The sequence below is a fragment of the Amblyomma mixtum genome, chromosome 2 (genome assembly GCF_055824585.1).
Source record: "Amblyomma mixtum isolate Tamu chromosome 2, ASM5582458v1, whole genome shotgun sequence".
Classification (NCBI taxonomy): domain Eukaryota; kingdom Metazoa; phylum Arthropoda; class Arachnida; order Ixodida; family Ixodidae; genus Amblyomma; species Amblyomma mixtum.
In genome coordinates, this window is record NC_143013.1 from 314727810 (window position 1) to 314790868 (window position 63059).

The window sequence follows — 63059 nt, forward strand, 5'->3', positions numbered from 1 at the left end:
CTAACACGTGGAACTTGAGACCACGTCAAGGAGATGCGCCAGCAATCAGCAGAGAGTTGCCACCGTAGATTAAACATGCTGTAAATCACGGCACATAAATTAGATGGCTCTCCTGCTTGACGTTTCGAAGAGCAGGCGCGCCGGTGCAAAGACCGCTCTTTGTATTCGAACACAGAAAGCGCGTTTTCTCCTACGGAGCCCGAATCACGTTCCACATCGAGTGCAGCTAACCCGCCACTCGTAAGGCTGGATTTAGGTAACATATAATGGCCCTGAAAGCCGACGGTAGTTACGAGAGTGAAAAAATTTGCTTCATGTTGCGAACGCCTCTGTTAGGCCTCGGCTAGCTGGCGGCAGCATGCGGATTGACAGGCGCAGCTCACGCTGCCTTCGCCGCCTTCGCCGAGCTCGCTCGCGCGGTTTATCGCGCAGATCACCCGCGCGCTATCTTTTCGTGGCGGCGTATCTTGGAGTCAATCTTTCTTTAGTCACGCTGTCACGCCGCAGCTTGCTGCTTGGTGTCGCTCCGCACGGTGGCGATGCAGGATAGTTTGCCAAAGTGGTTTTAACCGTTTAAAGCAGAAAAAAATCTTAGTGGAAGCTGCAAGTGCTTAGTTTTACATGAAAGTATTAGATTCAATTTGTTTTTTGGTTCTTTGATGATTTGTTTATATTTACGTTTAGAAATTTAGTACTTCATTTGGTCATTTGGCGTTGCAGAGGCTAGCGATTGCTACGCGCGCGAAGCGGATGCTGTGCACGTTGTAGTACGTTTCGCTGCGCACTTTTTTCCGCGCTGGTTGGCACGCCGCTGCAGTTTGCATTTTCCCCTTTTTCTGCGGTATCGTTTCGTTTACTACCAGTGTTGCACTGAGATGTGAGCCTCGTTTTCCACAAAAGTAAGTAACCTTCCATTTCTCTTCTGTGGTGAAAGCGTCGGCTTTGCCGGCTAAGCCACTAACGCGCCTGATTGAACCTTTGGTTTACAAATCACAAAACAGTATCAGCCAGTGTTTTACATACCAAAGTGCAACGTTGAATGTATTAAAACAGGGCATTTGCATGCATTTGAGCTTTTGTTAAGTGCATACAGCTAGGCTGCTCTCGCATGCGAGTTGCTTTCTTTACCAAGGCGATGACAAGGTGAACGTGACAAAGCTTCAAACCAACCAGCTTTGTTTAAGCGTACGTTGATAAGGCGCGAATTTTTTCCTACACATTGATTAAAGTCTGTGCTCTATTGCATTCTGGCAGGGTTTTATTCTTGCCAAGGACTCTCGTCTGGCCACCTGTGCGCTCCAATTCTCCTTGCTGTGATTGCCGTCAGTGAAACTCGCGTTAAAAAGGCTTTGGTTATCTTAACTGCGTCAAGCTTTTATTTCATTGCGATTGAGAGCCCCGGCACAAAGGTAGTTTACTCAGTGGTGCTGCTCTGTATGTGTGCAGGCTGTTTGACAGTGCAGTGAAGTACTACGGCTCTTTGCAGGCATGGCAGCTTTTATTTTTTGGAAAACCATTGCACCGTGCACAGCTGGCGTTGTCCCTACTTCACTGTGTACATTTCGTTTTGGGTACAGGCTGTTCAACAGTGGTTTTCAGAGGACCTCCTTGCCTGCTCAACTTCTCAAGTTTTGGTAAGCACGCTTTGCAGCTGACACCTTCTTTTGCTTCATGATTTCTTGTATAGGTCTAGGCTCTTTGCTAATGTTCATTCCACAAGCCCCATTATTTGTTTGTCCTTTAGAACTCCAACTGTTGGCCGGAGGAGCAAGGACCTGGTCTAGTTTCATGCAAATTAATAGCAGCACCTTGTACAGGGTCAATCACACTTATAGGGAACACGGCTCCCCAAGGCTGCACACACGCGGACCACTATTGCGACCGAGCCAGTAGCAAACCCGTGCAAAGGAGCATCTGACACTAAACACCACGCCGAGGTCCCTCTTCTCGTGCGCCACTTTGCATTGGTTCATGGACGGGTTAGATGCAATGGCACTCGGCAGGTACGTGGTCACGCGGAGCCGTGTTCCCTCTAAGTGTGATTGACCCTGTACTTGGTTGTTCAGACGACTTGGCCTGGAGATTGTTTCAGTTCTGAGGTGGGAATCTGGACTAACGCTTCTTGTGCAGTGGTGTAAGTAATCTCTTGCCCATTGTTTGAGTTTCATCGTGCAGATTAGAAAGGGCTTCTTTGGCAATGCAGTGTTAGGAACCTTATACACACGCACTTTTATTTGTCTTATCTTTCAGATGTGCCCTGTGTGGCTGTCAAGTCAAGGTCCAAGATTTAACACATCTCTGGTGAATACTGAAGTGATGCAGGCATTACCAGGACAGCAGCATCTCTGCTATGTTTTCATGCGACGGTGCAAGATGTCAAACATCAACCACTTTTGATTCAGCCACATCTTGCAGGTAAGAGAAAGCCTGTTTGCAAGATGCAGCTTAGGAGGTCCTATGAGTACAGTATGCATCACAGTAAGGCAGTGCACTTGCTATTGACTGCTTGGCTTTCAGTGTTCATGCACACTGTTTGGATTTTGCTTCTGTTAAAGGCCTCCACAGTGATTGATTTCTTGAGTTTATGGTGAGCCGTAGCACTCTGCTGAAATGCCGCTTGCAGTGACATCATATGCATCTATGTTTTTAATTAGCTTATTTTATTGCCTGTGCTGTCACTCCTTGCCATTTCCTGGTCTTATTTGCTTCCGACTCCTCATTGGCCATTCTACATGCACCTGACTGACTGTGCTTTTGGTTACTCTAATATTTTTCACTTCTGCAGGCTGCTGAACAGAGCTGGATTTGACTTCCCCTTGTTACCGTCTAGTTGGCATCCTCCTTGCAAAAAAAGCGATTTTTGGAACACCTAGCGAGCTCTTCAGTGCGATCCACATCACAGCAACTTGCTCATCAACGCATCCGTTGTGAACAAGGCCGGGGCCGAATGAATTTTTGATTTAATAATTGGTTGCTGCTCGACACTTTCCTGCCATCCAAGTTCTTACCGTTGTAACGTCAGCCAAACAAGTGAAGCTACCTCCTCCGTGGCTTCTAACATTAATTTCCTGATCCTTTTCTTTGTGTGGGTGTATGCACTGGATTCAATAAAAAGTAACACAGTGACTGAAAAGTGTGCTAGCCCATGCATTTATGCCTCATTACTACAGCCATACATCCCTTGTAATGTGGACTCATTGTTCGGGTCATTGCAAATCAGCGTTGAGTTCTTTTTTTGACTGGTGTATACCAGAAAAATGAACTATAACATTTTTAAAGCTTTAGAGGGTTTAAAGGCAGCACTAAAATCAGTCTTGAAATGCGTAAAATAATCCAGGCACCCATTTCGGGAAAAAAAAAGGAACGTCTAAAAAAATTCTAAAAAAGTTCTACCTCAGAAGTTTTCTAGCCGTATACAAGCGTAGCGTTAGCAGAGCTAATAGAGGGCTAGTAAACGTCTAAGTCTAAAAAACTGCTTAGCTGAAACTTCTTTTAGATGTCACGCTTTTTTTTCCAAGACTTTTTTTAGACGTCTAGTAGCGCTTTTTGTGTTTCGTGGGTTTCAGCCCACTCCAACGCCAAAACTTGCGTTCTGGGGTCAGAGCTAGCCAGCACGGTCTCCCACCGCTCGAGAGAAGGAGCAGTAACTAGATCACCCGGAGGTGGCTCTATTTTGCAGTCCCGCAGGATGTGATCATAGGTGGCTCGTTGGCCACAGTGTTTACAGTTTGGGTTGTAAAGATCTGGATAAATGTGCGCGAGGAGTGATGGGGTGCGTATCGATCTCGTCTGTAGACGACGCCACGTAACCTCTTGTTCTTTAGTCAGGCTTTTGTCCGGAGGGAGGAAAATTCTCCTCTCTAGTTTAAAATGATCAGTAAGATCATGATATGTGATCATGGAGTCCTTTGTGAAATTCAGGGAACCAGACTCATCCACTGCCCGGTCGACGAAACCTCGGGCTTTATTGTGGACTGCCTCGTTCCCCGGATTCCCCGAATGGGCTGGGACCCATATCAATTCGGAATAATTTGGTGAGAATGGTTACTAGCCAGAGTACAATTGGCCCCGTTTGAAATTCGCGCAGTGTGACGTCACGATCGTTTCGACCAATTGAAAAGCGTGACATTTCTGTCGACAACTCCTGCTTACGATGAGACATTAAAGGCTTCCGCCGTAATACTACTATCAAACTAATATTAGCGCTTTGAGATATGTGGCGGAAGTGACAGAGAGGTGTGGACAGAGTTATGGCAGAATCATGACGCTAGAGCTCTACGTGTTGGCATTGACAACATTGGAACCATGGAGGAAGGAAAGAACTAGTTTTCCTTCCTCCATGATTGGAACATACGCCACTGGCCTACATTGGGTAAATTGGTATGACGAACAAGTTGACCTGCATAACTGGCCTGGGTCAGTGGACACCTTGCACTTTCAGGTACGCGGCAGTGGCGTCCCCCTGCAAAAAACGGCGCTTTCGCACAATATTTCGTGCTTAGCGATGCTCAACCTCCAGCCAATTTTTGTTTCCCTTTCATAGATTGCTATGATCCAGGTCTAACAACGGACTTGCAATCTTGAGGACACTAGAAACATCTCAGCCACTGCTGAAACGCCCAGCAAATTGGAATCTAAGCACCAATAGATCACTACACTTGTTCCTTTCCACTCAAGGACTAGAAAGAGATCACAGTGTGTAAGGTCAGGGCTTGAAACATTTTATTCAAAACAGCTTCAGGCAAATGTATTCTCAACACACCACTTCAGAAATATTTGCGGTGCATTGTCCCAGCATTTATTGTCCAACATCGAAACTAAGCGAAGAGCAGCCATCACGTAAATCTTGACGGCAACAGTGATGTAACAAGAAAGTTCAACACTAAACTCATTTCCTGACTGTACAAGATGTAGTACAGTAATAGTCAGCACAAAAACGGTAAAGACGGAATGCTTACCCGCACAAAAGGTGCATCAGAAGTAACATGTGATGTTGGGAGAGTTTATTTGTTCAAATGTACAGGCACACATCCCAAACACTTACTTAGCTGCATGTGGACAGAAATATAACTCAACCTACCTGCCTGCTATTGTTTGGTGGGGAACAAAAAGAAGAAAGAAATGTTTGTGCAGCCATAGTACAAAAGGATGTTAAAGTGTCCTAGAAGGGCAGACAAGAATGCTTAAAAAAGGCTCACAAGCATGTCAAACTATGTGGCTAGAAGTGAGGTACAAAATAATGATCATCATCATCTTCAGCCTGACTATGCCCACTGCAGGGCAATGGTTTCTTTCTCTCATGTCTCACCAATTAACCCTATCCTACACAAAATGCAAAAAAATAAGAATGGTGGTGCTTGTTCAATGCTTCTCAGTAAAATTTATACGCTATGAAAGCTAAGAGCTCTGCAGGCCAAGCGTACATGGTGCAAAACATGATGTTTGCTGGTTCATGTTTATTGGCTCCAGCTTACCAGCCCAAAATTATTAGCCTAAGCTTGCTTTTCAGTTTTACTATTTTAACCCTGCTACCCGCAGTTTATTTTATGCAAGTTGGCTTCACAGTGAGCCCTCAAACTACAAAATATGCATGACCACATTTTGGACGCACATCATGTAAAACACTGGCACATAGCATCGTCGTAGTGCTCATTCATAGCTTTTTACACGCAATCCTAATAGAAGCACAAAAAAAAAGTCTGGCCATTATCACACCTAGTACAAGCAACTCGATGCCACCAAGCAGGAAGAAATCTCTGGCAGCTCCCACTAATAGGTCAACACTTATGCCTGCCAGCTCTACATCCATGCATGCCACAAGCCCAAAATTTGGCCTTCAGCAAAGCTACAGTGAGGTTGAAAAATGTCAAAAATTTTGGCTCTTATGTGTTTCAACACTATAATACAAGACGGCATTAAAAATACTCAAGCATTGAACATGCTTTGGCAGCCAGCTTACATGCTGGTATAAAATAATGCTGTACCTTTACAGAAAGAACAGCAATCGAAAGAGGAAGTTTTGGATACGTTTCACACGGCATAAACACAAGAGATTCGCTAGAATTCCAAAAACTGCTGACCAAGAATTGTGAATTTGGCTTTTATGAGGAGACAAAAAAAGATACTGGCTTGAGACAATGCGCACCACCTCCGAGCATTTGCTGTTAATGAGTTGGTAAGAGCTACCCTTGGAACTGTTCCAAAAGCCAAGAAGTAAAGGCAGAGCCAACCCAACCAGTTTGCGGCCACAATATAGGTGCACAACACCACAGCCACACATCCCTCACGGTGCAAACCATAGTTTTCAACAAAGCCTAAACAACATTACACCACCTCACATGCTTTGTCCCAAGGTTTGCATGCAGCTGTTGTGGGATTCACGTGCAGAACAAAAGCAGTGTGGCTTGATGAAGTTAAACATTTATTACAGAGTTTATATCAGCAACAACAAACCTAAAGCCTTCTGGCTTCACTAAGGTCACATATATAGTTATCCTGAAAAGAAACAGAAAAACAAGGAAAGAAAAAAAGTCTCACTGATGCATAAAAATGATGCTTGCATGATTGGGTGTCATTATAAACTCACTACGTGCAGTATGGGCTAACAGCTTCGTTTGTTCTGGAACAACAGCCAAGTAACAAGGTTGTGGAATGAAAATTTCAGGCACAGCGAGGCACTTCATGAAGGTGCTGCATAACACACTTGCGAAAAAAAGAAAAAAAAGAAGTAAACAAAAAGTGAGAGCTATTTGGGTCCCAAATACCTGACTGCAATTGAAAGAAGCAAGACACTGCAGAAAAACCACAAAGGAAAAAAAAAAAGAGGCCTGGAAGCAGGAGCAGTAATCACACCATGAGCACCACTGCTCATCACGAGCCAGGTTGAGATGAGGGATAGGGAACGTGGGGGTAACGCAGCCATTTCTCAAGTCTTTTTTTTTTCTCTTCCTTGTAGCGCTGCCGCCCACAAAGCTGCCTGGTAGACGCGCACTTTGCTTGGGAAAGTATTTCACGTGCGGGTTATTTCGTGCCGCACGAAGGTGGCTGTCATACGGTGCCCAGGTGGCGATAGGCGGCGATGCCAATTGCTGCGACTGCCGCTGCCACACCTCCAGCAGCCAGTGCCCAGTTACGGATCTGCATGAAGTGAAATATGTGCCTCTTAGTTTTTTTTTTAGTGGCACTGCTAGGCATGGGGACTGCATGCCTTAAGAATTTCACACGGCCAGTGGAGTTAGACCTTTGTCCAGACTTTCTGAGGAATACAATGAAACATGGAATGCCAGAGTATGCACTTCAAGCTAGTTTCTCAAATGCCAGAACATAAGATTCATGCTATTTGCAACTACTGGAATGAAAGTGCCATTCATATTAAGTGTAACAGACCTCTGTTTTTAATTCACATAATCATCTAACAAGCTGACAAAGCACTGCCTATCAACTGGCCCGGATAAGCTTTTGAAAAGATACAGGAGGTATTCACATGACCTCAACCGTAAGGGGCACTACTAGTGGCCGGCGCGGCATTCGCCATGTTGGCGGTCATGAGCGCAGCAGCTAGCCGCCGCAGCACTTAACTCGCTGGTGATCTATGATATGCGAGTGTGTTCCACGTCTCGTCGCAGAGAATTTCTGTCCGAGCAGTAAAACCGTGTGAAATAGAAAGGTTCCACTTTGTGAAAACGTCGGCTCATAGGAATGCAGAGATGCCAGCATGGTGTGAGACATACTGCTGCTGCCCGTTGCATTCACTGATATCGAGGCCCGCCTTGTACACGGCTTAAGTTAGATGATGCAACTGCTTGACAAGCAGGTGAGCCCAAGAGCCGTGCTGAGGGTGCTGACAGCCGAAATGCCGTTCTTCATTCTTGGAGAAGCGAGTTGATGTGTCTGTTTGTTTAGCTAGCTTAACTTGTCATTTCTATCTGCTGTAAGAGCAGACAGAGCAGTGTTACGTTGCTACAATCAAAACTGCAAAAAAGTCTTGTTGGGTCTGTGATTAGTGCTGAGAGCGCATGTTCTGTCGCATAAATAAGGCAGCCTTTACGCCTTGCCTTTCTGCTGAGACACCGTCTGTGAAGCTTCAGCAGTTCGTGCACTAAAGCCGCTGGAAATAGAGTTTCTGCGGCGCACCAGTTTTGGAATTTGGGTAAAATGATGTGCTGTTTGTCCATGATGTGTCCTACATGAGTAGCAGACAGTTGTCAACTGATATTAAAAGCTGCAAGTCGTGTACATTATTGTGTGCGGTGCAGCTGACCATCTATGCTGCCAAGTTGTGGCATACAATGGCTGCCTAACTGAAAAACTGAACAGGCAGTTTGGTTATATCACAGCACAGAATAATTCTGCTACAAACTTCATGCACACAAAGCATTCCACAAAGAAAACTGGACACTGAAGCATTTAACAATGCGCGAAGATGTTACGGATCACTAAGAATATGGGCCGGGTACCTCATGGCATACTTGATACTATGTGAGCTGGCGTGAAATGACCGCCAACATGACGCATTAGCCGCGATGACGCTGTCGCCATCTGGTAGTGTGGCCTCGGTGAATACCTCTCATAGAAATAATATGCACGCCGAATTACCTTCTTTTCACTTTCCTTGGAGAAAAAGTTGCATGGATATAGAGAGATCAACCCGAAAACTAAACAGTAATTGCAAGCACTAAACTTGCTTTTAATCCATTTTTATTTGTGCTGATTCCCTCAAAGCATCTTGGTTGTCTAACACAATGCCAGGAGCTATACATGTGCTAGCCTTATTTGACGCTTAGAACTATATGGGTGACATTTGCTTGGTTTGGTTTATGGACTTCAACGTCCCAAAGTGATTCAGGCTATGAAGGACGCCGTAGTGCAGGGCTCCAGATAATATTAACCACTTGAGGTTATTTAACATGCACTGACATCACACAGTACACGGGCCTCTAACATTTTGCCTCCATCAAGATGAAACCGCCGTTGCCAGGATTGAACTCAAGTCTTTTGGGTCAGCGGCCAAGCACCATAACCACTGTACCACTGAGGCAGCTGCGTAGTAACTACAGGTGTGACTACATATGTGAACCATATTTGCGATAGTACTTCACATGTTTAGCTTCACTGAACTTCCAGTTAAAATTACTGCTGAAGCGAACATACTTCCTTTACTCTTTAAAAGGCTCTGAGCAAATCCTCAATACAGGTGCAAAGAGGCAAATAAAAAGCGAAGAAAGTTCTCACATGGAAGTAATACATGAACTAAGCCCCCAGAAGCTTACAGTCCTGGGAGATTAGGCCCAACTTGGTTAAACCCATAGGACACTGAGCGCACAAAAAACGAAAATAAGTGCCGCAATGCTAGTGGGTTTCCTCACACCAAAGTAGAAACAACGAAGCCAAACTGAATCACAGCCAACCCCATCTTTCCAGGTGGTCAGTTTAGCAGACCAAAGTCCTATAACAAGTACTAGATCAAACGCCTCATAAGTGTAAGGAGAGTGCAATGTATGCAAGCTGGAACGACTATAGTATGGCCGTGCTGGTGCTACACACAAGATGGGAAAAATGGCGGCAGCAGGCAAGACAAGCAGGCACCAACAAATACACATGTGACTTTTCTAAGGCACTGGGCAAGTTGTTCAAGCTTGCATGTCACATGCAACCATGCTGTGCGATTAGGGTGCAGAAAATTGGGTTTCTTTGGCTCTGCACCCCATTAGACACCATTGCTGACAAGTGTACATTGCCAAGTGCCCTGCAGGGAGGTCCCCTTTCAGTTGTCGACTATGGGAGTTCCTTTTGCATATCATTCTGTACTCATCAACTGAATGACTAATAAAAAAAATTCTGCTTCTGATTCTGAAGATACAACAACCTGCAAGGTAGCCTGCATGGTGACCTCTGGCAATGCATAGCATGTTTCTGAAACACGTGCATTCACAGGCTGCACCAACAAATGAACAGACAATGCATGATATCAAAAACTAGCCTTGAAGTGAACTACTTTTCTGGTACACTTCAAGCAGAGACCTATTAAAATGTGTATATGATCAAATTAATGAGCTCTGCTCAATCACAAGTAATGCTAATCAATTTTGTATTGGGCAAGCACTGCTTGGTTTTGACAGATACAAAAAAGAAAAATCACAAGAGCACTTCTGCCTAACTACGCTATATGCCAGTCATATTCTCAAAGGAGCCTAATAAATGGAACCGTCCCAGCATGAAGCTGTAACCATTAATCCCAGCAAACATTTTGGTGTTACTCATTGAAAAGCATTGAAACCTGTTCATAGGGCACAAAGAAAATACCAAGTTGAAGATGCTTTGAATGCCCAGCAAAAAAAAAAAAAAGAAAACCCACAAAAACACACACACATACACACACAAAAAAGGTTTAGACATTTTCATCAAATCACAGGGAAAAGAAGTGGTGATAGCTTTACTAAATCCAGAGCAAACGTTCCGCACGACAATTAATGCAGCACCTGCCTTCCTTGGGATTGCGAGGAACTTGAAAGTAGCACTAAGAAAGAATGTTTTCAAAGGTGGAACTCTGACCATCGACTTCAAACTACTACTTTGTGCATATGCCTAACCTAGACAATTAGGTGCATAGGGCATTTTTCTTCAAGCTAAATTTGTGTCCTTTGCAGATATAGTTAACTTTTTCTTTTATGACTCCATTGAAACTAAGTTGTCACAGCAGCCATGCACGAGAGCTCTGCATGTGTGCCCTTGATGAAGATTAAGGTACCTTGCCAAAGCGTGATCCTTTGCCCGTCGCGTTGCCGTCGGTGCCACTGCTGCCGCCACCGCCAAACATACGCTTGTACATAGCCTTCTCGGCACGGTCCTCTTTCTCCTTGCGCACCATGAGCCGAGACAGCTCCTGCTGAATTATCTGTGCACCAAGGAGAACACAAGACAAGATCGCAGGGCGAGTGTCGGGCACATCTAAGGAGGCGAAGTAAAACTAGGAAAGTGCTTTTCTTCTCCAACGACACACAGGAACCCCCAAAGGGTTGGAAAAGAAGCACGCAAAAATTATTTAAATAAACTGCGCACTAACGCTGAGGCCTATCATGGGTTTTGCTTCGGAAGCTTCTCATCCCTCCCCCCAACCCCATTTTTCTTAGTGACACATAATGCTGTCATTGCAGGACACAGCGAGGAATTTTGAAATGAATAAAAGTACCGGACCAACAAGAGAGTGCTGAGTACTTCTGCACTCAAGCTGCAGTACAACGCTTTGCAAAGACGGCTGCAGTCACAGAGGTAGCGTCTTGTTTCTGTGAAGCCACAGCTGACATGTTTTGGCACACCACGTCCACAAGCTAAGCCTGAAGTACTGTCAACACCCAAAAGAGAACGGGGCAGGAGGAAACCAAAAAACGTACTTTGGTGTCAGGCTCCAACTTCAAGGCTTTCTTGAGTACAGACACTGCTTCAGAAACATTGCCTTGGCTCGCAAGTATCTGGACAAAAGTATAAGAAAGGGCTATGCAGTAGTTCATCAAGCGGCAGTCAAGAAATAGGAATTATTCTTAGACTGTTACTGTTAAAATACGATTTCCAGTTGTATTAGCATGGTTTGATAGGAGAGACACATGAGGTGGTGGTGCATGTCTTTAGATGATGTAGTCTTGATAAACATTTAATTAGATGAGGCAGTCTTGCTAAGTATTGCAGCAACTTAAGTGTGTATCATTAGAATGGGTCTGTTGCCTGTGTATGGTATGATTTGGTTTATGGGGTTTAACAACCCAAAGTGACTCGAGCTAGAATGGCTCGGAATAATTTTGACCACCTGGGGTTCGTTAACATGCACTGGCACTGCACAGTTCATGGGCTTCTAGCATTCCCCGCCACAGCCGGGATGGCACCCACGTCATTTAGGTCAGCAGTTGAGCACCATTATGACTGAGCCACTGCAGAGGAGTAATGGTAACTATTGTACTGCATGTTTTGCATGAGATCGAAGTTCTGAGACACTAAGTCTACACATGTCTGCTGAGGTGGAAATAAACCCAATGGGCGTAGTGGTTGGTTTCGTGTCGATATTAAAGCCTTTAATTAGTAGAATTGGTGACGATCTGTGGACAGTAAGAGTGAGTCTGTAGCGCCCGGCGACGCTATAAAGCGCAGGCGCTGAGATCGGCGTTCCCGCGACAGAAGAAAATAAAGAACCACAGCGCGTGCTCGGAGCGCACGCCCGGCACACGCAGTCCGGAACTAGAAGCCTGCCACTCTGGTCGTCTCTCTCTGGTGCTCCGCTGCGACCCCGCAAATTCTCAACAAGTCTGAGGGATGACATAACTTCGGTGGTGGGGGCGGTTGGTGATTTCGAACTGCTTTATTGTCACTTGAACTGCAAGCCCATATGCCAACCTTCTTGTCGTTAATGGACACCGCACTCAGGGTGAGTTCAGACTATGGCAATCGTGAGGCGCTAGGGTTGTGTGGTTATGCAGGATGATCCATATAGCAGAAAAAATGCAGGAGATCCCTTCCTATCTTGTGGATCTACTGTAAGCCCAAAGTGCATGTTAAATTTTCTTACCACAACACTTCAACACACGTTCTAATTTGAACCTTCTCATACATCCAAAATTTCCAAATCAACTGCAAATTCACCACCACTATACTTTACAGTATTGCTCACACCTCTGTTATCTTTCATACCCACTGCATGCACATTTTTTACTGCATTATTGGTCAAATGTTTAGAGGAAACCCCCAAGGTGGAGTAGATTTGTAATAAGGGAGTAATTACTCATTGACATCCACCCGAGCGCAGCCATACGGCTACAAAGGAAAGCTATACAGCTTTCTCAGAAACATCGTAGTTAAGGAAAAATTCGTCCTGGTCCGAGGTTCGAACCCTGGACCATTGCTTTACCGGAGCAGTCGCTCTACCAACTGAGCTAACCAGGACAGCAAGCTTATGGTAGGGCGAGAGCGAATTGATCAATAACTCAAAGTGGGAGTTTTGTTGGTCAAATGTTTGACCAACAAAATTCCCACTTCGAGTTATGATCACTTCGCTCTCGCCCTACCATAAGCTTGCCGTCCCGGTTAGCTCAGTTGGTAGAGCGACTGCTCCGGTAAAGCGGTGGTCCTGAGTTCGAACCTCGGACCAGGACGAATTTTTCCTTAACTAGGAAGTTTCTGAGAAAGCTGTATAGCTTTCCTTTGTAGCCGTATGGCTGCGCTCGGGTGGATGTCAATGAGTAATTACTCCCTTTTTACTGAATTATATGTGCCTTGTTCTATTCCACCAAAAACCCCATTAAGTGTAACCATCAAAACTCTGAGATCATAGTTTCTATTGGTTTGGAATGTGAGGTTCCTCTGACCAAACCTGAAGCATGTCAAGGCAATAAACAAGGCAAACAAGCGAATAAATTTTAGTGCTGATTTTCTCAGAGGTTTTCACTTCTTCTGCGATTGCTATCAGTCATCCCTTTGGCATTTCATAACAAATGATAGTAGAACGGTCCTCATTTTTGCACATGAATCCTGAGACTCTGAGGAGTGCAATAAAGCTTTGATTTTTCTATGTACGCATGCAATAGTTTTTGAAAGTTTCCTTTGCAAGAAATGTTTTCATGTATATAAGCATGCTGAAGTTTAACTTTTATTTCCATGAGTACAAGGCATTCAAATAAAGAACTAACATCTTATTTGCATTTATTTAACAGGCCTTTATAAACCTACTGATATTAATAACTAGAGCGTGCTTGTCTTTAAATATTTAACACTGTGGGGATGACTTTCTGAGGTGATAATTGTAATTACTTGGCAGCTATACTAGCTGGTTTATAGTAAAACCCAGTTCTGAATTCAACATAGAAAGTTACATATCTGTGCCAAGCTTGGCTACATTTCATGCAAAAAAGTAAAAATAGTTTGAATTGCCGCATCAACCATTAAGATGAACATCAAGGGACTACGAAATTTTTTTGTCATATCAGAAGTGCTCCAAATAGGATATACAAGCATGCTAGGCACGTCCAAATATATGTTACGTGAAAAGAATGAACTAAACTGCTTTGCAGGAGGATGATAATTGCAAACAGAGCATTTATTGTGCTACGCATTAAGTGTGTTAAAGAATGAAGGCAAGGGGCAACCTCATGTCATCCTACTTGAAAACAGCACTGGTCAGTTTTTCTGTTTTTGCTACCTCTTTTCCTCGCCTCCGCAGCAACTGTAACTTGTGATATATTTTTTTTTTTCATCAGGCTCCAGGTGCTTTGAAGATGTCCAACTGGTTAGCCCTGCATCTCTCTCGCACCTTCTGCAGCACGGCTGTTGTTAACTCTTGCCAGCAAGTGCCCCATGCACCATTCTGTTTGCCGCAGGCAACGCACATTCGGCGCCGATATCTCGCCATATCTGTGCAACTGGCGAAGGACAGGGTTAACTGGAGGGACATGGGAGAGGCCTTTGCCCTGCAGTGGGCATAGTCAGGCTGATGATGATGATGCAGCATGTATGCGCGAATGTGCCCTGCTTTCTAGCTCTGGCTTTCCCGCAAAGATGCGGCTTCGTCAGAAGGCTTTCCCTCCATGGATAGGAACCCTACAAGACTTCCCTGCAGTTTTGCGCAAACGTGCGCGGAAGCTATCTCGTGGAAGCCAGCGTTTTATTTTTTGTAGAAAAGTTTTTATTTCCTTTCCTTTCTTTGACAGTGCCAAGACAGATGCTCAGGGTCCTTAAGACTTATGGACGCTCCCTGAAAGTTTGGCTTAACTGAAGGAAGCGCAAAACAATTCCATTTTAAGTGCACTAATTTTTTACACTGAATCCTGTGGGAAAGCAGCCGAATGTTTTTAAATCGTTCATTTTATCCGAGAATACACCTTAACCGATTTCACTTCTATGGGAGCTCACCGTATTGACACCCTATAAAAACAACTCTAAATCATGGGAAGATGAATAATGCTTTTATTATGTTGGAAAACTGCAGGCAGTTATTTTTTTCCTTCATGACTACTAACAGCGCAGTCAAATTACAAAATCCAGAACATAAAGGAAACATTCTTGGTCCATGCTATAGTGCAAATGAAAGTGCTGTGAATCAATGCAAATAACGAACTGACAAAAATAACTTTGCAGGTAACATGCACATTTTAGGTGCCAGTCTATTTTTCAGAGGAAATTTAGGTTCCATTACAGTTTTGTGTCCTTATTCACAAAAAGAAGGACTTCTGTAAAATATTGTTCATGATCTGATTCTCAGTGATCCGTTTGCTGGTGCTGAGACATGGGTGTGCTGCCAGGACCTCTGTTGACTTCTTGATGTGTCTTGCGTTATAAAGATCATCAGAATGTGAGACCAGTAACAGTGAAAAATTTAGGACACTGGCAGAGGTTAAGACCAACAAATAAGAGACAGGAGGATTGAAATACTGCACTGACCTTTCCTTTTCGATACAGTGCTTTGACATTGTTCGGCTGAACCTTCAAAACGAAGTCAACAGATTTTAGGGCGGCCTCATAGGCTTCCATCTGTAAAATGACAGATAAATGACAAATATGTATGCTCAATGCTCATCGAAAAGAATACTGGGCGAAGTAAATGAAAAAAAAAAGAACCTCATTGACTGACCAATCCAACAGCAACAAGTACATTAGACTACTCATTACTTCAAACTTCAAAGGATCGGAGATTTTTGTTTGAATTATCAGAAGTGCCCTTTAATATGACCCAAGACTAAATATGGTTTGCTTCATGAATATACCTGTGCATACAAAAAGTGTTTTGGAACCTTTTTGCTGTGCAAATGTTGCTGCAAACAAGCACACCATAAAGCATGGGTGGAGGCCACTGACACATTTATTTAACCGGCTTACTCCAACTGGCTGCGTGCTTGAAGAAATGTTAATAATGCACTGGCCTCCGAATAGAGTAAAACCACCATATTTGGGACCTCAAGAGAGTGGAAAAGAAAGGTCTGGATTATCTGTAGGTCAAATCACTACAAAAACACTTAAAAAAGCAAAATTTAATTGATAAAAAAGTAAACAATGGCAGTCTTCTTTGAGTGAAAACTGCGTGGCAATGATGATTCTTCACAATGCTGTCATGTTGCGCTGCATGTCCACTGCTAAGAATAGTATCAAAGCAGAACTACTCCAAAACAGTCGGGCCTTCCTTGGGCTCAACGACATGATGGTGGTGGAGCCTCCTCGCAAGCGGCAGCGCTCATGTAAGGATGGCTTCACCACGTTAGTAAGAAGGTGCCCAAGAGGAACAAATTACCCGAGTTTTAATTATAGAAAGCCTGCTGTAAGTTACAGTAATTGGCTTTTGCCCAAAACTGCTTTTTTCAATAAAACGTTTGAGAATCACTGAATAGATGACACTGTTCGCACAGCCCACAGAGAAAAAAAATGTGTGGTAGCAACAGGAAGCCGCAGTATGTCTCCTGCTTGTCAAATTCAGGAATGATGATGCGTTTTACGTTCCCTTAGAACAAGCTTCACGATTAGCTGCAGAGCACTGAACATTGAAATGCATTACAATCACTGTTGTTTTTGCATCTGTCATTATGGAACATCCTCTTAGCTGCTGGTCGGCGCATTTGTGTGACTACACAAACAATCCCCACCAAATCACGCACCTTCATCTGGGTTGCTGTCAGGTTGTTGTAGACCTTTAACCGAGTGTCCAGCAACAACTGCAGGTCAGCAGGCGATTCAGAAAGATTCTGGAAAATTACATTTAAAAATCATTAAGTAGGCTATGGCAGCAGTTCCTGAAGCTAAGCAGCCAAATAAATAAAAAATGAATCCAACAAAAAAGTATTTGAAACACGCGCTTCGAATTCGCTTCAGATAAAAAAAATCAAATCATTCACACATGCCTAAATCTAATATGCAACATCTAGTTTACAATTACAGAAAAAAGACACAGTCATCACAAAAAAGGCGTGACTTCTCAGTGGAAGCAATAAAGGCCCATGTTGCAAAAAAGACATAACAATCATAGTAACCTGCCCACATTTAATTAGTATAGCGCTTATAAACAGACACATTTACAGCACTTGCAGCTACAACATGTAAAGATGCAAAACAAAAAATGGCTGAGGCTTAGCTAAGGTTAAGCCTAGTCAGAAGCGAAGCATATTGATGGCTAGGCTTGGTAATACATGGCTTTCCTTGGTTGAATACTTGGTCATTTTAATACAACCACTAGAAGCCTTCGTCGTGGGGGAAGACAGCGGCATGGCTACAGCGGAACGCCGACTAACCCCAAGACGCGCGTTGGGTGGGCGCCTGGATTGCCACGGAAGCCGCGTCTGCTTGCCCGGTGGAGCGAGCGTTTCACCTACACCGAGTGTGAACGCGCGTTCGAAATGCGCGGGAATGCCGCTCGAGGACATTCCGGTGTCTGGGCGATGGCATCGTTCTCCCTCTCCCAGCACGTGACGGCGATCTGTCGTGACGTCGTGTGTCACGTGGTATGTCACGTGGTGTGTCGTCACTGTACCACGTAGTCTGCATGGCGTGCAACCACAGCGAAGGCGCGAGGTGGACCCTTATCTTCCTCTGTCGTGACGTCATGTGTCACGTGGTATGTCACGTGGTGTGACGTCACTGTACCACATGGTGTGCACGGCGTGTAACCACGGCGAAGGGCTGTAGTGTACCTCAGTCTTCCTCTGTTGTGACGTCATGTGTCACGTGGTATGACGTCACTGTACCACGTGGTGTGCACGGCGCGTAACCACGGCGAAGGGCTGTAGTGTACCTCTAGTAATATGCTTCGCATAAAAACAGCACACTTACCAGACCCATGTCATCGAGAAAATCTAAAGCCCTGCAAAAAAGAAAGGAAAAGGAAGACAAACATGGAAAAAGTGAGGAAATGGACATTCAATGACAATGCACAGTAGGAAATTTGCAGAACAGTGAAGCAGGAAGAGCAAAGCTGTTATGTTCGTGTTTCATCATCATCATCATCATCATTTATTAGACCCTTAAAGGCCCCTGGGAGGGGGTATTACATAAGGGGGGGGAGTAGTACATTCATCATGACTCACATTGGTGGGGAAAAAAAGAATTAAAAAAAAGAACAAACAAGAAAACACACAACAAAAGCGTAAAGAGAAATAAAGTCACGAAAGGGAAATGAAACCATTTATACAGCAAGATAACACATCAGACGTTCATTAAACCTTTCTGGATCGCTTTCAATGACAACCGATTCTGGAAGCCGATTCCAGTCTTGAATAGCGGCTGGCAAAAAAGATTTGTTAAAGGCATTAGTTGATCCGTGTAAACGTTGGATGCTCATGGAGTTGAATAAACGGGATGACGTGCGCACAGGAGGGACTAGAAGGGACTCGCGTAGGTTAGGAAAATTGTGATATAATTTGTGCAATAAACATAAGCGAGAAACTTTGCGTCTAAGGGCTAGTGGGCTGATAGCGATGGATGACTTGATAGCGGTAATGCTGTGGTGAAAATCGTAATCTGAAGTAATGAAGCATGCCGCATGATTCTGAATGGGAAGCCTGTCAACAGGGAAGCCTGTTGACAATTTTTTAAAATATAGGTTATTTCAGGAGTAAAGCCAGCTTTTGCAGCACAGTTATATACAAATGGAAGTAGTGAATATCAGAAAACACACAAAAATGTAATTGTTTCGCTAGTTAACTAATTTCTAGTACACTGAAGCCTGAATATAAAAAAAACTCGGAACAGTCTACTTATGATCAGTGCTGTGAATCAATGAATTTTGGATATCCCATGCACTGATTGAAAATCACGAAGCAATTGAATGCGCGCGATCACACCTACAAACAAACATTACTCGGTGATATGTGTGTCATGTGGTTTTCCCAGTCCTACCTGTGCTGTGGTGGAGCAGCAAGCAGCAGGTCATTCCTTGCTGGGGTCAAGAAATTCATACGACCCGTCCGCTACAAAGCGACATGCTGGTGGGTGTGACCGGATGTGCTCTACAGCCAAGCGATTTTTTTAATGAAGCGCAGTAAGTAAAAAATTCTAGCAGCCCACATTATCGAAGTGCAAGCAGGCCATCTGAGCAAAAGTGGTGAATGTCTATAAATGACTACTTTAAACTACTCATATAGAGCCTGCTTCAAAATGTCTGCATCGAGGAACAGTATTGCAAATAAAATAGAAAAAGCCTTTCAATTCAATCTTTAAAACAAATCATTAATTTGTTGCACAAAATCTGAAAAAATCATACAGTATCACTTCCGATCCCTAAGAGTGCTCATCTCAAATAGGCACCGTGAGCAAAATTAGAATCCGATGCCAAAGAACAGTGGCTATGGAGGTATGTAAAGTGTGGCGATGTTGCCCCTCACCCGCCAGATGCACCCTTCTCTCTCTCGGGGCCTACCGCGGCTCTTCCCCTGCCGGCCCGACCTTGGCGCGGCAGCGGAGGGGAGGCGCCCGCGTCTATGCGTTATCACATGAGCACCCCTCCCTTCCCGCCCTCTCGGTTTCGGCAAGCCATGCACACGGGACGCAGAGTAGAGAATTGAAAGCGAGACGTCAGAGAAAGCGGAAGCGACACCAGCGGCGGCCCAGGTGACCCGAACTGTTCTCCTGTGCCTGTTTCCCATGCCTGCTGCCTGCCGTTGCTGCCTGCGTGTGATCAAGGGAGGCCGTCAGAATTGGGAGATCCCAATAAATGGTTTTGCCTGCGGGCTATTCCTCGGTGGTGGTGTTTTTTGCGGCCACAGGTGTGGTCGAGCTAGCGGAGTGGCGCTGGCCCTGAGTGCAGGGTCCAAACCGCGCTAGAAACCCCATAAAAGAAATAAAAACTCTTGACTGTCCATCCACCCCCCCAGCTGGTCTAACTCTTTTCTCACAATTATATGCTGTGTAAATGAAGAAAGTACTACAGTAATATCAAAACACAAACTCCCACATATACTACTCAACTCGTTTTCATCGAAGGAAGTTAAGAGTAACTATAAATGCCTTTCTGTCACCACTATCAGGCTGCTGTGTTGAGCTTTCAAGTTACTCTGTCCTCACCTCCTGTAGCAGTGGGCAGCATTTGAGTAGTCCCCTCGGCCGTACCAGAAGTTTCCCCGTTCTCGCTTTGCATCCCTGCAAAACCAAGCACACAGTAAGGTCACCCAGGTCCTTCGACTCCACCAGCCCAACTGCTTTACAGCATCTGAGCCAGCAAGCACCGCTAGTTGCCAAGCACACACGGGTTGCGATTACTGTCACTGGTGACAGAGTATGAGCTTTGGATGTCCCCACTGCTCTTGAAAATTACTTGATCGACTGAGTGCTGAATTAGAAAAGTTTGTTGTACAACTTAACAAAATGAGAGAAGCCAACAGCCACAGAAACCAAGGAGCACAGGGGATTTTTTTTAAATTTATTTATTTCTTTTTTTTTTTGTGGTGTTGATCAAGTAAGACTATTACTGTCGCTTAAAGCTAATTAATTAGAAAAGCAGAAGAAAAAACAACCAAATGCCGCCGGTTCGGATCCCACCGGCGGCTAGAAAAGCAGAAGAAAAAACAACCACATGCCGCCGGTGGGATCCGAACCCACGACCTCGGAGGTCGTGGGTTCGGATCCCACTGGCGGCATGTGGTTGTTTTTTCTTCTGCTTTTCTAATTAATTAGCTTTAAGCGACAGTAATAGTCTTACTTGATCAACACCACAAAAAAAAAAGAAATAAATTAATTTAAGAAAAAATCCCCTGTGCTCCTTGGTTTCTGTGGCTGTCGGCTTCTCTCATATTTATAACGAGCCTCTCATTCCCCCTCAACTTAAAAAAATGTAAGATATGAATTCAATATATCCATAGGCTGCAAAACCTTCAATTCACTAAGACATCAAGTGGACAGGTACAAAGGATCTAACAAGCTGGATGGCCTTGTGAATTTTCCAAAACGGCACAGCTAAACATAGCTACCAAATGTAGGCATGCTTGTTGCAGAGGCCAAGAGGTTTTAAAAATTTTTTACTTTGCAGCAGAAGGTGATAATCTCATCCTTGCTTATCCTTTTACTTCTTACCATGTTAACTGAACGAAGGCAGAGGAAAGCCAGGACGCCGCCAGATACAAATCTATGTCAGTGCTTCATAGCATCACACTCAGCTGTAAAGGGTTGCCAACTCCTGCACCAAATGTTGCACTGTCTATATTTTTTTAGATGCAGTCAAGCCTACTTAAAACTGTTGCAGCAACAATGAATGCTTGATTAATACGAATGAGGGAGGTGCTACTAACAAAATACGTACTGTGTTTCTTCCTCCTTTCTTACTACAGATGTGAAAAAGTGATCCCTCACAATATAATTAAATCGAAATTAATAAATAGCTAGATTCCATTTTTTTCTGCTCCGCTGCACTGACACAAAGAATCCTTGTATTACAATTATGATGATGCTACGTCTGGGTGTACACTGCTACAATTGCAGACAGCAGAAAGGCACAGGAGACTGGCATTGTGTGTCCTTGGGTCCCACAAATAAATCCTGTTTCTCCACAAAGAGCAACAACACAGCATCTTACAGCACAACTGTATGCTACAAAACAATGGCTGATATCGCAAGTCTGCAGCATCATCCTGAGAAAGATCTAGGAAGTTTATGGAAAGCAAAATAATGAACCAAGAAGAAAGAAATACCCACCCAATGGACAGACGCTCCTGGAAAGACAGTTCGCTCTCCTCCTTGGCAGGATAGGTGTCAAGGAGCTCCACGTGATAGTGCAGCGTCGCTTTCGGTGGCACGTCCGGTTCCCTGAAACAAAAAAGTGTATCACACGTAAACAGGACGCAGCAGAACTACCTCAGCTAGTTGTTAATTCGTAATGTAATACTATCTCACAGTGAAGAAATAGGGCAGCAGCAGAAAAGAACACAGCCCTGAAACACAACTGTAGTGCTGTGGTAGTGCTTCTGTCCAAGTCCTTTTGTGGTTTAAGCTCCTCTACCATAAGATACCAAATGGTCCGAACTTCAATGCTGGTAAGCTACATTTTTAGTGCAGCACTATCCCTGTGTGTCTGTCTTCGTCTTTTTGTACTCTATGTGTTTTCCATCATGAGCTATCAGTCTGGAATTGATAAGGTCACAGAAACCTGGTCATGTAGAACAGCAAATGGAGAACACATAGTGCTTATGACCAAGAGAGACAAGACCGAAAGTGTAGACTACTTCATCAGTGTTGTTTTAACGCGATCACGTCAGGGAGCTCGTGTCGCAGAAAACCCAGCGTCGGCGTTGTTGACCATGAGCGAAAAATCCCCGAAAAATCCCCTGAGAAGCAACTGTAGGAGGTAGGTGGGCCAGCTGGTCACGTGACCTGATGGTGTCATCACAACCTGCCCACCGGATTGTGAGCAAACTGCCCACCGTGGCAGGTGGCAGTTAAATTAATGATTGGTCATGAGAGGATGCTGGGGAGCGCAACCTGGGTCGAACAAGTCCCACTGGTGGCAGCATCTGCCATCGCAGGGCAGTGACGCATCGCTTAACCGCTGCACCACTGTGCCAGGAGTGGTACAAGGACTCCCAGGGATCTATAAATGTTAAGTAGAGGATGACCAATTCTGCATATGTGAAAATTAACCTATTAGCTATAGTGTCATATACTTAAGGTGCAGCTCAAGTGTCCCCTCCAATTTTTATTTCTCATTTTTGCCCAGCTATTCAAATGCAGCTTGTTGAGTGAGTAAACAACAGAAGAAAAAAGGAGAATAAAACACAGGACTCGTATGCTCACTTTTATGTACCCAAAGAGCACCAGGGCCAAGTGTAATAAGTCACCAGTTCCTTACTACACTTGTGTCAGTGAATTTCAATACAGTGCCACTTTTCAGATGCCAGTATGGAGACCTTGCCCAAAAAAGTGGAATGCATCTGTTCTCCAGCCACTGTAGTGATTTGCCATAGCGTTAATTTATTCAGAAGAGGGCAAATACGGGCTGGTTGGTACATGTTTTACGAATTGGAAAAACAGCGCAATCAAAGACGAGACACAAGAGAAGGACAAAACACCAGCGCTGACTAACAACCAAATGGTTTATTGCTACAGGCAAGGCAGCATATATATGAAATGGCATTTCATATATATGCTGCCTTGCCTGTAGCAATAAACCATTTGGTTGTTAGTCAGCGCTGGTGTTTTGTCCTTCTCTTGTGTCTCGTCTTTGATTGCGCTGTTTTTCCAATTCGTTAATTTATCCTTTTAGGAAATACTGAAGGCTTTTATAATAGGCCACAGAAAGAGAGGCAAAGAAACAAACATGTTCACAAAAACCAATGCATTTTTAAAATGAAAAGCGAACATTTCAGCAGAGATCTGCAGGGTCAGGCGGCGAATCAGAGGTGAGAAGTGCTTCTCTCACTCCATCCAGTCAACCCTGAAGAAGGTGCTGAGTCGGTACTAAAATGTCTGCTCTTCTCATGAAATTTTGGTTAAAGTAACATATACTTTTCTAAGTACTGAAGTAAACACAAATATAACACACACAGGCCAAACCTGTGAAAATAAAAAAAGTTATGATCAAGCAGTCGGTGTTCAATTATTTGAGGGGAATCAGCACTGTTTAGTAGGTCAGGCAGAAATATGCTAACGTGATCTGTAGTTCTATTTATCTATTGTATATTTCACTCAGTACTCCACAACAAATGAAGCTGCATGAGGTCTTGTGCATAGTGACCTGCTACAACTAATCCTGCAGTAGCCGTTGAAAGAATAAAAAGGTGCCCACAGTCTCCAACAGTCCTGATGTGTCAGCCAGAAGCAAAAGCCTTACCTTCCCTTGTCCCCATAGCCCAGCCTGGCAGGTATGACAATTTCAGCCACCTCTCCTTTCTCCATGAGGGCGAGTGTAATGTCCAAGCCTGTGCAGGCAGACCACAGCAAACAATGCGTGCCTGAGCTCAAGTGCAATGACTGCCACAACACAAGCAAGCATACAGGACGAGTTGCACAACAAGCTTGCAACCAGTGCATCTTGTAAATACTTGGTCATTCTCTCATTACTGTACTACTACTATCAGCAGTGTGTTGTCGCACTCTTAGAGCCATCAGCAGGGTCCAGGAAAATTCAGCCGAATGGCAGCAATTGCATCGGCAAGAATTTTGAAGAGCGAGAAGCAGATGCGGTTAGCTATCTAAGGTACCCAACAGTCCTGAGACAATCTTCCTCGAACACACATCTTGAATTCTGCAGACACACAGGACAGAGGCAGTGGACAACAAAAGATTGTGCCTCTACCCTGCGTCCTTTAATGGTTATTTTTTCCTATTACAAAATGTGACCATCATGAATTAGCTTCTAGCCGCCACAAAAAAAAAAAAAAGGTCATTTAATATTTACCAGCAATCCATATTACCTCTGGTTCTGTCTCAAAGCAGAAAAGCCACAGTACAACAACAGCATACAAACAAATATAGAACAATAGATGTAGGTAAAGATGCCGTATGTTCAGTGACTGCAGACATTCGTACACCAGTTAGAGCAGAGCTTTAGGGGTCATGCCTAACTGACAGACGCAGTAGCACAAAAAAGAAAGCCATGTATGCTGCACGGAAGTAAGGCTGTAAAGGGGAAGCTGAAACTGAAGAATTTCAATGGGTGACAATAAATCAAAAACCTAACGTGAAAGTGACAATGCTTACTTTTGTAGCTACTAGAATAAATACTGTGAAAGAACATGGATGAAGCTGCTACATAAAGCAAACAGAAACACATTACAACGACATGAAACATTGAAACTAACCTGGAGTAGATGGAAGCAAGAAATCATTCTAATTAATGTGACTGGACGGCATGCATGACACACTGCCCTGGCAGTTCATGCAGCACTCACCGCAAACAGTTTCCATGTCCCCCAAAATGATACGCCAGTCCTTCTGCTCCTCGAAGACTGTGCCATTGTCCAGGGTGCCCGTCAAGTTCAGCACGACCCAGTTTGACCTCTGCGGCCTCGAGTTCTTGCCCTGACCGGGCTTAATCACCTGCAGCCCAGTAAACATTTTGTGAAAAGAAGCTTGCAAAATGCTAGCTGCTGGTTTGTCGCCATGAGAAACCCCTAAAAGGCCACGATGGACAAATTTCAAAGCACAGTGGCACACAAACTTAACAAAATGAACAAGCAGGATGCATAGCATCAAGCAGCAAGAACACTCTTTTGCAAATTGGCCGCCATCCTTGCCGATGTTCAACAAAATACCAGCTGGCTTCTACTTGTGCTGCGTCCAAATATTGAGAATCATCTCCATGAGGATGCCTTCACTGATAGAAGCCATGGAAACATTTCAAAACGTTAAGTTCCAAATACCAAAAGTAGTGTACACTGAAATGGCAGAGGTGTGATAAAAAAAGAAAAAGATATGAGCAATAAAGGGAAATTAGAGGGAGACGTCCTTTGTATGCTTGGAAGTTTTACGTTATCAGAATACACCTAACGGCACCAGATAATGGTGAACGTGTTCTACTTGTGAACATGTTCTATTGATATACACTAGGAGTTCCATATGTTTTGCGTCCAAGGTTTGCACTTCTTCATTAAATGATGGAGTTGCAAGATGCTACACTCAAATAAAAGTTTGCATGTTGTAATTGGCAGGCACATACCACCTCTTCATGTTGTCTCCCCCAGCAGTGTGATAGAGATAAAGGCATGAACAGGTTCGAGCACTGAAGAAAAACACCGACTATACCGAGCCACCACCAGTGAACTAGTCTCAGCATGTTGCTGAATGAATACCACACCTACAGAGCACTGCACCCTAAAGCCTGGACCTTGCACAGTTCGGCTTCTGGCTACTGCCAAAATCAAACATCTGAAGGATATGCACTTTGGATCAATGCCATGTGCTGCTGGTGTTGTCACAAACCACCCTAATTTCTATGATGATACGCAGAGGACAGAGCACTGAAGGTAGCTTTGCTTATGTACCACGTACCTATGTTCACGAAAACAAATTTCTTTAGTGGGTGCTAAAAGGGATGAAGGTAACTGTGACAGGTAAGTAAACATAACATCTAAATGCACTGATGTTTGCAGCAGAGCGCTGTTTTTATGCTACAGACACAAGGTAATCACAAGCAGCCCAAGAATGACATAAGGGTGTGTTGCAAATAACTTTAATGCTGAAGTAGAAGGTAACACAAGAACACTAGGAAAGAAATGCCAATTATCTCCGAGTGTGTGATAACTTGCTGGACAACAGCTAACATAGGCAGCACCCGAGTTATCAGCACTTCAACCTAGCCTGCGCTCTGTTTTTCTGTTCCGAGAACAATTTCGCAAACACAACTTCAAGAGTTCTGCTGTGGGAAAGCAGAACTTTTTCACAGAAACCTGAATGGTTAGGGGAACGAAACCATGTAATCACGTAACTAATTAAAAATAGCCGCTAAGACAGGCTTGTTTTCAGAGCTGATCAAAGCAAGAAATGCACAAGAGTGAACACATCATGGCCACAGGTCAAGTTTTTTCGCCGAAGCTTCTCGAAAGAATGCACGACAAAATCTATCACTACAGGTTAACACTAGTACTCTTCGCAGTGTTTCCTAAAGGGCTGCCACGAATACAACAGTACAGCGACCATAAGTCGCAATGGTCCAAACTTAAGTGGGACGCCACTGACGACAAATGTGGACACCTCACCCTTTTTTTGAGTTCGCCGCTTCCGAGCACGTCAAGCCAACCATCTTCGTCGACTTCTTTCTCGGGCTCTTCGTCTTCAATGACGATTTTCTTCTCTTTCTTGGGTTTGCTGGCCTTGTCGGCCTCAAAGCTCTCCAGGGGCGGCATGTCCGCGAACGACGAGTCGTCTTCATCGTCCCCGGCGCCGTCCGCTTTCGGACTCTGGATCGGCGAAGGCCCCTCGATGTCGTCTTTGCCGGCCGCCGAGTCCTCGTCGAGGCAGTCTCCCTTCGGACCCGGTCGAAGGGGAACGTCTTCATTTGCCACCTCCGTGATTACAGGCATTTTATTTTTTTTTTTTTCTAGAACGGAACAACGCAGAACAGACTGCGATCAAGCATCCAACAGCACTTTACACGGCGGTAGCATGCTACGCGGCTCCCAAGAGGGTCAGCGGCCTGCCGAGTTCTAGAACTTTTCGAAACTCGCTGCGCAAGACAGCCAAGCCGTCGACAGGAATAATCTCCATAGCTACAAAAAGTGCACTGAGCTTTTGATTGTAACGATCAGAGCAAAATAAGGGGCGTGACGGGTGCGCCGTACCGTCGAGACACTCACATGCCCGTCGACCAGCCAAGCAGACCACCAGCGTGACGTTCGCACGCAGCCGCAGCACAGGTGAAGCCAATGACCGTAGTCGCGATCGGCGCGACGCCGTACGTGCGTTTCAGCTTTTCTTGGGCAGAGTCGTAAAAACCCCCTCCAGAAATGCCAGTTTCAATTGCTTTTGTTTACTGATCTCAGGGTTCGCAGAGCAAAATCGGCAAATGAATTATGTTAAAATATGGTCGTCCCCTCCGCCTCCCCCCTCCCCTTTTCCTGTTACATACCGTTACCGCGGCACCAGACAAAGCGCTGTCGCGAGTGAAGGATCCCACCAGGAAACACATTTTACTATTAAAACAGCAGCTAGTTTCTTTTATTTTACAAGCACTGATCAACAAAGCTGTCAGCGGACACAGTACTTGAACTTTTATTAATTAATATCTACCAAACTCTCCCGCACTGGAGTCCTGAGAAAACCTTCGCATCATGTGGAAGACCTAATCTCAATTTTCGTTATCTCAATTTTCGTTGGCTTCTTGCTCTTCAATATTAGTGCCTTCAGTCTCTAACTTTTGTGTGCCACCAAACTTATGTCCGTTTGTCTCCAGCTTGCTCTGTAGCCGCTCAGTTTTGCAGAGTTCATCCTCTGCTTCCTGTTCTTCAAATTCATTTTCCTCTTCCAACTCTTCATTGTCTTCTTCCTCTTCGTCCTCCACGACATCTTCACCATTAGAGTATGTAGGTGTCCCGGGTTCCTGCTTGACCACAACGTGAATTTCATTTGTTGCACCTGTTACACCTAGGTTCGTATATGCATAATCTGGATGAGCGTTTCGGTAATGTGACTGCAAAGTCTTCTCTGAGATGTAGTTCTTTAGACAGACCTGGCACTCAAACTTGATTTTTGTGTGGACTTGCATATGACGCTTGAGGTTAACTTGCTTTGTGAAGCGCCGCGGACATTCATCACAGCCATAGGGTCGTTCACCAGTATGTGTCCGCATATGTATTTCCAGTTGGTTTGTGGATATGCACCGCAGGTTACATGTGGGGCATTCGTTCTTTTTCTCCACATGTCCTTCCATGTGCTTCAGCAAGTGCTGTTCCTTGGCAAATGACCGCTCACACATGCTGCAGGAAAAGGGGTATGCATCAGAGTGGATCTTCATGTGTGAATCTAGTGCAGCTCGTGACTGGAACCTGCGGTTACACTGCTCGCAGCTGATGACTTCCTGGTGGCATTTCTTTGTGTGCGCCTTGAGACGCGTGATGTTTGGGAATGCCTCATCACACAGCGAACAAGGGTGTGCACGATCCGACTGGTGCGTCTGCAGGTGTGTCCGCAGGTTGATGGCCTTGCGGAACCGCTTCAGACATATGCTGCACTGGTGGGGTCGCTCACCCGTATGTGTCGTCCGGTGTGAGTTGAGGTTGGACATCTTGGTGAAGCGCTCAAGGCACACGTCACACTGGTATGGCCTTTCTCCAGTGTGGACCATTTTGTGCGACCTGAGATCACTGTTAGTGTAGAAGCGCTTGTTGCAAAGGTCGCAGGCGTGGTCCCTCTGACCGAGGTGGATCTTCATGTGGGCCTTCAGGTTGGACGCCACCGTAAAGGACTTGCCACATGTCGGGCACTTGTGGTCTCGTTGGCCTGTGTGGGACAAGAGGTGAGTCTTGACATGGCTGGAAGTGGCAAACTGCTTGCCGCAGATCTGGCACTCATGCCGCTTCTCTCCAGTGTGTGTCAGCATATGCGCACGCATGTTACTATTGACAGCAAACTCACGAAAGCAGATTTCGCACTGGTACGGTTTTTCACCAGTATGTACAGCCATGTGTGTCTTGAGGTGGGTGGATGTAATGAAGCCCTTGTTGCATACTTGGCAGACGTACTTGCGCTCGCCCGTGTGGATTCGTCGGTGAGCCTTCAGGTTGCTGGACACTGTGAACTGACGGCCACAGATGTCACACTGGTGAGGCTTACGTCCAGCATGAATCATCATATGGGTCCTCAGGTTGCTGCGTGATGTGTACCACTTGTTGCAAATGGTACAGCAGTGGTCCTTCTTAGCATGGCTTGATACCAGGTGGGTGACATACTCACTCGAGTCACAGAACTTTTGCTTGCACAGCTCGCAGACATAGACCTTTTGCTCGTTGTTACGGTGTGACTGCACATGTGCTTCCAAAAGGAACTTTGAGCTGAAGCTTGATCCACATATGGTGCAAACATGCCCATGGCCCAGCACTGGCATCGCCTCAACAACCATGGGCTCTGGGTCGTCAACGTCTTCAGAAAGTGCTACGTCCTCGGGAATGATGATGTCTCCCGATACAACCACACTCTCAGAGAGCGCTACATCTTCAGAGACAACCACTACTTCCGATTTGCTGCCATCAAGATGGGGCTGAATGGCAGCTGCCACCATGAAAGGGCACATGTTGCCTCCTTCGGCACTGTGATGCTGCTCTATCTCCTGCAGGGAGGAAAACTGTTCGTCGCAGGCACCGCACTGGTAGACAACTGCCTCGCAGTCAAGCTGCTCCTCTTCCTTTTCCATGGTGACCTGCGTGCGAATGTGGAAGAGTTGTGTGATTGGTGCCACGAAATGCAGCGTAACTGCAGAGTGAAACAAACTGCACTACACAACCAGAACCCTTTTCTTGAAAACATTGTACGCAGATTGTGAACAAGGGTTCCATATGAAACCCAAAACACTAACTGTTATTTACTGACTTTGGTCAGTGACTGTTATTTGCGATTTTTGCAATATGCCTCACCATGACCAGACGATATTCCATCAAATGCTCGATTACAATAGCAGAGTAGCTATGATCAAGGTAAACAGTAATTGCTCATGAGCTGCACAGTAGTTTGGCAAGCGAACCAGCGTGCACCGATAGAACGCTGGGGTATGGAAAACGACAGGAACGCTGACTTGTGAACAAGGTATGGATATGAAAGCCCGGCAAGTAACACTCGCGCTCGGCTCAACTATGACACTATGGTGAGAATTTCATGCGTAAGTCGGCGATCGCCTTGCTGTTCTTTCCCTGTACTGGCATGGTAACCCACAGGTCCTCGCAAGCTCAATTTTTTACCGTCTATGCGACTTTATGGTGCACATCACCCTTTCGAGGCACACAGCGTGATGCCGCGCTTGATTGACCACCGGAGAACAGACTGTCTAAACGCACAGCCCAGACACAGGGTTCATCAAAGCGCAGTTACAGCAAAACCGACGGCAAGGGTCGAAAAATGCTTCTGCAAGCCGCCAGACGCTCTCCTCGATCTCAATTCGACCGCCCTGCAAGTAATCGTCAATGCTACCAATATCGTGGTGTCGATGAATTTTTCAGCATTCATATGCGGACTCGCACATAGGTTACACAGGCGATGGTTGCACCAACCGGCCAAACGATCAGCCGCGAAAACACCCTTCGAAGTCTTTGCAAAGCAAAGATTAATTAACAATACTCCATGCTCTTTTCGAGGCCGAGTGTCGCTGCCTAGTTTGGAAGCGTTGTTTCGTCGCATAGAACGGAGCGGAGTCGCGAAAAAAAACAGAACATTGCTTGACTTTCGCCTCCTTATACGCAGGGAAACCATCGCTAAACCAAATAAACTGGAACAAATATGCTGACAAAGGCAGATGGCGTCGCGAATTGAGAATTTGTGCGTGTGAGCACAACCGAACCCACAGGGACAATGCCGACTTGATTTCAGGAAGCGCATTGCCATCGCCTCATTTCGGCAGCCGCTGGAGAAAGAATGACACTCCTAGCGCCTGCGGCGTATACAGTATTACAGCGTCGTATTGCAATGATGGTGAATTTTCTTACCTTTTATGAATGGGATTACGAATTACAGTTTCGTTACTCTTCGAAATCCAACCGCAGCATTGCAAACAGGGAGATAAGCCTACTTAGGCATGTCTCCCAAAGGCTGTTTCGGGTTCTTTTTTTTCTTTCTTTTCGCTCACATGACTTACGGAACAATCGGTGGACGACATAAGTGCCTCCTTTCAGACTGGGTGTTGGCTAGCGCCCTCGGCCTGATTTTTAATTTAATGTTCGCTTTCTTTTTACTGATCTAGGAACAGCTGCTCCTGCCAGATTTTGCGTATGGTATACTTTACGGCACTAACGCCACAAAATGTTTTTTCCGCCATATTTTTTGATAGTGTCCTTTTCTCTATGCAGTTTTTACTATATTTAACGCATGCATCGAAATCATGATCGAAATGTTCAGTTGATCTCTTCGTTTTCTTTTGCCTTTACGATGGCAAGAACAGCTAGACGTTGCTTCAAGCATTTAGGAAGTGCCTTAAAATGCAAGGTGCACTTTTCACTCATTTTCTGGCTTTCTAGTATTTCAGTCGATACCTTTTCTTCCAGCCCGTCCATCACTCGTTATTTTTAAATTGATTCATCCGCGGCCAGCCTTCATATAGGAGACAAAAAAAGGAACGGTGTTATCCAAATTTGCGCGTACTGTAAATGTGAGCAATTTGAGCCAACAACGCCTGCACAGAGACACCATATTTAGTGGCCTGTTTTGTTTACCGTCGCATGAGGTGGCTAAAGCTTTATTTAGAAAAGCTCATGAAGGGACTTTAGTGGTGGCCACCAGTTCCACAGGTTTCGCTCTGGTTTCGCTAGTTTCATCGTTGAAATCACGGTAGCGTTATCTGCCCCCGGCTTATGGTACTGAAAAATCTTTTGGGTTTAGTAGTAAAGGTAGTGCTACCTCTCTTTCTGCTGGAGAAATTCTTGAGAGTATGGATTACTTCAAGGAAACAGAAGAGCAAGACGCCTGTCTATAGAGTACGCCTGTCTTTCACAGCAGCTACAATGGCAGAAAGAGAAAGCTGCTCGATCCGCCTCTGCGCTTGGCCTCTGTATGAAATCTTAACCTAAACTAGGCAATAGCGTTTAGCAATGGGGCGCAATTGCTGTCAAATGTGTATTTATAATTAGTGTTTCGGGTGCCATGAGTGTACCGTGGGAGCACAAAAAAGAGAAACAGCTATAAAACATATCCACCAAAAAAAAAAAAAAGGCAACACAACAAGCAGATCTTTTATAGTGACAAAAATTCGCTCTGCAGCGTCTGCCCGGCTAGCTCAGTCGGTAGAGCATGAGACTCTTAATCTCAGGGTCGTGGGTTCGAGCCCCACGTTGGGCGAATTTTTTTTTTTATGTATATCGGAAGAATTTGTTTGCAACGTCCAAGCAAGCAACACGAACGCCATTGTGCCCATATTAAGGAGAAGTTGGAGAAATTCGGCTGTGACAATGGCTCGTATTCGAATACAGAGATGAAATATTTAGCCGCGATCAACTGGGTTGCTGTCTTCTTTCAACCGCTAATATACCGCAATTCTGAGTCCACTGTCTTTCACGCCCCAATCTATTCCAATTCCCGAATGTAGAAACGTTTGTTGATAATTTGAGAGCCTTTTGTATGTGAAACCCTTGTCTTTTTGGATTCTTTTTTTGCGTCATCTGTTTGCTCTTGCATGACGCTCGTGCATATCTTGTATGTGTATCTGTGCTCACGCCTGCTTGGAGTCAAGCGACTCCGCAGTATTAAATAAATAAACAAATAAATAAATAAGACTACGCAACTACGCAAAATATGTCGCATTCTTAGACCGCGGCGAGTCATCATATGTACTAGCCCAGCTGCCCCTGCGGCTAACTCTTTCCTCACCGCAAATTAAATGACCGGTTTTGAGGGTTTAAAAATAAAAATTATTTATTCAAGAAGTGCTAAATGCACTGCGCAGTGTAATACATCAAAGTGTAGCTGCTTATATTTTCAAACGAAAAAAACGCCACAGTTGTGTGGGCAGAACTTTTCAAAAAATTATTGATTATATGCTGATAACACAAATAGTGCAAGCAAAGCAAAAATAACCAGATAACGCAGATATGATAACGCATATTGCAATCAAAACAAAAATAAGCCGCCGCAATGAGTACTTACAGAAAATTAAAATACACAAAACGTTACACATATTCTTAGCTATAATTCTTGCGATTTTCAGCAGCGTGGCCTTCCGTTCAAGTTAGGCGACATGACTGCTATGCCACTAGAGAAAGCAGTCGTGCGTTGACATGAAGTGGAGGTAGACATGAAACGCGGTGCAAATTGCACTTGTCATGAGTTCTGTTCTTGATTTTTATAGCAGAGCTTGCAGTTGATACTTTTTCTCTTCTTTTAGGTGGTAGCAATAAAAATAAAAATAGCACAGAAAAACCCCTAAAAGGGGGCGTGGTATTGTAAAATACCTTTGCACTATGTTCCAAAGATCCTCAGACACCCCTCTCATCATTTACAAATCAAGCGCACTTCGCAAAATACAACGTGAACGGGAAAACAAAGCAAGCGCGAGCGCGCGCTGATGTCCCGGGCCTCTGAGACGAAGTCTCGCAGTCGAAACTGGATCTCTATGATTAATTACATAATTGCAACTGGTAGGTTGATTTGTAACTCCTTTAAAAGTCTTGGAGTTTTTCTTTCTTTTTTTTTTCTTCACCAAAACGTTCTTTGTTCATCATCATCCTTACTGATGCCACTACACCTTGGCCAATCCACCCACGTGGGTATGTGCCATTATAAAGAGGATGAAGAAGAATAAGAAACTAAAATTCGACCATTCCACGTGGTTGCCTAACTCACCACACCTCTCTAAGAAAAAAATAGGAACACAGCATAAGAACCGACAGAAGTGCTCGGTGTAGCCTTTCGGCGAAAGGGACGCTATGATCGGCGAACAGCGGACCACGTCCGATTATTTTAATTTTTCACGTCGCCTCCTCGCATTAGAAAACGAAAAAATAAAACGTGAACGAAAGAAATGGTGTTATAGAAGTAAACTAGATGGCACAGCCTGTCCAGGAGCGTCATCTTCAATTTGGCGGCAGATCCAAAACGACGGTCATATGTGATCCACGGCTTATGGCGCCTATTTCAGACGCTGTCGCATAGGGTGCCTCGATGTATGCGCTCTCCTCAGCGGCGCTGGCCATCGAGGCACCCTTCGAGGCACCCTACTGCAACCGAGGGCGGTTTATGAGACCACCCAGGTTGTTCTTCCCGAGCAGTGCGAGAAGAAGGAATAGCTCCCGCAACCCAAATTTTTGCAGACACTTCTTCGGGAGGGTGCCCATTCTGCACGAAGGCCTGCTGCTGTCCCAGTCATTTTACTGCTGTCATTATTCGTCCGGTGTCTCCCTCGTCTCTACTGCAAATTGAGAGGGGAACGGTTGGCACCCGGTAGGTGAAGAAGGGCAACTCCAGCGATTTTTCAGCCATTTTAAGTTAATGGCTGTTTCGTGTTCCTAAGAACCTCCTGTAATGTGTACGATACAAGGTTTTCGAAAGCAACACTAAAAAATAATTTTTAAACAGCAAAAAACGCAAAACTCGAAATCGAAACTGCAAAACAGAAACCGGGGAGGTGCCTTCGTGCGGTATTGACTGTGACGTCTCTGGCGTGTTCGCCGCACTGTGAAGTGCCCGAAGATATCGCAACTACCCTGAACCGCGCTGTCGAAATGACTGAAAGCGCGGAGAACAGCTTCTCCGAGACCAGCGAGTTTTTAGAAGACAACCCATTCGACGATTTTGGACTAAACGAATCGCCTTTCAGGTATGATCCACCGCCGCGCGAGCCAGCCGAGTCACACCACAGGCCTCGTCACCTGCAGCATGGAGACGGTCTGAACTCCGAGAAGTAAGTACTTATCGTGCATGCATTTGTGACACCCTCGTCAGAACAAAACTTAACGTGATGCTCCCGCTGACAGCTGTTCGTGTGGCGAGTGCCGGCCGACCCAGCCATGAAAGAATCTGCTGCCGGAACGTTGCCGGGGTGCACAACGTCCTCACGGGGCATGCATTACCAACAGTCCTCTATTTGCTAAGCTTTGTCTCGACGGCGAGCTTTTGAAAGTCAATTCACGCCAGCTACAGTTCTACAATCCAACATACTTCGAGCACGCTTGCCGTGGTCCGCTTCCTCTTGACGGCCGCGCTTCGTTCAGCTGGCCGCTGCGATGAGCTGTTGTACTCGAATAACGTTGGCACAGAATCTGCCTTCAAGCGCCAGTTGAACGAAGCCTTAGCGAGACCAAATCTCTCTCTGAGGTACACGCTGTCTCCATAGCAATCTGGAGCGAAATGTTCCGAGCACAGGCGGGAAAGCTTCCTCGGAGACCAGTTGACACGGCAGACAGCTCTCACCCACTTCTCTCGAAGGTTCTTATCACTAGGAAACCTATGGTAGATCAAGCCCGTTGTCACAGATGAATTTGTGCACCCCACAGCATAACAGAAGTTGCCGTGACCCATCACTCTGGCGTACACATCCCATCAGGCACGTTGAGATGTCGCGAAATTGCACAGGTGGTCGAAATAATTCCGGAGACCTCCACTACGGCACCTCTTTCTTCCTTTCTTCTTTCACTCCTCCCTTACGTCGCGGTTCGGGTGTCTGTAAACCAATTATCAGTTTTCCCCTGCACTGCCAACGCCAGCGCGCGCCCGACCAGCTTGACACGCCGACAGACCAGTGACGTCACAGTACAGGGTAGCGAGGAGGACCCTCGATCATATAATTTGGCAATGCCCTGGATCGCCGGGTGCTGAGGACAATATTAAGAGTAGAGCAGCCTGGGAGGCCCTTCTGCGAAGCGAGGTCCCCGCCGACCAGAAACGAGCTGTCCGCCTGGCGGCTGAAGCCGCGAAGAGACAATGTATCTTCGCCAGTCTTTAGTCGCGGAGGTCCCGTCCCCCGTCCCCTAGGCCTGCGTGCCAGGGACGGGGAGTAGGGGGCCTCCTACATCGGTGGAAATAAAAGTTGTTATCAATCAATCAATCAATCAATCAACCAACCAACCAACCAACCAACCAACCAACCAACCAACCAACCAACCAACCAACCAACCAACCAACCAACCAACCAACCAACCAACCAACCAACCAACCAACCAACCAACCAACCAACCAACCAACCAACCAATCAATCAATCAATCAATCAATCAATCAATCAATCAATCAATCAATCAATCAATCAATCAATCAATCAATCAATCAATCAATCAATCAATCAATCAATCAGCCTGTAGAAGTTGCTCGATCAATGGGTGCTGGCTCGCGTCAGCTCACGTCGAGGAGCGCTTGTCTTCAAAATTCGCTTGCGGAAAAACTACGCTGCTTTCAGGTACGAAATTTTTTCATGAGACATCAGACTGCCATAAGGAATACAGACTTAAAATTTCATTTCGATCGACGAACATCGAAAAATCGCCGGAGTTGCCCTTTAACACCACCTGTCTCGGTTGGCAGCTGGGCGGGTGGAGGCGAGGCACTGCTTCCCTAGCCCGCCTTCTGCGCACGGCTATGGGTGCCAGTATTAGCACCTGCGCAAGTATACCAACTGCCACAAATTCGCACTTATTACGTGCACTCGCAGATACCCTTAGAGCGTGTGGGGGTAGCGGTCTCAGAGGAGATGCCCTTGACTCGGCGTGGCGAGCTCAGCGGCTGACAGCCAGAAACCAGCTACCAAGTGGCAAAAAGGGGTGCCCAGCTTTCGCCCGTCGCAAGGTTGAGAATAAGTCGGAGTCGAAAGTTTCACAAACAAAATGAACTTTATTAGCAAAGAGACGGTACAGAGGAAATTCTAATCACTCGTGACAACTACAAAGTGATTCCAAAACAATGCAACGCATGCATATTTACACTAGAGAGGCTGCAATGCAACGAAAGGTCTTGCACCTAAAGTGCACTATAACTTGGAGAGCGGCAAATAAAACAGCACAATTTGTTCACCGGGCACTGCTATAGTCTCACGACCGAAGGATCACGACGAGGCCGTCCGGAAAAAGGAGGGAGTGTCCTGCGGTAGCCTTGAGGCGTAGTCATAAAAAGTCAAAAGGAGAATGACTTTCGCTCCGTGATCACGCCACGTGAGAGCATGCGTTGATACGTATGCCCGTATATCAAAAAGGAAAAAAAAAATAGAAACAACAATTTTTTATTTACACTCCATTTGTACAACCATTTTTGTGCACTTTGTTGCTGAAAAATCAATGGCGAACGATAAGATGCTATACCATAACTCATGCCTTGAATGCTAACGGTTACGTGAACAATATTCATATGTAATTCATATCTATTTATGATTTATATATGAATATTGCTCACGTAACCATTAACTTATATAATTAATGTATATTTACATGGCGGTCAAATTTTGATCGAGGAAAAATACTAGCGGACCGCGTACTGTTCGATGTCAGTGCACGTTAAGAACTCCAGGCGGTCGAAATTGCCGCCCTTCACTACAGCGTCCCTCATAGCTTGAGTCTTCTTTGGGAAGTTAAACCCCATAAAACACACAAACAAAACAGATATATTTATCTCACAATATTTCAGATTGAATGATAGGGCCAGTCACGAAGCGCAAAAGTAACTGAAGGCACGGCAGAACCACGATACCTCGACAGTCGCATATGAATTGCACTCGTATAACTACCAACCTGTTATATAACTAATACTGTTGTAAGACAGTGTTAGCTTACAACATGGGTTACTATAGCAGTACGAAACTGGCGTGGAAAATCGCAAATGTCTTTAAATATTGATAAGTGTAAGGTAATGCATTTCCATAGACGATCCAATTTAATACCACATAGCTACTTTTTCTGCGGTTCTCGTTTACATGCTACTAAAGCATAAAAATATCTTGGATTACACCTGTCTGACGATCTTACGTGGTCAACGCTCATCAACCACATCACTGCAGCATCCAGCCGATCCCTTGGCTATCTTTAAAGCTCAATGAAACATGCCCCGGCACATGTAAAATTACTAGCCTACACCACATTAATGCGCCCAAAATTAGAATGTGCAGCCGCCATTTATAACCCACATGAGGAATACCTTTCTGAGAGCCCAAAAACTATGAAAATGCCGCCGCGGTGGCTCAGTGGCTATGGTGCTCGGCTGCTAACCCAAAAGACGCGGGTTCGATCCCGGCCGCGGCGGCTGGAATTTCTTTGGAGGAGAAATTCTAGAGGCCCGTGTACTGTGCGATGTCAGTGCACGTTAAAGAACCCCAGGTGGTCGAAATTTCCGGAGCCCTCCACTACGGCGTCTCTCATAGCCTTAGTCGCTTTGGGACGTTAAACCTCATAAACCAACCAACCAAAAACTATGAAAATCATGCCATTAGATTTGTTCATTCCGATTATTCATTCTGCACAAGTGTAACCGATCTAGCTTGCCATTATTAAAAAGCACCATCGAAAACTAGCCAGTTTAGCCCTTTTCATCGTTTCTACTATTAATTTCCGTTAAGCATCTATGCCACAAAACACTGCCTGTTTTCAGCTCGTCACAAAAACAGTCAACAGGTGTCATACCCTGCCCAAAAACACAATCATTTGCACAGGCTTTCTTCATCCGAAAAGCAAAAGATTGCAACGGCCTTCCCAATGCCGCTGTAATAATAGAAGACACTCTCGCATTCAAATATAATCTTAAATCTTTAGACACATTTTAGGTTTTCCTGTACCTTTCCCCTCTAATGTTGAACTATTGCACTTGTTTATTATGCGGCCTTTACTGTTATCTAATCCATTATTGAAATCTTAGCCACCGTTCAGCGCTTCTTCCTGTCTTTTATTCTTGTCTTGTTTTTCTTTTGTATTCAAGAGCATCTGACCATTTTGCATTTGGATTTTCTGAGTTGTTTGCCTGTTTCATTTGAATAGTGAACCTTGATGTTGGCACTGTGCACAATATGTTCGTTTTTTGTTGATATTTCTGTAAAACCCACCCCTCATGTGATGCCCCTTGTGTGGAGTCTTTGAGGTACTAAAATAAATAAAGAAATAAACCTGTAAAAGATAGAATTGTGTGAAATAAGCCAGCGGATAACACGGTGAACGTACAGGACATGCGATCGCGTGCACTCCGCGCTTCACAAAGCCCTGCCGCCTAGATGCGGCGATAATAGGCGGCATCAGGCGCATGCGCGGAATGACCAGCCACCATGCTTACTGCGCATGCGTCTTGTGCCGACAGTTCCCACAAGTTCTCGGCGGCAGCGCTCCACGAAGCGCGGAGGCCACGGGATCACATGTTCCATTTAACAGTGGACCGTACTGTACAAAGTAGGGTACTACTTGACGCATCACAGACGAAAAAGCTTTTCATTTGTACGTTAAAAATCCCATCTCGCCCTATGAGAGCCCGAAAACGGACGTTCGGGAGAATGTGCAAAGGCTTTTTGGGGGAGACGATCCCCCCCTTAAGGACTGCCACGGCCTCCAATCCTGCTATCCCTCCTCACCCCAATCCTGCTCGGATGCTCTGACCTACAGACCAATCTCCTATCAATGAAAACCACAAATTAAAAAAAATCATCCCCTATACTCCTTGGTTTCGGCGACTATTGGCTTCCGTCATGTACCATTGGGGACAAAATTTTGCGGGACGTCGGAGCGGCGTTTTCAAGCTGCCTCTGCGCCACTAGGCGGCGCAGTGGCCGCGTCGAGGCTGTGATGGCCGATGATTAGGCGCATGCGCGTCCTATATTCTTCCGCTTGCCTGTCTGATAGCTCGTTTCGCGTCAGTAGCTGGTTTTTCTGAGCTTGGCCGCGGGCGGCCGCTTTTCGCCGCTTGCGCTCGTCAGCCGCCACATGGCCGCCGTACTCGGCGCGCTTCCCGGCGACAGCGGTGACGGTGCGCATTCACGGCGCCCGTCGCATTTATGTAACTTTTTTCTTATGGAGAGAAATAAAGCGCTGTTTTTTCCTTCATTTAACGAATCGTTTGTAACTTCGTGCCTATGTTGGAGGACGGGTTTGTTCTGCTGCGTGTTAGAACCACTTTCTGACGCACCTTAACGGTGAGCGTGCATCGTAACCACTTCATAAATATTCTGTCCCTGTAAAGTGCAAAGGTGGGAATTCTTTCACAACAAATTTATTGCCACAAAAGAAAATAAAAGTGGACATAAACAAAACCGCAATCCAGGAGTCCATCGCAGAAGTCACGCTTATGAAACGCCGCAGCATCTATTTGTATAAAGACCTGTAAAGCACGAAGCCTTTCCTACTGTCTTGATGGCCACCTGTTAATTATCCGCGTTGGTTGGCATTCCCAAAGTGCGACCTCAAATGGTAAGCTTTTATTAAGCCCCATGCATTTTCTATGGTGTCCGTCTGGCCTTCCGGTGACCGTGCTAGCTGCCGCACACCACGACTTCCAAGAGCAACCCTGACTCTCTGCGAAGTGTGTGCAGGACCTCTGTCCCGCTGAAATAGAAAGCATTTAACCCACAATAGTCCGCCAAGGACGCAGGGCAGGACACGTTCTCAATATTGTTCGCTTAACAAGGCAAGGGTCCGTCGATTGTCACTGTACAGGTCTGAGCCCTCTCATTGACTTGCGGCTCAGACAGCCTCTCCGTAAAAAAAAAAGTTACATTAATGCGACGGGCGCCATGAATGCGCACCGTCATCGCTGTCGCCGGGCAGCGCGCCGACTACGGCGGCCATGCGGCGGCTGACGAGCGCAAGCGGCGAAAAGCGGCCGTCCGTGGCCAAGCTCAGAAAAACCAGCTACTCACGCGAAACGAGCTATCAGACAGGCAAGCGGAGGAATATAGGACGCGCATGCGCCTAATCATCGGCGATCACAGCCTCGACGCGGCCAATGCGCCGCGTATAGTGGCGCAGAGGCAGCTTGAAAACGCCGCTCCGACGTCCTCGATGGTACGGTATATAAGCAGCTATGAACGTTCAAAAAGCTATTTGCTGCAGTCTCTAGACCTGTTTTCAATGGAGGTATTTTTATGCCTGTTCACCATGCTGTTTGCTGCGCAAAATGAAATCTGATATTCAGCGCACGCTAGTACCGCGTGCGTCACCCTTGTGCATAGAGCCCGAGCCGTTCACTTCGGAACCAGCCATTGACGTTTACAATAAAGGTGGCTGCTTCTTTCGAGACACGATGCTTGTCCAGTGCTTGTGAGCACGCGCGTGCCAGAAAACACAGGCAAGCCTTGCTTTCACATCTGCGGGAGCTATAACACTAACATTTTCTGCTTGGCGCCGCACACTTCGCTCTTATTTCGGGAGCAGCAGGTGAGGCAGTCTCTGCGCGATCACAGACAGCAACATTTTGCTGCCAACCCGACGGTCCTCGTCCTGCGTTCCACAACGAAAATTCGCCGCTTATCAGGCGCTCAGTCATCTGCCCGGCGGCGCGCCTGTAGTCTAGCGGTCTATAATCGAACAAAAAAAAAAAAAGGAGACACGGTTGGCGCGCGCATTAACCGAAGCTAGCGAGTGAAGCGACGCGCCTACTACAGACAGCGATTATCTTTATGCCGGTCCAGCGCTCGGCTCGAGCTTTTTCGCTTCCCGGCAACGTACTTGTTGCAGCTAGTGAGCGGCAGAAGCGGCTCAGTTGAGGGAGCGAGGCGGACACGTTGCGTAAGCGTTGGCTTCCAAGGGCGGTGAAGCGGGAAGATTTATCTGCGTGTGCGCGCACGTGTTCAACAGCGTCTAAACACTGCTGCCACCGTCAGACGTTGAGGGCGTTAGCTGGTCCCAGAGCGCACCACGCGTGCACTATGCTCCAAGGGTGACACGCACTGCCACATACCATCAGCTGACTGCGGGTGAGTCATACCTGAAAGTTTGCACCTTGTGCCGGGCCAGCCCTCTAAAAGCGGGAAAGTTTCGCGTTTGTCATTTCAGACCTTTGTCAAATAGTCTTCAAGTGCAGTCGGTGTACACGCCGGACGAGAGTCCGCGTTTCGTTTTAATCCACATAGGCTGGAGGGCAGCCCGGGAATAACAGTCTGGAAGGAGCGACAGAAAGCGAATGACTAGAGATGCGACGCTCGCATTTAATCTGATTCGTTCCTCCTAATGTATAAAATTATATACCGCCGTCATGCTGCAAATGAAAGACACTTCAAAATCAGTACTTGAGCTCTTCACCGTGGTGGCCGAGATCTGCCATGCGACGTTTTTTTCGACGACATTCGCGCGGCAGAAAATGTCGCGGCGGCGCGACGCCCGGCTGGAGATACATGGAGCGTTGAAGCGGCGGCATTTCCTTTCGTCCAAAAGCGTTGCGTTCAAAGTGCAACGCATCGCGCCGAATGGGTGGTGGCGTTCCTTGGACTCCGTGGCAGCGCTACAACACGCTGTCGCGTTCCACTCCTAAAGGCGAAGCTTAAGCGTCATTAATTGGCAGTTAATTAATGCACCAACAAAATGTGCAGTGAACAATCGCGTAGCAGAATGCAGCACTCAGGCTTTCGCCTTTCACCACTTTAGCCGCTAAAGTTCCTCGTAATTTTTCTTCGACACATTCGCTTCAGGGAGGGAGCGCAGACATTCCAATCCAAGATTCGGCTGTGTTCTAAAAAAAAAAGCGACATTTCAAGTCTGATGAAGCGTTTATTTTCACGACAATAACATTTCGTTGCCAAAAACACTGCGTAGCTCGACGGCCATGGCGGCCATGTTGGCGGTGGCAGGCAGAGGACCGGAAGAGCGGGCTTTCTGCGCTGCTATTCGCTCGCTTCAGCCGCCGCTTCTGGTCTCACCGGACGCCGCGCGTCAGAATCTAGCTGGTCCTAATCGGTGGCGGCGGGCGTTTTTCTCGACGCCGGGCGTCAAATCTGGGCCGTCGGGCGAAAATCGACGACTCGCCGCGGTAAAAACGCTCCATGTATTCCGGCCTTTAACGCTGCCCGAAAGATCCAGGACAGACGGGTTAAAAAGATAGGGAAGGTGTCTTTGCGATAGGAAAGAAGAAAAAATCCGCAGCTTCCGTCGTTGTCTGTTCATTGCTATGCAACACAAGGCTGACGACGCATAAGCGAAAGCAATTCTCTTGCAGCGACGCCGGGTGTATGATTACCGCCTGTTGTCCATGTACTACAGATTAGTAAGATTGGCAGCAGGGGAGCGAAATCATTCGCGCCCCCTCTTGAATGGAGCGCGAACGCTGATAGCATAGAGTAATATACAGTAAACTGCATGATAGAGGACACTCCTGTAGGTTCCTGCGGCCGACTTTGGGCGCGTACACACTTGTTGAGCGAAGCGGGTTCGCTCGCCGGAATAAGTAGGGCCTGTTCTAACCTGTTGACGCCCGGGCGAGGCGGAACCTCCGCGCCGCTGCTGTTTCTCGCTTTTCCGCACACTTCCCAGCCAACACGTCACCGCTCGCGGCGTACACAGATATGGTTACAAAACAGCATAAATCGATGCTGTCCGTATACCATAAGAGCATGCACACTTACGTGCGTTAAACGGAGGCACATTCCCACTCTTTGTTCAGCGCGTGCAAGCTGTCACGCAACGATAAGCCCAGCCTAGTGGCGCCATCTGCTCGTCAGGACTGGAACCGTTACTTCCAACGAACCGACGTTCCTCTTAAGCCTAGTAGCGGCAGAATCGTCACTCTAAATAAAAAAAACTTAGAGATCACTGCGGCGAGCCGCAATGGGTCGCCGCAAAGCATTGACGCCACTTCGGCACTCGTCGCCTCTCTTTATCATTTTCTTTTTGTAATTAATAAATTAATTGAAGTACTGAATTAGCGTGATTATCTTATGTTTCAATTAAAGATAGATTCATTTACTCTGATGGTAACTTCTTTTATCTCAATCAACCCTTTTGGCTTTCCAAATTTGGCGTCTTGGTTGCTTTCCCGTCCACTTACTATATCCCCGTCCAGCCTATTCAACCGTCCAATGGTTTTTGCTAATAATTGACTAATTAATCTATGTCAATGAAACTGTTTGTTCGAATAATTATCACTCAATAAATACATTTTAATTAATTTCAAACTTTATTTTCACTCCTTTGCCTACTTTTCCACTATTTTGCCATCCATGGCTGTTTTCCAGTCCACTCACTTTATCGACGTTCGCGCTATCTGACGTTTTTTCGACATTTTTGGCTTTAATGAATTAACTAACCATTCTATCGACATAATTTTGTTTGCGCACAATCTCCACACCGTCCTCTATCGATCACAACCATTCGTTTGATGCTACTGCCTCTTCTGAGAACGTCACAATTGCGGCGGACACGGTTCGCGGACACGTTTTGGCATGGAGGAAAAAAAAACTGAGGAGGGAGCGGCCGGCGACATTCTTGAAGCCTAGCCTTAACAAGTAAATATATAGTAAAAACAAAAGATAGTGTGTCCCCCCGTGATCACACCACGTGATAGCGTGCGGTAAAATCTAGCCCCACTACGCGCGCGCATGCGCAGATTAGCGCGGCAGACTGACTGTAGATCAACCTCCTTGCTGGAGACGCCCGCGCCGCGGGTCGCACATACGCGCGCACTAAAACATACCAGAATCAAAACATAAAGGACAGACTCGGAGAGCGAAAAACTGAGGAAGAAAACGGCTTCGTAAACACTCGGCTTGCGAACGCTGGCCGCGTGACATCACGCTCCCTCAGTTTTTTTTCCTCCATGCGTTTTGGTGACACGACCCCGTCGACATAACCTAGAAATGCTTTCGAATTATAAAGCAAATTTATCACTTATAGGTGAGGTGAGACCAAGCGAAAGACCGGTGCCCCATTTATGGCCAGTGAACGCACTGAAAAAGGCAGCAACAGCGACGAATCCAGTCCGAAGCGAGCGGTCCTGCTTCGAAGGGCGCCGCCATGTTTGTCGCAGCGGAATTTTTCGGGCGGCGGAAATCGGTCTGGACCGATCGGCCTCGCCGCTTTCCGCTCTGGTTGGCGTCAAAAGCGGCCGAAGCCGCTTCTCTCGCCGGATTTCTGGAGAAGTCTGGGGATTTCTAGGAATGGGGGGGGGGGGGGGGGGGGCATGCTCGTTCACACTTGCCCAGAAGTGTTTTATATTTATCTCCTCGCAGTAAAGCCTCGCATTACACTAAGACAGGGATAAATAATAATATAAATTAACATATTTTAATCTACCTTCCCCCCCCCCCCCCCCCCCCCTCAAGAACCCCGGTGTAAACTGACTCAAATGCTTTTTATTTAAATGCTTACAGTATCATTGGTTGGGTTCCGAAACATGATTTAAATATCACTTGCTGCACTTTGAACTATTCGCTGTGTGCGCGGAGATTTTCTGGGTTGAAGAAATCATAAAGTTTTCGATCCGCAGGGTAAAATTAATTCCCTGTTCGCTCAAACGTGTGCTTGTGTGTGTCGGCTGCACTGTTAAGTGCAGCCGACACACACAAGCTGCTGTTAAGTGCTTTGCCACCAGCTGCACTGCACTCGAATCCTCTTGCCTTTTTTTGACTGCCACACTGAAACATGCTCGCAGTGATTTCCGCTGCTTAGAGAGCTCCTGAAGGAAGTGGAACGACATGAGTTGGGCTAGTATATCTGTAGAGCAACACTGACAGGTCCAAGGTAGCCGAGGAAGAGCTCTGTATGGCAAAAAATATTCTTCCATGGCTGCTGAACCTGCGATTCCGTCGTCCAATATATTTATTGGACACATTTTCCATGGACGGATCAGGCGGATGTAAGATCTTTTATTATGTCCGAAATGTAGCAGACAGCAGGGAACTGTTAGCCACCAGCCCTGCGATTACGCCTGATGAGATTCTTGCAGTTGGGGTGGTAAACGGTAAAAATTGGCCCATGGCATTCTTGCAAGTATGCCCACTGGCAGTCTGGTGGAGGGGGTCCATCGACCGTGTAGATTGTCTGCAGAAGCACACAGTCTGCGGGAAAGAAATGTCACAGAATGTTTAAAATCAAGCACGGCCACAATGTGTGTGACGGTGGCAGAAATTCTTAAAGGTCCTTTGGCTTTCTGAAGCATGTTTTCTTTTTCTTTTTTCGTTTTGTAGCCATGAAAACGCTAAACAGCACTGTGCCAGTGCCCTTCCTCAGTCAGTTCGCAATGGCTAATAGTTCTCTGGTGGCACCTAACAGTCAAAGTGGACGGTCTGACAAAAACAAATTTAGCCACTGCTTTTGCAACAGCCAATTTAGGATTCCACTTGCAGCAGAATCCACTGATATCTTATTACAAGGAAATTTATCAAATTAAAGAAATCTGCCGCACGCACCCCTTTCACGACGTGATGCGGGCTGCTCTGCTGCTTTGACGTAGCAGCTACCTGTCCCTGCAGAGCACTTTTTCCTATGACGACCAGGACTGCATGACCAGGCATGGTGCATTCTTTAAAGCACTGCGATAGCTTCGACGTACTCATCATTTACCTTTCAGTTAACTCACGCTCACGTACTACCACCCTGGACACACAACAGCAGAAGAAACACTACCCGCGGAGCCGCGACTGCTTTCAGGAAGTATGTCCTCCTCCTTCCCAGCTTCCTTGAGCGCACCTCAGAGTTTCACCTATCCACAGAGTTTTGAGCACTAATTCTTGTCGATGAAACTGTTTTGCATGCCTGCCTAAAGAGGTAGTGTCATGAATGGATGCATCTCACAGCGTTGGGTCTAGCTCTGATTCGCTACACGAAGCAAGGTGTCAGCGATAAAAATCCCCTTTACCATAATTACCGCATTCGCTAGGATGCTTTCTTTTCAAGTCCCAATAAAGCGCCCATAATACGGGTCGTAATACGTAATGCGGGGCGTAATACGTGTTGCAGCTTTACGCACTCAAGTTCCAAGCAACTTCGTTTACAAACTACCACCTAATTTTAAAAACATAAAGGTACACAGTTACAAGTGGAGCATACAAAAATTGCCCTGTTCCCCTCCACAAAACGACACAAAAGCATTTAAATTTGTTTTCATGTACGCTTGACCACACCTGTGTTGAGCACTTGCCTTTTAATCCGATGCCCCGGGTCCGAACCAGAATGAAGCAACTCTGTCGACTGTCTGTGAACATGAGCTTAAATCTAGTCTCCGCACCACCTAAAGTTCATGATAGAGTAAATGAACTGCATTGTATCAGGAAAGCTCGAACGTTACAGCTCGGTAGTCACATGGAAGCGAAAAAATGGTGAGCAAATATTCATGGTAACCAATAGCTGCTGTAAGTAAACTCTCCTGCACAAAATACACTTTATTTGAGGTATTGCAGCTTCAGACAAGGCTGTCCGCGGAGACATTCCAACTGGCTGCGTTTAAAATACAAACACAGTTTTCCCTATGAAATCAGGTGCAAGATTCTTATGCGCTAAAGTAACCTGCAAAGAACTTCTCAGGTGTCATAATGTGAGCACTGTTTTGACAGCCACGCACTGCGAACAGTTGATGCAGAAGTAGATGCAGAAATCTAGCTACAAGAGCACGGCTTTGAGACTCGTGAATATCTAAATTCGTGTTGTTGAACTACAAGTCTTTGTGTATGCTATGGTAATGGCGAGCGTCAGAAAGTAACAGAAATACCCGCGGAGGAGTGCACGACGATTTCCCGCAGGAAGTAACTTTTTCGATATGTGGAGATTACTTACTCCATGTAAACTGATATTTTAGAACTCTCAGTGAATTATCACTGTTGGTGGAAATGTCGCTTCTTTTTCTGCTAAATATAGGAATATGTAACGTTCATGCATGGTGCTCGGAGAGTAGCTTCTTCTTGAAGACGCTTCTTCAAGAAAGACTTGAAATGTAGTGGTGTTTTGGCCAAACTAAGTTTTTTGTCTGCATGGATAAAACAGTCGAAAAAGAGTTTCAAGCCTCCCGCAAAACACACCAACCTCCCTCCTTTGCCGAATCTCCGCGGCCTACAAACGAGATGGCGCCACTGGTGCGGTCGCTGAGAGAACGGCTCGTCTTGTTTCGTCGTCGCCGCGGACTATTCAAATAATTCCCTTTCTGTGATAGATTCAGGCAAGAACCCCAAACAAATGTGCAGAAAAAATTCTGCCGACCAAATGTCATATCTGAGCGAAATTTGAGCTCGAACAATTCACCAGTTTAGCTGATACGAGAAGCGTTTTACGGCGCGCGTTTAATTGCGGAACACTATCTATATGCTTTAACAAACTCTGCAGCGAAAATAATCCTCCCTGATAACATTTCACCTTGTATAAAGTATTAGACAAGCACAAGAAAGACGTGAGTGTCGCTGCCATCCTAGCAAATTAGCTCTGTATCTAACGCAGACATTATGTAAAAAAAATTCGGCAGATACACTTAAGACTGCTTACTGTGGGAATTACTGTCCCTGGACGCGTAGGACACCACCCGGAACGCTGTACGACGAACGGTTACATCACAATTTTTATACGAAAGTCTGGGAATGCTTACAATTGAAGGTGCGTATGTCGTTGGTTTGAATACCTATCGCAAGCTAGCTTTCTAATTCACTAGCCCACGCAAATGATATGCAACGAGAAATCGTATGACACCCCACGGAACGCTGTACGGCGAAGGGTTGTGTCACAGTGATGGTACGAATGTCGGTAAAATTGGCGCCGCATATAGGTCGGCCAGGGGCGAGTATATACAGATGAACGACATAGGATTGCCTGAACTAGCGGTGCTTGGCTTGCTTTGTGCATCATATGGCCGCTTCATGGCGTCACCCTATTTTTCTGTACCATCTGCGAGCGCACACGCACGCACGCACACGCACACGCACACGCACACACAGTGGAGGGAACTACTACGGCTTCATCTTCCCACAGACAAGTTATTTATCAAACATTGCTTCCAGCCACGCAGATACACTATTACAAGTTACTGAAACATAAAATGACAACGAATTGCGTCTCACTACTGCCGATGTTCCTTAATCAAAATACACTCTGCGTAAACCCAAATGAAGAATACACCTCTCTTAAGCAAACTATGGCCGACAGAGTTTAAAATTTGTAATTCCTTATTTGTTAAATGTCATGGGAGGAGAGGTTGACTTTCAACAACCTGCATTTAAGAAAAATGTCAAATTATATTTGTTAAAAAACCCTGTTTCCTTTCCTTAAACACGCTTTTTTCCCCTCTTGCGGACAACACGAACTGTACATACGTTATCGGTGCTACCTGTTATGCTATGTAGTTTGTGTATATGAATATACGCAAGTGCACATATTTTTTAAAGTGCTGAGCTGTGCACCTAAAATGTTGTATTAAAATACTCATAGCGTTGTAGGTTTATACTTACATACTATATGTTTTGTCATATCTTAAGTTGATTGAAATAGTCTAGCGCTTTAAATTTTTCTTGTTTAATTGTGCATTTATTTTTACTGTCATGCTGCAACACACATGTTCGAAGTCTTCAAATGTATAAGGTATATATACTACACATGTGAGTATTGTGTATTGTGGGCTGAACTTTGCCACCTGGGGCAAGAGCCTCTGCCAGGCCATGATCATTTAGTTACTGCTCTATTTTTTTCTGTCGAGAGAAATGCAATAAAGAAGAAAAATAAATAGAAAATGTGCCGATAACATCCTGAAGGTGGCACTTAAAATGTAAGTGTAAGGACGAATTAATTTTTCATACTTTTCGTTGGCAATATGGAATATTTGTTTTTTTTTTTAGGTGATGTTCTCGTAATGTGACTAAAAAGCTAAATATCAAGTTACAAATTAATCACGCTGTTCGGAGAAATAGTTCGCCGCTGAGCTGCAATATTCAATTTTTCACACAGCTGGGTTCACACTGTGTACATGACAGCAGATGCAGCAAGCAACTGCAGCCTTAACATGCTGACTTATCCGCACCGCATAGAAGTCATATTGAAGCAGTGTCATGTTACATTGTTAATATCCCTATATGGAAATGAAAGACACTGTGAGTAATCTTTTAAATTTGGTTATAAGTATCGTTAGCCAAGCCACATTTATATTTCTTTTACTTAGCCACATGTCATGAGAGATTAATCACACGAGAAACATGCTTACAAGATGTCGAGGTTGACCATGAGGCTTTTTGAATATGTAGTTTTATTCCTTAGAACTATGTATCATAGGAGCATAATAATATTGCTGCTGAACACTGGCACTCGCAAGCTAAAATTATTAGCTGTCTTTTTCAATATCAATTGCGTGCGATGCACGCCTGTGTGTGCTTTTTTTAGACTGGGCACTTACCCTGTTCCGTCCTAAAGGTTACAGCGTTCGGCAGCCAGTGGGGACGGGTTGTTGAAGTGAATAGTTGTGTAACAAACACATTGCTAAAAAATGTAAGAATAGATCTCTATAAACATTTGCACAGGAAATACGTGCGTTCCCATTAGACTATAGAGACGCCAGTAAGGAAAAGGCACTTCGTCCTACGTACTCACAATTCAGTCTGAAGAGGGTCGGGCGCGCTGAACAAAAAGTACCGAAATAAGTTGGCTGCTAAGCGTCCGTCATTTTTCAGAGCGAAGCAACGAACTATCGATGCCGATGGGAAGTTCCGTTGTTTCACAAAAAGCATGCTGGTTATGGAGGTCATCTGATGGAATGAAGGATGTAAAAACACGGCAGCGTGTTTCAATTTTTTATTAATTGTTTTTATATCGGTAGACAATCATTATGTTATCTGCTTCATATTGTGGGCTTAGATACTCGCATAAACATTTTTGAGACACCCAAGATGGAAGATAACGCAAATATAAACTCCAGTTTAAATAATGGAGGGGACACTAAAGCTCCACCTTAAGGGTATGACCCGATAGCGTTAATGGGTTAATGCACATATATGCAGAAGGTCATTCTCTGATTTACATTCATAGATCCCTGGGAGTCCTCCTACCTCTCCTGGCGCAGTGGTTGCAGTGGTACAGCGGTTAAACGATGCGCCACTGCGTTGGCAGGTGCTCCCAGCGGTGGGCCTTGAGCGGCCCAGATTGCTCTCCCCGAGAGACCGAGCATTAATTTAACTGCCACCTGCAACGGTGGACAGTTTTCTCACTATCCCGTAGGCAGGTTGTGATGACGCTATCCGGTAGGCAGGCAGAGAAAACTTTTTTTCTTCAATCAAATTCGGGGCTGGGAGCCTCTAAGGCTAGGAGCCGGCCAGGATCACTTGGGACCTGTCGGCTGCCAGGGGTTGACTGATTTCTCCTTGCTTATCTGGGTCCGAGCTGAGCGTCAGAGCCTCCCATGTTTCTTCATTTCGAATGGTCCTGAATTGTTTTCTAAGTTTACTCACTACTGCATAGAATGTTTTATTCGTTGCATATTGCAATCACTCAGTTCAGCCATTGGGCGCGGCGGGGCAGCCACCAAACCACGTGACGTGACGTCACGACAGCCGGAGGAAAAGCTGGGCCCCAACTCGCGCGGTCGCGCGCGGCCGCAGCCACCACCTGACTCCCGCTCCTCCCGCTAGGGGCGCTGCGCCGGCGCTTGACGTCACGGAGGAAAAGCTGCTGAGAAAATCGAGTGCCGCCAAGCAATACCTCGCGCAAAAAGACCGCGCAATATGCAACGCATTCTTGGCTTAACCAAGCTAAGCCTGGGCATCCTTTTTGGTGAAAAAGATGGTTTTCAATGGTCGTCGTCACTTTCCTGCAACTTTTAAAGGCGACTACTCTGAAACTCGTTTCTGGTAGCAGCAGTTTACGTGACCGGTGGGTGGTTGCCATGGGATCCACAAGGGATACGGTTACCGTTGAAGGTGGAGGGCGTGACCAGACAGGAGAAATGCGCAACCGGAAGGTGGTTGCCACCGGAACCTTCTGCAGGATAGTTACCGTGGAAGGAAGTAGAGGTGTGGAGAGAGGGCAGGAATGCGTAACCGAAGGGTGGTCACGACGGAACCATACGGAGGATGGCTACCGTGGAAGGAGAGCATTGGGAGAGGGGAGCGCATAACTGAATGGTGGTTACTGCGGGAAACAACGGGAGGGTTGTTATCGTGGAAGGAGGAGGGAGAGTAATACCTCAACAGCTGTCACATCGCTGAATCTCGCGTTCCACAATGGTAACCGCACTGTGAGGATTTTCTTCTACCATGTGCCCTTTTGAGCGTGTACTTCAGCACGAAAATGAGTAACAGTCAGAAAGCGCTCTTGATGTACTTTTTTCGATGTGCTTATTCAACATGCGAACTAAGGGTTAACTTTTCCTTTCCCCATTAGAGAGCCACTTATGGAGTTGTCCCATTGTGACGACCCCACATAATGCGCAGGTCCACACGGGACGGAGAGGCAAGAAGACACCGTATGGCTCAGTTTAAACAAAATGATGTATTCAATAATTACACATTGTACATCAGAGGCTGGGGCGTCCGAGCTTACGTGGCGACGCCTTCATGGGGGCGATGGAGGGGCTCCGGAGTTGCGATCCGTCGGTGGCTGGCAGAAACCGTGCGCCGTCCGGCTTCGGCGCTCAAGGACCCTTTTTTGTGAACGATGTTGTCCTCAGCGTATTTCTTCTTTAGCTGGTCTCCTTCCTCCTCCCTACTCAACGTATCGCGCGCTAGGCGCTGAAGCCGCGACGCAAACGTTCGCACGTCCTCCCCTACCATCTGTCCGGCGTCACGGAACCTCTGTACCTGCACATGACGTGGTTCAGTGTCGAAATGCTCGAACGCAAGCGTCTTAAATTCCGCAAATGATTTTGTGGATTTTACTTTTTCGTCTCGCCATGCAAAATCATGAGCAGCTTCGGAACGAGCTGCGTCCTTTGCCGGGGTGCCTCCGGGGTTCAGCACAGGGAAGATTCCGCCGAAGATATGGGCCCTGGTAGCTCACGCACGGAACGTCACACTCGCTCACCCTCCAGAAGAATGTTCTCCGAACATTGGAGTTCATGCAGCTCCCCTTCTTTTTCTGAATCGCCTCGCACGGTGCGTCCGACAAAACACTTTTCGCTGCACGCAACACCACTGCACAGCACCATATATGCCTCAGCTGTCATAACTGGCGTCTCCAGGAGCAGCACTGATCTTCTTTCCCAGATAAACATGAAACTCGGCACCCAAGCCTCTCCTTGCTAGTCCAAACTGGACGAAATAAATTTACCACAGTTACAAAGGAGCTCCTACTTCCAGCACAATCACGGCACAGACAAAAAAAAAAAGATAACGAAAGGAAGTCGGGCATGTTCTGCATCCTGTAAAAGTGTTACTTAATGACAGAAAGGCTTAACTAGCAACTCCGATATCTTAACACATAAGCACATAGCAATGTTATGAGCTGCAGCATTACACAATCTTAACCAGTCCCCAACTCCGCTCTTTTTACGCCATTAGTCCGACTTAGCTTTCCGATTTCGAAGCGGATATCGGCGTTCATGAGTCGTACCAAGTAATTCTGTGACCCCTTGTCTGCTTTGAGACTCGCGAGGGCTCGTGGCAGGAGCCTCTCCTGGCGTTATCTGCGCGGCAACCTCGCGCGCTTCTTCCTCCAGCAATGCATGAAGTAAATCCGGTGGCATTCCTGCCGTAACCTCTGGCGCTTGCCGAACAAATGCAGGAGAGGGCGTTTCTTGCGAACTATCTGCGCGCTCCGCTTCACTTCGGTCCCCATCAAAATCCGCGCTTTCCCCCTCCTCATTTCGTGAATACTGAACCGGTGCCGACTTGAGGCGATTTGCGTGTATCCTTATCAAGCGGCGGTTCACGTCTCGGATTCTGAAGTTTACCGGAGAAAGCTTCTCGACAACCTCGCACGGTCCTCTCCACCTCGTCTGGAACTTACGAGCCAACCCAATCTGTCTTTGGCAGTTTTCGATGTACACGCTGTCCCCCACATCAAACGGCGCGTCTCTAGCACCGCGATCGTGCACCTCCTTCCTGCGCTTCGCCGCTTTCTTTAAGGCCTCCTTTGCGATGTCCCTCGCCACTTGCAAGCGCGATTCTAGCTCAACCTTATAGTCGTCCAGTGAAGCGTATGGGACACGACGGGGGCCCTCTGGCACTTCACTAGGCTGGTCCGGGTCTCGGCCGTAGAGAAGAAAGAATGCCGATGGGTCTGGTCAACAGCCCTGCTGTCTGGCAGAGAACCGCTGATGTTATCCTGGCGGGTCTTCTGGGGAAGCTGTGCTTCGTGTATATGGATGACATAATCATATACAGTGACTGTTTTGAGAACCACTTGCGCGATATTGAGCAGGTTTTGGTGCGACTAAGAGGAGCTGGTCTCAAGCTGAAGCCTTCTAAGTGCCAATTCCTCAAAAACGAGGTGAAATACCTCGGGCACGTTGTTTCAGCTGACGGCGTGCGACCGGACCCTGAGAAACTAAGGTGTGTCTCGGATTTTCCATCCCCGACTAGTGTCCGCCAGGTCCGGCAGTTTCTCGGCCTGATCGGTTACTACCGAAGGCACATAGAGGAGTTCGCCAAGCTCGCTAAGCCAATCACTGCCTTAACAGCCAAAAATGTCGCCTTTCGCTGGTGCAAAAACGAGGAGGATGCTTTTGGGGCCCTGAAGAGGAAGCTAATGAGTGCACCGCTGTTGCGCCACCCGGATTTTAATTTGCCCTTCGTTTTGGCCACAGATGCGTCAAAGTTCGCAGTTGGTGCTGTGTTATCTCAGGTTATCGAGGGCAAAGAACATCCCGTGGCTTTTGCTAGCCGACAGCTGAGCCCCACAGAGCAGAAGTACGGAGCTACAGAAAGGGAGTGCCTCGCCGTTGTCTGGGCAGTAAAGCACTTCAGATGCTACCTTTACGGCCGCCAATTCAAGCTAGTCACAGACTGCCATCCTCTGAAATGGGTGATGAGTGTCAGGGACCCTAGCTCGCGACTCGCTAGATGGAATCTACAGCTGCAGGAGTACTGCTTTGAGGTGGAGCACAAGTCAGGAAAGACACATATGAATGCTGATGCGCTCAGCCGTATAGCTGCCGTGTGGTGCGCCCTCTAAGCTTTCGATTATTCGCTTCAGGTCAGGATCTTTGCACTGCTCTGTGCGTAATTCGGCGGGGTCGACTACGGGGACAAACTCAGCTATAGCTGCCGTGTCAAGTCGACCCCGCCGAATTACGCACAGAGCAGTGCAAAGATCCTGACCTGAAGCGAATAATCGAAAGCTTAGAGGGCGCACCATCTCACCCCGAACAGCTAGGTTATTTCATTGGCAAAGACGGCACCCTGTGTCGGCGCACGAGGCCAACCAGGAAAGGGAGACCAGAGAAAACCGCTTGGGAGAGAGTCGTCATACCTCGGTCGTGGACAGAAAGGGTTCTTCGCGCGTTCCACGATGCGCCGTGCGCCGGTCATTTTGGCGTAGCGAAGACACGCAGGCGCGTCGAGCGTTTGTACTTTTGGAGTGGCATGCGACAGGATGTTAGAGACTACTGTGCTAAGTGTCATTCCTGTCTCGAAAGAAAAACACCCAAGGGACGCAGGCCAGCACCAATTCAGCCGTTCCCTGAGGTTTCGGCTCCTTTCGAGCGGACAGGTATGGATATAATGGGCCCATTGCCCACGACCACAAGCTACAGGCGCGGTATGCGAGATTTTGAAGAAATCGCGTGCTTCGCGTGCCAGGGTCGCGGGCACATCGCAAGGTTCTGCCCAAACGTGCGCCGTGGGGAGCCACAAAGAGAAGCAGGCGAGACACGCCCTAAGCAAGCCTACAGCGAGGCTCCAGATACAGGGACAAAAAACTAGGTTGTCCTCAACATCCTGATGAGTGTGGGGAGGGAGCAGTGGGTAATTAGGTGGTGGTGGTTTGTGTGGCCGACGAGGCATGCCCTGTTGTGCGTTGCAAGTTAAATGGTTGTTGCATGGAATTGTTGATAGACACGGGGTCAAAGGTGACCTTGCTTAAGGAAAACAGCTTTAACACGCTTCGAAGGAAAGGGAGGAGGACGGAACGAGCTGCGTCCTTTGCCGGGGTGCCTCCGGGGTTCAGCACAGGGAAGATTCCGCCGAAGATATGGGCCCTGGTAGCTCACGCACGGAACGTCACACCATGTACGAAGCTTAAGTGGGAGGACTACGTACTGTCGCGTCCAATATGGTTCGCAAGGCGTGCGGAGTGAAGCAACTGAGGATTCCGCTTTAAAATTGATGGGCGTTCACACAGAGCACCAAACTCGCACAAATATTCAGTATACTTGATTTTTGAGTCGATAGCTAGCTGTTCTAATCCCCAGCACCACTCGACGTGCACTGCTTCGAGAACTCAGTTCCTGCTACACCTGGTGCATTTGCTACTCCTATTAAGCGCGATAGTACCTGCGCAGTGAGGGGACTAAAACTATATGAGGGCTGCTACATATAACGTCGAATGTTTTACTAGACACCAAAGGAAAAAAAAATCTTGAGCCACGCTTACCTTACCCTTAAGAGTACAATGCGAGAGCATTGCATACCCATCCTGCGAAAGTGCTCCTTCTGTTTCATTGATTCATAGATTGTGGGGACGACGCACTCGTCTCCTGTGGTTCGCTTTCCCGCAATGAACCCTCCTTAGTTGCGTTACTTTAACAGGGGAGGGCGCTCGCGTCGCAGCGACACGAGCGCCACGGATGGCGTGTTTGCTGCGCGCGCGTGGGGGAGAGAGGGTCCTCTTCTGCTCGGCACTGGGGAAGCGCGTGGACGTTCGGCGCAAGGCTCCGCTCTTCGCCGGCGGGCGACCTCGTGTGGAAACATGTTCCCGTCAGCTCGGCCCGTCCGGCCTCGGAGTTTTCCCCTTGCCCTAACGTGGGCGAACATTCGCTCGTAACCGTGCTGGTGATTCGGACGTCCTCGATTCCTCAGCGTATTTTGTTGCTAGCTGGCTTTATTGTTGTTGTAACAATAAATGCCTTGTTTGTGTCAGCCAGTGTGTCTTTCCTTTGTTCCCTCAGAGCAAGGCCCGCCGTGGTCGGCGCGCGCTCGGTAGCGTACGCGACCACGGGGTGGGGTCCGCGCGGCTTTGAACTGTGTCAGCCGCGGTTAAACGGGGAGAACGTATTTACTCCCCAATTAAAACCCCACAAGATCGCGAAGAGAGTCCTCATACCATTGCTACCGCAGTCGTGCAGTGGGTAAATTGAAACTGCTCAGGCAAGAGGTTTTTTCAAACACAGCCACCGGTGGGGCTTGTGAGACCCAGGTTGTCCTTGCCGAGCTTTCGCAATGCTATTTTTTTCCCAGATAGTCTTTCGGAAGCCTGTCTAACTCTCGATCTATTAGCTGATGTAGAGTGCCACGGTGAGCAGATGACAAATGAATTGAATTTTCCTGAATTAACTTAATTGTCACCTGCCATAGTGGACAAATTGTTCAAAACCATGACAGGTGGGCCACCTTCTTTTTGTGACACGCGCGTAGGACCCAGGCTTTTCTCGCAAACGGGGCCTAGCTCTGGTGCTGTCGCATTACCCTTACAAATTTTTTTAGAGAGTCTATATACTGTCCACAGACTTCTGTCTAAATGTCTATAGGCTCTCTATAGACAAATCCTAGAGAACAGTCTATAGGCAATGCAAATGCTACAGACAGTATATAGGCATTCCATAGATTTATGTCCATACACGTCAGTAGACTTTTTGTCTATAGACAGTCTATAGACTATGGTTGGTTGGTTGGTTGGTTGGTTGGTTTGTGGGGGTTAACGTCCCAAAGCGACTCAGGCTATGAGAGACGCCGTAGTGAAGGGCTCCGGAAATTTCAACCACCTCTGGTTCTTTAACGTGCACTGACATCGCATAGTATACACGGGCCTCTAGAATTTCGCCTCCATTGAAATTCGACCACCGCGGCCGGGATCGAACCCGCGTCTTGCGGGTCAGCAGCCGAGCACCATAACCACTGAGCCACCGCGGCGGCCAATCTGAATAGACAATGAGAAATATCTATAGGAAGGCAGCAGAGTCTAAAAGAAGTCTATAAACTGTCTATAGACCATTTTCGTAGGGTTGTAGCAGCTTATCTTTCGCTGACCGTGAAACCTTCGCTGGCTAAATAATAGCATGCGAAAAGAATCCCTTATCCGACTCACCACACCGACACGATGCTGATGGGAAAACTGAAAATCATCTTCGTAATTAGTAGCTAATACTCTGCTGGCTGCAGCTAGAACACAGGCTCCCAGTGCAATAGCTGACATTGCGCGATTATCTTACTGGTACGACTAAAGCTAGAACTTGCTCCAAAGCAGCCTGGTTATGCACGAACACCAGCATAATTCGCGACAGCAGCCAGGCATTCGACCTTTAAGCACGTTACGAGCTCTAGGAGATTGAGCGAATGTGTTAGCGTTAATTTATCCTATTTCATACACTGAGTTCCCAATTATCTCCATATTGAATGCAAATTTCCTAATGTGTGCAAACCACGTCAGTGAAAGGACAAGGAAATTTTCTTTTCACCATATATGTTCTTGCTTCTAGCTCCTTATTTCTTGCTTATACTCCGCGACAACTTTTGTTGGCAATGAAGAAAGAGCCGCTTCAACTGTGTTACTTCGCTAAGAAGTTTGGCTTGCGCAGCTTCGAGTAGAAGCCCGATTTCTGTTTTGATCGAGTTTCTCACTCAAAGTAAAATGCGATGCGTTAAATTTTGTAGGTGACACATTGGGTAACTTTTTGCAAAAGTGCCACTTTTCCATTAGTTTTTTTCCCTAAAAATGCAAATCTTGAGTAGATATTCATTAACGCTTCGTTGATTTGAGTTTTTGCGTGAAGAGTTTTGCGTGGTCGATGTGCAGATCAGGATAAAAACTTTAGTTCTCAATAATTTCTTGCATTGCGATGATGAGAAGGATGGTAGACACAAATAGGGCGTCTTGTGTGGGGCACGACGACAACATTCTTTTGCTAGCATAGTAAATTCGCTCAACGTAAACATAGCAATAATAAATTCAACCTCATTGTTATTATTCACCTCGTTTTATTTTTTTCTACGCGTTCATCATTGCATGTTCACCAGGTTCTAACCCCATTCAGATCATTCGGTTAAGTTGAGTTAGCCTGTGCTAACAAAGTGGCGCAGTGCGCGTTAGGGCTCAAATGTCCACCTTAAAATGGTAAGCGCCGTTGCTCAGCATTTCCATGCAGTGAGAATGGAAAGCAGGTAATGCTCCTTAACAATGCACGAAGAGGAGGTTTTGGAATGTTATTGAAACATTTCTTCCAGCTCTTGAACAACACCAGGTAAAACGCATCTGTAGCCGGAAGCAATGGATCGTCTGCGTATAACATTTTAGTGTTTTAAAATACTATGCTGGCATAAAGCGTGATCTCCTGCCATGACTTGTTTTGGACATCGTTTCAGGCCATGTAAATGAAAGAATCGTAGTTTTCTTTTCCCCCCCCTTTTTTTTTACCCGTCGCGGTGGCTCAGCGGTTACGGCGCTCGGCTACTGGCCCGAAAGACGCGGGTTCGATCCCGGCCGCGGCGGCCAAATTTCGATGGAGGCGAAATTCTAGAGGCCCGTGTGCTGTGAGATGTCAGTGCACGTTGAAGAACCCCAGGTGGTTGAAATTTCTGGAGCCCTTCACTACGGCGTCCCTCATAGCCATAGTCGCTTTGGGACGTTAAACCCCAATAAACCAATAAACCTAAACTTTTTCCCATTTTCCCTTCGTGCTTAATTGGCTCCTTGATTGACACATGATTTACAATGGCTTTATAATGTGCGGGGTCACTTCACAAAAAAACAGTTGGTAGTCGTAGTCAGTGCCCGTCCTATCTTCTGTGTTTCTGCTGTGTTCCGTGCCGTCTTTTGCGCTGCCTTCTTATGATTCAAGTATCAGCCAACTAGCCCAAACCAAGATTTCATTCGAGTATCTTGGCGTATATAAAACCTCTAATCTAAGTTGGCGACGTCATGTCGACAATGTAATTGGAAAGGCGTGTCGCGTTGTGTGTCTTTTAAGGCGTAACACATTTCCCTTCAGAAGTAAAAGAGGTACTTTTCAAGTACCTCTAAGTTCTGGAAAATGCTTGCTCAGTATTGGACTCTTGGTATAAAACAGATATATACTAGAGAGGGTACAAAGTTTTGGTGTTAAATATGTCTTTAATAATTATAGCAGGAATTTTAGAGTTTCGTGCGTAAAAACACTTTGGTGGCAGTCACTAGAAAAACGCAGATATTCTTTCAGATTAAATATTTTTTATAGTATTTATCTTGTAAAACTGGCATAAACCGTGACTTGTATATTCATGCACCATATTATGCTACGATACAGCGGAATCATGAATTAAAAGTAAAGGAAATTGTCGGTAGAACTGACATGTACAAGTCTGCTTTTTTTCCAAGGCGTATAAAAATTGGAATAGGCTCTCTGAGGAGGCAGCGTCAGTTATGTCAAATCATTTATTCGCTTCATATTTGCCAATCCCTTGTTCTTGGCCTTCCTCAGTGCGTTTGTTCAGCGTAGCTGTTCGTGCTTTTGCGATTTGTGATTAAATGAAATGATTCCACAAACACGTATGCACCGCGGGCTCGGAAGTTGTTACCGTGGACGGGACGTCACCGGTCACGTGACCTTTCACATGACGATGATGTCACGAGCACGTGAGTCGGGCTGGTCACGAGGTGTGTTACATCACCGGTCGACGCAGATGACGACGCCACTCAGGCCACGAATGAGTTCCTAACAGCTTGTGGGCAAAAGGTCTGAAGCAACTAGATATAAAGGTCAAAAGCGGCGAGAATTGGGCGAGTTCGTGAACATTTATCACGATGTTTCAGCCTGACATTAAGCAGGGATTATGTGAAGGAAGACCACACGGGCGGTAATGGTACTAAGATTTTCATGCTGTGTTGCACAATGTGCCACCTGATGCCATCAATTGCGACTACTGATGGCAGCGTTACTAAATGCGACACGAACATCACCGTCCGAGTGTTCTTACTTTGCCTGCCCCTAATGCAGCGTCGCTCTGGGACATAGTGGTGAAGCTCCAGACGCACTTGTGTTTTCGAAGCGAAGATCTATGCTTTTGGCGCTTCTGTGAGCGATCTGAATTGATGGCATCACGGTACCCAAGGGGCCGTCGTTGTACATTCCAACGCTTTACGGCACCCAAGATCAGCCTTCATATGCTTCTAAAGTGCAACAAGCTACGAGCTTGCGACCACTGAACCGACACTGATGGGAGCCGAGAAAGGATGACACGCATTGTTCGGCATATCTCCGAGGCGAATACTTCGTGCTTTACTTGGGCGCTATTTGCGGCTTCAGATCAGGCAGCTAACGATAGGATGCACTGGAAATTAGGCGGACTAGTTAGATGTGAACCGGGTCCTTGCCGTTTTAAACAATGTGTCCCGTCGCGGTGGTTCAGTGGATAGGGCGCTCGGCTACCGAGCCGGAGCACCCGGGTACGAACCCGGCCGCGGCAGCCGCGTTTCTATGGAGGCGAAACGCAAAGGCGCCCGTGTGCTATGCGATCGATGTCTGTGCACGTTAAAGATTCCCAGGTGGTCGACGACATTCCAGAGCCTTCCACCACAGCACCTCTTTCTCTCTTTCTTGTTTCACTCCCACCTTCCTCCCTTCCAATCAGTAACAACAAAAAGTGCCGGGGCTTTAACTTGGTTCAACTGATTATAGTGCGAAAGCACGGGCAGTATTAGTGGTCGAAGAAGACGGTGTGCAATGCCCAGCGCGAGAGTGTGTTGCAGTTTAACACGAGGCGTGCTCGGCTGCCGCGATTGCATAGTGTTCTCGCGCAGCGGACTGCGAAGCTTAACTGTTCGCGCCGCCGCCGGTCCGACTCTCAGTCGTATGTGTTGATTTCACCTCTTTTTTAGCCGCACGTGGCTTCGCTGTTGCTAGGCAAATGCACAAGATCCAAAGATGACAAGATACTTGGTCGGTGTTGGTGAGCGTATGAGGGCTTTCGCACTAAAACAATCACATCGCTGTTGAAATGCGTATAATATGCAGACAGTAGTCAGTGAACAAATACAGTTTCGGTGGGAGCACTCCGCTTCACCCCAGCATGTGCCTGTCCACCATTTGCCTACAGCGCCAGTCGTAAAGATTAAATCTCGGTCCGCGGCAGTAGCGGGCGTAGATATTTCTGCACTCCGGTGGTAGAGGTGCCTCTACCGTGAAACGTGTCCGCAGAAGCTGGCACTCTGTAGAAGAAAGAAGAAAAAAAAAACGAAAATTGACCACGGCTTCTCTAAGGCAACCATTCGCCAATGAAAGCCTCAAACTACTTGTCTTAAGTCTTCCTAAATAACTATATCGCAGTAGATTTACAGTAATTAATTATTTGAAAACGCTACTTTAAATCATTGATAACGAACAATTTAATAGCTTTCGAATAAATGCTTTCAGAAGGAAATTAAAGTTTGATGGATACTGACGAATACGAAAATATCGAGAACTCAATAATTGCTTATGTTTCATTCGATTAGGTGATCGGGAACAAAGCAAAAGAACCAAAGGATCTGAGAAGGAGCCCAAAATCCGTCGCGACCATTAAGAAAAGATTTTAGTCCAAATTGGTCATTGACGTACGCCTTTCGGCTCGGGGAGTAAAGAAACGTGCTCAGGAGCACCGAAAACTTCCCAAGTAAGCGTAGACGTCTATTTTCTATTGTGATTCATTTCTTGCTGTGCGTGGAGGACGCCTTACGCTGCTTTTTAACGCATAAACCTATTCCCCAGTTTTTTTCATGAGCCAATAGTCTGCTCGATCTTGAACTTGGAACATTTTCTAGATTAATTAGAACATTTGGAAGCAGTCTTAATGTTAGTGACATGGGCGAGCACGATCACTGTTTGGCTTTATTTCCGGGAAGTCGACGGAGAGAGGATGAAGTCATCCTAAAGGTCGTCTAAAGCAATTTCGGGCATTCACTTAGCTATACTAAAGGACGCAAGATCAAAGAATCGACAGCTTTGTTACGACAACAAAGGGATAACACCGCTGTCTTAGCGTGCTCATAATGGAAATTTTTGTTGTGGGCAGAGTACAAAAGTGCAATTGTTTTGACATATTTTT

General features: G+C 46.3%; 1 protein-coding gene, 1 long non-coding RNA gene, 1 other non-coding gene and 1 pseudogene across 8 annotated transcripts; 2 read left to right on the forward strand and 2 right to left on the reverse strand.

Annotated features, from left to right (window-relative positions):
* Positions 1 to 905: 905 nt before the first annotated feature.
* LOC149365047 (uncharacterized) lies at positions 906 to 2872 on the forward strand. Of its 4 annotated transcripts, XR_016289250.1 has the most exons (5): positions 906 to 1634; positions 1745 to 2003; positions 2067 to 2134; positions 2251 to 2415; positions 2786 to 2872. It is a non-coding gene; the product is annotated as an uncharacterized LOC149365047 (long non-coding RNA). The 4 variants fall into 4 exon arrangements; XR_016289249.1 differs by having other exon boundaries at positions 1745 to 2134; XR_016289248.1 differs by having other exon boundaries at positions 2067 to 2415.
* Positions 2873 to 4705: 1833 nt separating this feature from the next.
* LOC149365048 (peptidyl-prolyl cis-trans isomerase FKBP8-like) lies at positions 4706 to 27450 on the reverse strand. 2 transcript variants are annotated; one of them, XM_089575124.1, is made up of 12 exons: positions 27237 to 27425; positions 26640 to 26980; positions 24834 to 24981; positions 23774 to 23861; positions 21643 to 21753; positions 20020 to 20094; positions 17791 to 17821; positions 16623 to 16709; positions 15418 to 15507; positions 11391 to 11468; positions 10748 to 10894; positions 4706 to 7137 (listed from the first exon to the last, which is right to left on the reverse strand). In XM_089575124.1, the coding sequence occupies exons 2-12, from the start codon at positions 26961 to 26963 to the stop codon at positions 7048 to 7050; spliced, it is 1269 nt and encodes a 422-aa protein (XP_089431250.1). In that variant the 5' UTR covers positions 26964 to 26980; positions 27237 to 27425; the 3' UTR covers positions 4706 to 7047. The 2 variants fall into 2 exon arrangements, with proteins under 2 accessions (XP_089431250.1, XP_089431251.1); XM_089575125.1 differs by lacking the exons at positions 4706 to 7137; positions 10748 to 10894; positions 11391 to 11468; ... (1 more) ...; positions 16623 to 16709; positions 17791 to 17821 and adding an exon at positions 17849 to 19623 and having other exon boundaries at positions 26640 to 27450.
* A 117-nt stretch (positions 27451 to 27567) lies between these two features.
* Positions 27568 to 31225, reverse strand: LOC149365049 (uncharacterized; annotated as a pseudogene). The gene is made up of 2 exons (XR_016289251.1): positions 31071 to 31225; positions 27568 to 29794 (listed from the first exon to the last, which is right to left on the reverse strand). The product of XR_016289251.1 is annotated as an uncharacterized LOC149365049 (transcript).
* Positions 31226 to 32342: 1117 nt separating this feature from the next.
* TRNAK-CUU (transfer RNA lysine (anticodon CUU)) lies at positions 32343 to 32415 on the forward strand. The gene has a single exon. It is a non-coding gene; the product is annotated as a tRNA-Lys (tRNA).
* Positions 32416 to 63059: the final 30644 nt, after the last annotated feature.

Excerpts from the sequence above, each read along its gene's own strand:
- LOC149365048 (XM_089575124.1), bottom strand. The coding sequence starts at position 26,963 with ATGCCTGTAATCACGGAGGTGGCAAATGAAGACGTTCCCCTTCGACCG. Across the intron at positions 24,982-26,639 it reads GCGGCGAACTCAAAAAAAGG|GTGATTAAGCCCGGTCAGGG; the intron begins GTGAGGTGTCCA and ends ACTGGGCTGCAG. Across the intron at positions 17,822-20,019 it reads GCTGCCCACTGCTACAGGAG|GGCTTTAGATTTTCTCGATG; the intron begins GTGAGGACAGAG and ends TCTTTTTTGCAG.